A 69,754-nucleotide genomic window follows, 5' to 3' on the forward strand; every position below is an offset into this window, starting at 1 on the left:
ACTGAACAAAGGACATCCATTGCTGAATAACTAACTCCTCTTCAGAGAATGAAGGTGTTGTCATATTGTTTACCATGCATAATAGCATTGGTAAGTGAATTAGTTCACGGAACATTGTAAAAAATTTTGCTGTCCGTCTTCTGGTGGAAAATTGCAATTTTCAACATCATCATCATCAGCCGGAAGACGTCCACTGTTGAACAAAGGCCTCCCCCTTAGTCCTCCACGTAGAACGACAAGCGGCCACCTGTATTCACTGGCTCCCCGCGACTCTGACGATATCGTCGGTCCATCTAGGGGGAGGTCATCACTCGATTACTTTTCTGGAGTTATAGTTTTAAGACATACCCAATTATTCGAATCCGCTTCTCCTTAACAATGATTCAAATGACATGATGGTCAAAATAATCGATTTTTCAATATCCTAACATTAAGTTCCTTATTATAAGTTCGCATAAAACCAACCTCGGTGCACCTATCAGTTCGAGCATATGTACATATAAATTAAATGCGATTCCCTAATTTCGTGATTGTTTCCGGCATGTGTATTGCATACAAAACCCATGCAGACCCCTTCGCATTCAGTGGACGAACGCATTGTGGGGCGCTGCTATGGCTACCCTGCTTTTGTCGTCATGGTCGTGCGTCCATTGTAAGTCCATGGTAATGAAGATGGACATCCCCATCAGTAGGGGTAGTGCCAATTATCCAGCCACGTGCCTTGTTGCGTCATTGTTAGCATTCTAGACTTGATTGCTAGTCGATTGTATAGGTGTACCATCGACAAAGTCAGGGGTCGACCATCATTAGGCGAAATTTGCATTCACTCGACCAAAGGGAAAACGCCCGATGGATAGCGAGTTTACCACAGGATTTTGTTTCATAAGTGTACTACGGTAAAGTTTAGCGATAGGTTGTCTTTATTGTATAAGTACCTATTTGTATAATGTTGCTATATAAAATATTGGATAGTGCTGTAGCATCTACGGCAATTTTTACTTAGCTACTTAGTTGATGGTAGACGCCTCATTAGGCGTCTGATAAAATGCACCAAATCTTGTGCGTAAACAAGAAATTGCTTTCTTAGCGTGTACATTCTTAGGCATTCACGTATTACTAAGTATTGTACCTTTAAAAGCAATTATCTAACTAAGTAAATCAGAAAAATGGAATTTTCTACAAAGAAATCAAAGGTCAAGGCTTGAAAACTATTACAAACTACCTCTGTGAAAATAAATATCTCCTTGAAAAATACAAAGCCACTGAAAAACCTGCAGACAACAGTTAATATTTTTCTAACATAAACAGGATAAGCAATTTACTTACGTTAACCAACCGTTTAAAGCAACTACTTATTACAATGCAACAACAAAGCTTTGAAAGTAAATAAATAATGATAATACATTTTTACATAAAGAGGGAACAAATGCTCAAAGGGGGGTGATCAAAGGGGGATTAAATATCCAATGCAGCCAAGGCCAGCAGCTACAGTTGCACGGTACCAGTAATTATATTACTGCAATCTGAGCTCTTTAAAAACATCCTGTTTAAAGCACGCCCCTAAGCGTGTGCCTGTATAGGTACAATTATATTATTACAGCCCTAGGGCCTACGGATAATCCGTTACTGTTTATACTACTGAGTGCTGAGTGCATACACTCAAGGGACATATACATATAAAAAGTACCTAATGTAAGGAAAAGTACGTATACATATATGTACATCGGTCAATGATTTTTTTTCATGGCATGACAAAACTTTGTGACGGCGATGTTGGAAAATGTACCTAACTACATTACCCATGTAGATAGGTACATTTTCCAAGCTTTACAAGAATGTTAATGGGAGTTATATACATCTTTTATCGACATTCCTATATTGATCAGGTTGACGATACCGTATTAATTAAAGAAGGGTCAAATTAAAAGTACCCTTAACCAACGAACATGTCTGAGAAAAGACTGATTACTGTTGATGAGGTATGTAAGAATCGTAGCAATTGGCGTTCTATAGTCTCTGCTTTCCCCCATGGGAGGCGTGTGGTTATGAACGTATGTAAGATAGATTTTTTCCGTTTCACATTATGATCATAAGTAGGTGCTTAGATACTTCCGGAGCTGCGGACTGCTTAGCGGGTTACCGGGGCTGCATCACGAAAATCAAAAGTAGGAACGGGGTGGTTTTAGTCAGTAAAGTCTGACTCTCCCTCTCACCTCGTCCAAGGCAGCAACAAAGTACACAGAATATGCTTAGTTTTAAATGACAAGGTGTAGGTTTACCTAGAAACCAAAATCATACATAACTAACTATCTAAAAGTTAAAGGTATTAAAAAAGATTTTCACTTCAGCACGAATGGAAGCGAACAAGTATAATTATAATTAATAAAAATATAATAAAGAAGACCTAATATATATTCTAATATACTACTAAACACATATAAACTAGAATATTGAAATTGAAATTACCAAATACTTATTTAATTAATTTTAATATGATATTAAATTAACACTGAAAGCCCTTCCTCTCTCCTACGAATTTTATATTTTTTATATTTTGCTGTGCCCGACAGGGTCTAAATCTAGACTAAATACTGAAACGCTGTGTTCAACATTCAATGTAACAGCGGTACCTAAGCATTACATAAGTAGATACTATTGATAAAATAATGGTCGATACTTTACACGAGTACACGTATACACCTATGTGTCTATCACCCCCTCAAACTGCAGTAACACCCTGTCACAGTCGCTAATACTTTTGTACAGGGAGTCTATGATATATGTAGACATTGTCGCTTTGTGAACTCACACAGACGTCTCTGATAAAATTCCGTGTATTGCCGATACACAGGTAGAGACGAGAACATAAGTGTTTGCAATGAATATCTATTTGTTTTCTGGTACTTTTATTCACGTTATTATGATGTAGTATCGAATCCGAGATTTTCTATGTTAAGAAAAGTATTTTTGTAATTAGATGTAGAACTCAGCCTTAACGGGTTAGAAGTCTCACGCCTATCACATTGTATATATACCCGCCCGCCACCTACGTTTTGATGAACCTGATTGTAAAAAAATATATTATGCCATTAAACCTTTGCCCGTCTACCATTGCTCTTATTTAATTAGCTTAACACTGTCTTAATAAGAACACCAAGAAAAAGCAAACCACTCCACGTCTGAAAAATTTAACCTTCACCTGACGAGTAGATACTAAAAACTAGATAAATACCTAATAGCTAATTCGTAGACGTTTATTTAAAGGGTTAATACAAATATGAATATTCTGAAAATTTAAATTTATTCTAACAACTCAACTACATATAACATATTTACTTATTTATTTTTACATTACTCTCCAATAGAATGTAAATTAAATATAAAAATTTAATTAAATATGGAAAATATGAATATAGAAATTGCAGTAAAGTTTTGTACATCAAACACGAAGTGATACAAATTCAAACGCAGAATAACTTGCAACATTAACTAGCTGGTAGTTACCCAGTTAGCATAATGTTAATACAAGTTTCAAACTTATAACAAGGTAACTATGCAATCGTCTAGAAAAAGGTAGTTGGCACGTAGAATATTTTATTAAAGGGACAATCCTATCTATCATGATTGTTTATTAGCAACTATTGCAAGCGAGGATCTGCAGTAGCGACCAGTGTCCAGCCAAAAGAAGCATCAGAGCAAGGAGCCCAAAGCATCCTAGGGAAATTAAAACATATTTTGGATCCTACAACAAAGAGAAGTAATTAATCTCCGATTTATTTGCCGGGACGGTACACTGCGATAATGGTGCAAAAAGACGTGCGAATAATAATTATGTTCACACGATCATTTCATGATTGTCTTACCCACCTAAGTATAGAAACCTCAGCCGTTGTACCACTTAGCTTTTGACCTCTTAATTGAGGACTGAATACTGCACATTAAAGGACCTGATCAGTACATCGCCCCTGTTATTAAAATTAAATTGGACAAAGTCTTGACATGAAAACTATCTTGAGATAGGTGCGAGAGCCAATTGATCCATGACTCTTCAGTTAGATGCATCTTGACGGTGCCAGGCTCCCACATAAATAATGATTTAATTGATAGGTACTTAACCTATCCAGCCTCATTGGGAACTGGCACAGTGTCTAGATTTCTAGAATGAACTTGATTTAAAGAGTTGGTCGCAAAGCTTGTGGGGTTATATTAACCAGGTGTTTATAACCACCCTTTTTTTAACCCCAAGGCGGGTAATCCTTATGGAGCCCGTCGTCTGGGGAGGACGAAAGGGACTGCCAGACTAACTACTAATTTAAACCCAAACCGGTGTCCCGTCTCACACGAACCAAGTATTGGGTCTGCCTTATTACTTGGTACTTACTTAAAAAATATGCTTCAATAACCTTTTTTATTTAATGAAACAGTATTTTCAGCTGCAAGTATTTATCGCTGTGACTGAAATCTGATTTAGGTAATTATGGATTTTAAATGTTTTTTTTATAAGATACACATTACACAAGGATCAGTCCTTATACAAACCTGACCGAATCGACCTAAGTATTTGATAATCTCTATATTGATAATGATTATAAATGTACAAGTCTTCTTAGACAATTAATTTAAAATTTCATAGATATATTTTATCATTATTTAGTTTTAAGAGAGATGTCTGCAAGTATACCTGTCTGCACCCTCCCTACTGCAGGGAGAGCCAGGGGGTGAGTGTGTGTTACACGTTCATAAGCCGATTTTGCTAGAATTTTCCCAATGTATTGATGTTTGTATGTGTGTGTAACTTTGCGAATATTGGCACCTGCGGCTGTGCCTACGGCCTGTCTGCAGGGGTACTACGTATGTGGACTACCGCTGTTTACATTTTGGACTTTTTACCACTTGTGTTATACATAAGTCCCATGTAATAGGGTTGAGCTTATTGCCATATACTGGGCACAATTCCACAAACTGAAAAAAAACCAGTAATTTTTTGCCCGACGCGGGTATTCATACTGAGACCCCTTACCTGGCAGTCACTCTGGCGAGCTCTTATAGGTAATAGATAAATATAGGTAAAACGTAGGTACCTCAATTTTCTATTTAGGTTCTAATTCGAACGCACTGTGTATAATTAAATTTAATAAATAAGTATATCTGTATCTTAGTTCATTTGGTATGAATTAATTGACGACCGAGTTCAACTTTCCAGTCTACATACGTACTCGTACTGCTAAGTCGTACTTAATAATATTTTGATAGACTCTCCAGATAAGCATCCCATCACCAAACTTCTCTTTCACTCTACTTGGGATAGAAAGAGCTGCACGAATAATATTTATGTGTTTTCTCATTCAAATCTCATACAAATCCACCTGTTGCTGTATCCTTGAAACGTACGCTACACAGCAAACTAAAGTATGCGAAATACTTTTGTTTTTAAAATAAACTCTTAAAGTAATATTCTAAAAAAATTACGGAACCACGTTCAAAAGCCTACTCCAGAGTACTGAGCCAATCACTCACAAATATCTACACTAGATATAGATCTGACAAATTTTGGGGGACGTCCATACGGGGAATCGCAGTCAAAGTTGTTGATTAAAATGAACTCACACAACGACAGTAAGGGTGGTGCACACGGGAAGGGTCTATAGACTTAATGCTATCATATAAAAATAAATTCCTGGTACAGAGTATTAGTATTGAGTAACTATTTACAAATTCCAAGGTTGCAACAGTTTCATCAGCGCAGCGGGCAGCTAGGCCTAGAACAGCTGGCCAGACGACTGAGGGGCTGCTGCGAAACGGGTTCAACCTATTGCCATATACTGGGCACAATTCCAGACTTCCTGAGAAATTTTCGGAAAATCGAAAACTGCTCAGTAATTCTTTGTCCGACCCGAGAATCGAACCCGAGACCATTTGCCCGGCAGTTGCTCTTGCGACCACTCGACCAACGAGGCAGTCAGTAATAAATAAATTATTTATTGTAAACATCATAATGCGTATTCATTTAACTGATATAGGTATGTACCTATGTAAATGTTAATCTTGTGTTTGTTATTCAATATAAAAGTTTTAATCCATCATAAACTTTAATAAAGAGAGGACTCTTTGAGCAGGTTTGTCGGCAGCTTGGCACCATTAGCACTGGAGGTCAAAGTCAGGGAATACTTCTGTCAAGGACACATAAACTCAACAACTTAAGTTGTTAACAAAGCTGCATTATTCAGCTTTCCTCTTAGTATATTTTTCCAAAATAAAATGCACAAGAACTTTCCTAGAAAACAGAATTTAATGCATTTGTCGTGTAAATATGCATTCAATTTGTTAGCAAAGCTAAAGCTGCTGCTACCTACATTACCTACTGCTAATCAGGTAGACACGACCTACGACGTGATTAAACGAGTTGAATCCACTAGATGTCGCCGTATTTCCGCTCACGCTTATCAATGAGCGCCAGTCTAACGGCCGCCAGGTCGGGGAAGAGTCAAAGGGATGAGGGGTTGCGCGCGGCGCCATGTTCCCCTCAATGCTGCGCAGCTTTTCATGTTATCGATTGTTTAATTCTCCTCGGTACCTCTCTAAAGCGGGACGTATCGCTTGTTTAGTGAATACAGTGAAAATAATTAACGAAATGGCAAAAAAACTAAGTCCAGAAGAGAACTACTGGACTCCGTTCCAACAAGACGTGCTGAAGATGGTGCAGCGCCACCCGGTTACGTACATCAGGGACATTATGATGACCCCGACCCAATACAAGGCCGCCGTGACGACAGCGTGGGAGCGTATTTCCCGCGACATCCATATGCCCCGTAAGTTTTTATTTACAAACTTATTTTGTTTACATTTCCATTATGTGTTTTGTATTGTATGTGTGGTTCGCTTATCACCTGTTTTGTTATTGTACTATGATTGCGAAATTATTTTAATCACCGCCAGAGCGCCTGAGCCGTATGTCTTACCCAACTATCCAGCGAATTTCAAATGTAAACAAATGTAACGGTAGCCATGCGTAAATTAAAGCGAAGTTTTACGCAAAGCATCTGTTTTATATATATGTAGGCTATGGCGCTCTGATTATTGTTGACATAAGGCTACAGATTAGTTACCAGCTACCATTCGAGTAAATATCAACACACACAATGAAATAAACAACAATCTTTTAAAAATTGTCCCTGACAAATCGAATTCCTGCTTCGAGCTAATTGATGATTAGTGTCTCAATGTTTGTTTTTCCTCTTTTCAGAGAAAGCATGCAAGCAGGAATGGACCAGCATCAAGCTGAGGTACGCCAAGCTGAACAACCTGATCCGCTTCGGGAAAGTGACGGAGGAGGTGATCTCGATGCACCCTAAGACGAGCAAGTACATGGATGGATCTCTGGAGTTCATGGACGCTTACATTTACGAGATCAATGATGATGACATACCTCCACACATTCATAAGCGCTTCAACAAGTTATTCGGAGTGACCGCCAAGCAGGTCGTCACCAAAGAGATGGTACAGGCATTGTTAAAAAACCGCACGCAAGAGGAAGAGCCGAACGATGAAATGGGGAAGATGCATGTGCAAAATCTGATGAATATCGTGGAGGATGCTGTGGAAAAGTCCCTCAGGGAGATGAACACGTCTGATGAGCAGCCGGAGCAGCGTACTGCTGGTTAGGCTTGCTAGCCAGTGCTATGTGTAACGCGTTACACATTCAATATGTATCTCACAATTACATACATCACAATAATTCATTTAATTACTCGTCGTATTTAAATTTATTGATGTGATGGTTTGAATATTCAATGTTTGTAACTATTGACGAAAATGTCTTTTGGAAGACTGTTTGGAACTGGAAGACAATCAGACATATATTAGGAAAGAGGAAGTTTTGGATTGGTAGAAGTTTGGAGAGGACGGTGGAGACGGATGGTGCAGGCGGTTATACCGAAGGAACAAAAAGACAAAAAATACTGGAAATGAAGTGGACTGATTATGGGAAAGCCAAATTTGAAATTTTAAGTGTTAGTTGTAGTTCTATTTAACGTAAATACGATAATTGTAACACCGTCAATGTGTGTGAACCAATGATGTTGTAGATGTACTCGTATGCATTTAAAATAAAGTATCAATTTTTCTCTTAACGAAAACAGAATGTTTTATTTCACTGTTTCCATCACATTTAGGTTACTCCGCTGCCGCGCCAGATTAATGCGTGGTAGGATGGCAGCAACGACTGTCGCACCGAAGGCTGGGCTCGCTGTCATTACAGTGGTAAGACCTCTTTGTGGAGTGGCTTGAGAGGCGCCATGGCATCCTCACCTACCGCCTGACGCAGTTGCTTACCGGACACGGGAGTTTCGGTAGGTTTCTGTTTCTGATGGGGCGGGAGGAAACGCCCGGGTGTCATCACTGCGAAGACTGCCCGGAGGACACGGTGGAACATACGGTGGCGGTCTGTCCTACATGGGCTGAGCACTGCCGTGTCCTCAGGGATGTGTTCGGCGACGGCGACCTCTCGTGTCCGGCATTGGTTCAGGCCATGGTGCGAAGCGAGGGGGACTGGGATGCCGGTTCCTCCTTCTGCAAAGCAGTCATGTTAGCTAAAGAGGGGGCGGGGCGCGCTAGGGGACCAAACTTCCTCAAGCCCCAGCCGACGCGAGTGACACTCCGGGCGTCGGACGGCGAGCAAGGGTAAATACCGCCAGACGAGAACCTATGCGTGCGACGCTACGCGTTCCGCGCGTACATCGAAGAGCCATCAGACTACCACAAATGGGGCCCAGTAGGACTGATGCTTGATCCGGACCTGCAGACTACCTAGCGGGTTTACCGAGGCTCCGGCTCGACAAGCAGGAGTAGGAACGGGGTGGTTTTTGTCAGTAAGAGTCTGACACTTCGACTCGCGCTTTCACCTCGCCCTGACGAGAGAAGTACCTAATTGGAGGATTTTCACCCTTTAAAAATCACTTCCAGGTTATTTTTAATTTATTGCTAATTTGACACTTAATTATACAATAATTCTATTGTTAGCAAACTCTTAGACTCAGACTCAGACTCTTACTGACTAAGAACCACCTAGCTCCTACTCCTGCTATGCGAGCCGGATCCCCGGTAAACCTGCTAGGTAGTCCGCAATTATGGTATTGCTCATGCATTAGCCCTACTGGGCCCCATCTGACAACAAACCATCAGGTCGCTATAAAACGCCCGGGTGTCGTCACTACGAAGACCGCGCGGGAGACACGGTGGACCATACGGTAGCGGTGTGCTATTCATAGGTTGAGCACCGCCGTGTGCGTGGATGTGGTCGGCGACGGCGACCTCTCGCGTGCGGCATTGGTGCAGTCCATGGTGCGAAGCGAGGGCGACTGCGATGCCGTCTCCTCCTTCTGCGAAGCAGTCATGCTAAGTATGGAGAATAATGGGAACGAATCTCCTCTCGTCTTAGCCGGCAGAGAGTGGGGCACGCGGACAGCACCCGGCTCACGAAATAAGGGAGGCCGTGCGGATGTGGTCGGCGACGGCGACCTCTCGCGTGCGGCAAGGAGGCCAAGGAGGCCATCGTCGTCCATTGGGCGGACGACCTTGCCGCTGCTGCCTCTGGCACACGCACGCTGGACTCCATCGGGCCAGTCCTCCAATATTGGGTTGATCGGCCGTTTGGATTTCTCTCCTTCCGCTTGGTGCAGGTGATGACAGGCCATGGCTGTTTTAGCACTTACCTGCACCGCATCGAGCGGGAGGACACGTCGTGCCATCATTGTGGCGCAACAGCGGACACGGTGCGGCACTCTCTGGAAGAGTGTCCACCGTGGTCCGAGCCACGCCAGAACTTGATCGTGGCGGTCGGAGAAGACCTCTCACTCCCTTGCATTACGCGCGCGTAATTAAACACGTACGCGCTATGTTGGGGAGTGAGGAGGCATGAGCGGCGGTCGCCTCTTTCTGTGAGGGCGTAATTTCGCAGAAGGAGGCGGCGGAATGTGAGCGAGAGGAGGAGAGGACGCATTCGCTCCGGCGCTTCGTCGAAGACGAATTAGTAGGAGAAGACGACAGTACAACCGTCTTCTCCCTCCCGGGAGTGCGTAGCGGGTGCTAAGCGCGTGGGCGCCTACACCTGCTTTGCACTACTCACTTCTCGCGGGACGGGAGCGGTTAGCCGAGGGGGTACTGGTAGTATCCGTAATATCCGAAAAATCTGGATAGTAAGTCCACTAATATCCGGATTTGAAAATCGGCGGATATCCGGATAGTACGGATATTCGGATATTCGGATTGCAAGCCCTACATGCAGGGCATACCGCCACAGTATGCTCCACCATGTCCTCCGGGTGGTCCTCGCAATGACGACATTTTTACTGCCGCTGAATCCGAAACAGGGGACTCAAAGCAAACAGGGGACTTACCACCGCGAATTTTATTTCTGAAACACAAACTGAGATTTTTTCACGCGGACGAAGTCGCAGGCACAGCTAGTGCTATTATAAGACTGAAAGCACATAATAATGTAGGAATATAAAGGAGATATAAATTAGCGAACTATATCTTCAATCAATTCAAATCAAAGTATGATAAATTGGTGTCAATAAGGCCAATAAACCTTCATTGAATTTAAATCTTTAATATGCAATAGAGCTCGCAGATTGTGAATCATGCAGTTAAATGCAATATGCAATTGGGTCCTACTTACATAATAGGGTGCTATCCTAAATTTTTTTAATGTCCGTCTGGTAGATTATTTTATAAGATCAGCTACGTATTTTTTTTCTTACAAAATTTAATATACATTAATTATACATTGATTTGAAACATCGTGTGACGTCACGTAATACTACATTTTATAGGGCAACGTAACGACCTCCAACACTTAACTTAATTTGTTTTATTTAACTATACATAAGACAATACATGTCGAATATTTTTAAATTATAACTACTAGATTTCATAACATTGTAAATAATGATGTTTTGCTTCACCATATTATGTATGTCAATAGTGTCTTTTCAACTTTAGAAATTACATAACATATAATTCGCTACAAATCATATTGATGCTTGCCTGCTTTCGAACCCTTACTCGCTTTCTCAAAGCCATCACGAAATAAATCAAAAGAAAATAGAATCTACGACTACCACGAGTAGTTAGACTTAACGAGACTGATAATTTATTAATGACTCTTTTAAAAAACCATGTGCAGTGGTTCATTGGGGAAACCCCCAACAATCAGTATCGATGGTAACGTGATCAATACGCTTCTATTAATAGGTACTGGGACTGGAAATGTGGAAACACCAGACAAAGGGTAACCCTACTTAGTAATTACCTTAACCACATGCTACAAATCTACAATTCAATTTTGTCGGCGAAATTGTTTTTCTTTTTTTTTGTTTTTTTTTTTTTCATTTCGTGTGGAAAAAAGATCTTTGTATAGTTTATTCCACTTTGAATCTAAACGTAAGTAGGTAAGTATGCATCTAATTATTTTAATCCATCCTTATTATTTTGAAGTAGCTAAATAGGAATTTATTAAAAATCTTCTGATGGGTATTTAATATTTTTTTATACAATTGCGTATTTGTATGAATAATATTTTCAATTGTATTATGAATTTGAGTGCACGTTTGGCGCGGTGGCTGGGCAACAGGCTGCTTCACATGAGGGGTTCGATTACCGTACGGAACTCTCTTTGTGTGATCCACAAATTATATTATTGTTTCGGGTCTGTGTGTCATGTGTATGTGAACTTGTATGTGGGGCAACGTTTTACTTAAAAGAAGAAGAAAATAAAGAAGAAAAAAATACTATAATCGTAATTATTATTTGGTGTAAGTTAAGTGTATAATAATATTATTGAAATAATAATAGGGATTCATTAATAATAATTAATCATTAATTATTTTTATATTAGAAGGTAAAATAAATTTAATGCCGTTCTATTTTGAAAATGATCACATCAAATGCTCAGCATGTACCTAAAAGTGCCCATTGCTGCAATGGCACAAGGCGAGAAGGTACGACGAGAATTAATCACCACACTAATTATAAATTAGTTTAAGTCTAGGTTCCCAACGATTTTTTTAAGTGTGGGTGAGCCATGCTTCGGCACGAATGGGCCGACTCGACCGGAGTGATACCACGGCGTCACCGAAAACCGACGTGAAACAACGCTTGCGTTGTGTGAGTGAGGCTACCGGAGCCGGGGCCCAATTCCCCACTCCCCAATCTCTGATTCCCCAACAAGCCTTAAATTCCTAACTTTTAAAAGGCCGGCAACGCACTTGTAACGCCTCTGGTGTTTCAAGTGTCCATGGGCGGCGGAGATTGCTTAACATCAGGTGATACGACAGATCGATTACCGGCGCGTTCCATAAAAATATACTGGCCTTTATATAATCTTAGAAATTCTAACAAAACATACCAACTTTATTAATTTCCACATCTTTCTATGGAAGTTTCCTTAAATAATAACGTGATCGTTAGAGTCATATCCCGTCGATGTCTGCCTGTTTATTGAATGCCTTTGTCTGTCTGTCTGTATGTTCAGGCATCACGTGAAAACTAACGGTTCAATTTCGATGAAGCTTGGCATAATTATACCTTATTATCCTGGGCAAAAAATGGGACTTTTTATCCTGGAAAAATACGTAGAAAAAAAACTTGATTTTTCAGATAGAGGGACTTCCTTAATTATTATGGGCCTAGCCGTATTTGGGTCCAATAGATATTTATAAGATGCCATTGTCAGAATTACTCAAAATGGAGAAATAAACATTCACGCGAAGACCGACATCCGCGCGGACGGAGTCGCGGGCGGAAGCTAGTATATCATAAAGAATTCAAGCACCGGATTGTGTTCTAGACATCGTATCATTTTAAAAACTTTAATGTACTTTATTAGCTACTTTACTTTGGTATAAACGATCACAAAAGACTTAAGTCTATTCTTAAGTATCGAAGAGGTGGAAACAGACTTAATGAAATACTGAAAATCTAGACTAACGAAGACAAGTGGAGTGTCTGTTTGTAATATTAAAATAACCGTTCTTCACTGCTTATACGTCTGCCTGTTTGTTTGTTTTGTGTGTGTTTCTGTTCTTGCTAGTCTCTGAAATGGCTATACCGATTTTAACGGAACTTCTTATAGGCAGGTTGCTGATGCACTAAGGAGTAACTAAGGCTGTACTATACTTTTATTAGTCACAAAGCCTGTTATGTAAGCGAGCGAAGCCGCGGGCATCTAGCAGGTAGTTTTTAATAAAATCGGATTTGTTTTCACAAAGAAAAAAACATGACAGCAAACAGGGTGTAGATCAATATTTAGTTGTAAACAAATAAAATCTAGTCTCCCTCTGTATATTTGTAGGTTCATGCAATTTTAAACCCTAAACGTGTAGTTTAGGTGTTTATTTAGCATTTTATTTGTCAGGAGGTTGAGTGAGGGATGGAGTACAGTGGGAGGAAGGTGGGATATGATTTGAAGCTGGGAAATCGGGAGGTGCGACCGACTACGTTAACTTCGGACATAGGCCATTAATAATTATAATAGTCACATGTGATCTTAAATGTACAGTTTGAGATAATTTCTCTAATTTAGTAGCAGATCGGTGTGAAAAAACCTTTCAGTCTTCTTCTTTTTTTCAATATCCGCATCATCAACCAGAAAATCGTTACGGAAAACGTCTAATCAAAACTTTTCGTCAGCTTTGAAAAAAGGTCTTCGTCAAGATTAACATCAGACCAGAAAATCGTTTCGCACAAGGTTAAAATCATTATCGTAATCGATATTTTGTAACACAGCGACTAAATAAAAAAAATAAAAAATAACCGCCATCTTGATGTTTTGATGACGCAAACTCATCGACTTTATCCAAATCAGAGGGGTTGGCAAAGACCTTGAAACACTAATCTGGCCAAATAAGTATCCTTTTACCAAGCAGCTACCCCATAATTATGATTACTGAGGGTGATGTGCATCTGTGTGCGTTGCTGTGCTTCAATAGCCTTTGATCTTGATTTTATTTTTTAATCTCCCTTTTGCAACGGTGACTCCACCCCTTTTAAGGGGTGATTTTAGTAATCAAGGTCAACACGTGTCCTGTGGAGTCTATTACAAAAGCACCATTGTTTGTTCGTTCTTTTTCATTTTTAGGGACGAAATTAATTCAAGTTTTAATGATGCTGCTGAAATTATTAAGGGTAGGTAATAAGTAATCCCTTCGAAGTCATATCACAATCTCTATATCTTTTTAATTAGTGTAAGCCTGATAGTCGGACCGGTTATCAAAATCTAATCATAATATATTTTTATAATTTAAATAATTTTGTGTAATGGTGTAAATCTTTCAAAAACCTATTTGTCTTGATGCCATCGATTGGTCAATGCTCTACGCCGTCTCACAGTATTTCAAAAGTTTTTGAGATATTAATTATAATTTCCAATATGACTTACAAATCGGTCGTAACAACAACTGATCTTATTAACCTCTCACTACATGGCAACTGTAAGTGCGTGTCCACATCTCCACGTCACGACATCGTCAACGTGGAACGATGCGGTAACGTGTCACGTTACGTTGACGTGACGTGCAAATTTACGTTAACGTAACCTAAAAATGAACTTCACGACGCAGAAACGTTACACGTCGTCGTGCCTTGTAAACTGGTATATTCTTTACTAACTTGCGTCGATACGGACATTGTTCACATAGTACAGTATTCTGCTTCTGCTATTGTTAAAAAGACATTAACATAGAGCATCGACGTCGGCTTACGACGACGTGATGCGCCGTCACACGGCGACGTTGCCGTACCGTGAACTAGAACGACGCGGCAACGTAACGTGACACATTACCGCACCGTTACACGTTGAGGACGCGACGTCGTGACGTGGAAATGTGGACACGCACTCAGAGTGGTCTTCTTACATTGTGCGAACCTAGGGCTACTCCGGTTCTCGAATCCGAAGTTTCGTTTAATTTTTGGCCGTAGGTTTTATTGATTTACTTATGAAATTACTTTAAATAACGTTTTATTTTTAATTTCAATTCAAAATCTACCTATCATGCAATAAATGGAATTGTAGTACGAAATTTGCGAAGTTTCGGACGAAACTTCGTTTTTCGTTGAATTGGAGTAGACCCCCTGTGGCGCGGATTATAGTAAGGATTTAATCTCTAAGCATCGAATGCATTTCCTGAAATTAAAACCCAAAGGACGATTTAGCTTGGCTTTGATGTTTTACTATAGGAAAATGAATTTTATCATTATGTAGGTAGGAACGTATCAGCTTTTCAATATGCATCAATTTGAGGGTTGGATGATGAAATTATTTGTTGGTTATTAAGCCGTCCCAATAAAGTAAAGCCAACCCAGGTATGGAGAGGGCTACTTTTTTCAATTACGAAATATATTTGACATATTTAAGGTTATATATTTACTTAACCTACTAAATTATAAAACACAGAAAAATAAAACGTTGCACCATTACATTAAAGCTTTGATTAGAGTGGATTACATTTACATGCACAACCTGCACCTACCTATATACAATGTACTATGAGTACCTTCTTTTTGCTGCGGGTATTTAACTATACATTTTTACAAATTATTTGCACCTAATTCAATCTCGAAGACAGACCTTCCTATCAGCTGTTAAGTTGCAAATGCCATCACATTCATCCTACTTACAATTCTGATACGTTTTAAAACAAGAACCTGAGGCTTTGTAATAGTTAATAATTAGAGATAAAAAAATATACAATATGAACACTTCTAAGTTTTTGTAGTTCTGCTTTAAATACCAATTAATTGGAGCTATCTCCCTATTCACGAGCACCGAGGCCCCTGTATATAAATAGATGCAAGTACGCACAGTGCAAGCTCTATAGGGGTGGGCGGAGAGTGTGCACGTCTGCGCGTTGGACGGGTCCCGGCGCATCGGCAGGACATCGAGGCTCAGTCAGTACTGCACGAGCCGCAATGGCGGGTTGCAGAGTGAAAAACTTACATTACCACTGCAAAGAGGACTCCTGGACTCCAATAGAATCGGCTTTGATAAAGCTAGTGAGGGAAAACCCACCCCTGTATACACGCGGCGGCCGCGGCAGCAGAACAAAGAAGTTGATGGTCTCACTGATGTGGAGCGACATTAGTGATCAGTTGGGCTTACCAGGTAATTTTTTCAATTTTTTCTAAGATATAAACAAAAACACTAATTTACGTAGTTAACGAATCCTTAATTTAAATACAGTAAGTATGGAATCTGGATTTAGTGACTTTTTTTTAAATTCAACGCGGTTGATAGATTATGACAAAAATTTGTCGTCAGTTAACTTTGAATTTCTTACAGTTTTAGGTACTACCTAGTCATTACCTTGCAGTAATATTCATAAAAACTGAAAAAAAAATACATTAAAATAATGGCGAATATGAAGTTTAGAATGGATTTGTTTGTTTTGGTGTGTGCGCGAATTTATAAGTACATTGTTAATATTACGCATTTTGTCTTTGCGATTTTCAATATTATAGTACCTATTTTTAAAAACGATGCGACAGTTTTCTTTCTGGCTTAAGTTAGTTGCAGCAATATTTATATTTATTAATATTTTGTTACATGGAACGCGATCAAAATATTTTATGTAGATAGACTCAATTATTTATTAGATTAACTAACCTTAGCAAACTTTACTTGACATCTTAAAACTAAACAATTACTGGAAATTGCGTCTTATTAGGTATGTATATAACGTGGCGAAGGAAAAATTATTATTTATCGAGAAAAATATAGCTTGCGGCTCTTTGGCGATTCCCTATTATTTTGGGTTAAAGTGTTCTATTATTTCAAACTTTTAATTCTTCTTCTTAATTATACGTTTAAGTATAGCAAAGAAGAATTTCTCATTTCAAGAAGTTTCAACAAGATACACGGTTATTTCCCGGCGATTCACTTCACGTGAAAAGGGGCCATCCATTAATTACGTCACACGTTAAGGGGGGAGGGGGTCGACGAAGTGTGACTTTATGTGACAAGGGGGCGAGAGGGGTCTTAAATTTCGTGACGTCACATTTCAATTATTATAATCTAATTGTTAAAACACAAACTTTGAACTATTATCGAAAACCTCAAAAAATCTAGATGTAAAATTATAAAATGTGACGTCACACTAGGGAGGGGGAGGTCTCACAAATGTGACCAATTGTGACAAGGACGGAGGAGGGGGTCAAAAATCATGAAATTCGTGTGACGTAATTTATGGATGGCCCAAAAGGGTTAAAATTTCTATCAAAACTCTTAACCAGTAAAAGTACTTTTAACTGAATAAAACGAAAAAAGATATTTGTACCTAAAATGTGAAATCGTTTATTATGAAAATAAGCCATCACATAAGCAATCACTACAAAGAGAACACAACAAATAACTTAACCTAACCTTTGTTTTTGACCCTGGGAAACATACTTTATGTATCGTCCTCCCTTCGGGGGACGGGAGGGATATGTGGGACTCTCCGGTAGAAGCCGGCCCACTAAAAAACCCAGGAGCACACCTGCATCGCCATTGAGGGGGCCTGGGAGACCGACTGAACCTTTACTACCAGTACCCCCTTGGCGGAGCACATCTGTGGTAGCAGGCCATTACACGCCCCTCCCTAGCATGGGAAAGGGGCATCGGGAACGGTCGTGTGCTAACCGCTCCCGTCCCGCGAGAGGTGAGTAGTGCAATGCAAGTGTAGGCGCCCCCGCGCTTAGCACCCGCTACTCACCCCCGGGAGGGAGAAGACGGTTGTAACCTAACCTAACCTTATCAAAGAGCGCGGACGCATATTTCTGCGGTAATAGTTTTATTATAAATAAAAAAATAAATTAAAAATTAAAAAAAACCCCGATACAAAAACTTAATTTCCCCTTAAAAAGTAAAAAATAATAAAAGAAACTTAATCTTAAAGTACCTAAGAATGTACTAATAATTCTAAAAAAAAAAATACATCGCGTTGGGGGACCGCTCCTAATTATTTCTTACTTCTCTACGATTTGTTCATAAGTATCACATGATTGGTGTTAACATTAAAGTAAATTAATGTTTAGGTACTTAACTATAACGCAGAAAATATAGCGGCGCGGGCGGCGGTGTGCAGTCCGTATTCATTCGGTCCCCCAACGAGACGTACTTATTTTTTTTTAGAATTATTAGTACATTCTTAGGTACTTTAAGATTAGGTTTCTTTTTTTTTTTTTAAGGGTAATTAAGTTTTTGTGTCGGGGTTTTTTTTATTTAATTTTGTATTTCAAACTTTTTATAGGTAGGTTAGGTTTAGTATAGTACATATACTTACTATAATTTCGATTCTTGTTAAGCTAAAAATTACATTTAAGGTCAAACTCGTTCGCATTTTTTATTTTTTACTTATTAATTACTAGTTTTTTTTCTCTAAGTAGGCTAAAGACTACATAGGTGCAGTTTTTTTTGTTAATAATAAAACGTTAAATTAAAAAAAATATTTTAAAATATATTAAATTTTATATTTTTGTTAATACGAAAAAATATTATCTTTCAGTGCGGTTTCATTTGAGACCCCATCCCAGTATATTTGCAGACCTTCGGTTAATCTAAATTGAAATCACAGCATCCGTTCGAGAGTTATGATGCCACAGACAGACAGATACACAGACAGACAGACACGTCAAACTTATAACACCCCTCTTTTTGCGTCGGGGGTAAAAAATAAACCTAACCTAACCCAACCCAACCTTTTAAGAGTTTTGACTGATACAACCAGTCAGAGCCGCTTTTGACGGATACTCTTGGTCAAAAGTATTTTTAACCAATTCCATTGGGCAAATGTACCTTACCTACTTTTGGTTGTTATTTTAATCAAAAGTATTATTGACTAAAGCTTACGGTCAAAAGTATTTTAGACTGATTTTGCTAGTCAATAGTACTACTGGTTAAGAGTTTTATGCGTACATATAAGTATACTTTTATATATCATATCTTAACTCGGTAAGGGACAACTATATAGTACCTACACTAGGACTATTAATATCAACCTTCATAAATCTTTAATCAAAGTTTTATAATTATTGCATAACTAACTTCTGCCAGTAGCTTCGTCCGCGTTCCCTAGGGATAAAAAGTGTCACCCATGTCAGCTCATATCTTTCAGTATACCGAATTTCATCAAAATTCGTTCACTAGCTTCAAACATCCAAATAAACAGACTTCCACATTTATAATATTATCAGAGTGATATTTCTCCTGATGTATTTTAGATATTTTATAACTACGATTTCATTTTGTTTCAGAATCCCGTTTACAAGAGATATGGCGACGTATAGTTGCCGAATGGGCTATTATTAATAAATTATCTAAATTAGGGTATCCCGTAAGAAATTTCCCAAGAGCAAATAAATTCCTTATTACAAACTTCAGTTTCTTGGATAACTACATCATGGACTTGAAGGATGCGGATGTGCCGCACAATATATTAGACATTTACCGCAAAAAATTTGCGATAAACGGATCAGTAATGAGAGCTAACTGCTCTTTCCCCGCTGGCACCTCGACTGCCAGGACAACAACGGATCAAGCACCAAGCAGTCCTGGTACTGGTACCAGTAACTCAGAAGTAGCTGGTGCGGCTAGTTCCTCTGGAGTAGTTGGATCAGCATCAGGCACTCCCAGCCAATCAGGCTCTCTTGGCGCAACTGCAGTGTCGGTCACATCTTGCGACACCAAATGTGCTAATACTCCGGCCAAGACTAGTACATCTGCCAAGCCCAGCGTCTCTGGCAAGAAAGACAAAACCGGGGTAGAACTAACAAAAAAATCGGAAGACCACGGCAAATCCGGCACGAACAGCAAAGCCGGATCTCATACGAAAACTGAAAGTTCTAAATCTGGTGCATCCCGCTCCACTGGCCGTAAGTCAAAGCATAAGTAAACTTTTTACATTGGCCCTCCATGATTGTCCTCCCGCAAAATTATGAATTTTGTTATTTATACGAGTAGCATGTATGACATGCTCGATATTAGGTTATACCAAAAATTTTATTTAAACATTAGAAATTTTATCAAGTTGAATACTTTTTATAACTTTGTTTGTTTTTTGTAAATTATTCAGTTTTAGTTACTACCAAGATATTGAAATAATTATGAAAAATATATATAATCATTGGAAATGTAAATCTACACGTGGAAGAACTACGTACATAATATACTACTACGTACACATATCTAGGTACTTTCATTGATATAATATGTTGTTAGTTTATATATATAATATGTTTATGATTATGCTAAAACACTGAATTACTATTTTGTTTGCTAAAAGAATAGAAATATTTTTTTAGATTAATCATAGTCCGCAGAGATAATATTTTCTTATTTTAATAATTTGTTTTAATTTAGGTACTGATTTAAGATCTCGTATTCGGGATGTGCCTAGTGATAGATTTGATATTGTATTTTTTGTACGTATTTCTTAAAAAATACAAACAAGTATAGTACACAAACTGTGTGGTGCAGGGAACCTACCTTTCACAGGGTCTTTGTCTTCAGGGTGTCTCTTCTAAAATATTTACCTATCTACGACAAAAACGAATTGTAGGCTTTTTTTATTATTATTATAGTACCGCAAAACGGAGTAAGTAGTCAACTCGGACCACATGCCTACGGCCCATTTGGGACGAGTTGGGGAAATTAAAAATAAATTAAATTTTTAGTGGTGAACTCGTCCCACTTTTTTTTTGTATGGATCTTTAAACTTTATCAATGTTTGGTACAGTTAGCAACACAAGATTAAAAATATTTTTTTATTGTTTTGTTTCTTTACTTTCGTTTTATTTATAGATTATTTCATATTACAACATCCTTACGAAGTAAGAACCTCTTTTTTTAGTGTCGGTTAAATAATTTATTAGCTCAATTTATTTTAGCAATCGCACAAATTCATGTGTTATCCAAAATTACTAAGAATACATGTGTGGCTTAAACAATGGTCATGGCGGTCACTTATGAAGTAAATGATAACATAGATAGAATGAAGTTCCTAGAAAATATTTTTTCAACAAAGTAATAGAACTTTATTATTTCCAAACTAACCCTTTTGCTACTGACTGTACCTTATCTCATTGTGGTAGTAACGTGGGACGAGTTGACCACTAAAAATATTATTTTATTTTATTTTCTGCAACTCGTCCCAAATGGGCCGTAGGCATGTGGTCCGAGTTGACTACTTACTCGCAAAACGGGATGAATAGAATTCGAGAGGTGAATAGATACAGAAGGGGGGTGAATAAACGTTTGGAAAATGTTCTAACATCTATTCACCCCATTCCTTTGTCTATTTACCCTTTGAAGTGTATTCACCCTGTTTTACCGTACCGTAGAATACTTTCGTACGACTCCGGTATTAGTATACTGAAAGTTTTAGTTTCATTCCAAAGCTAAGTTAATAATGGTTTATTTACATGAAAACTAAAAAAAAGAATTTTATTTTTCGTATTTAAACTTATAAAGATGGTAGGTTTCTGCAAAATGGTAATCGGTACAAAGTAGGTAGGTATAATGCCTAAGCTGTAGGATTGGGAAATCACTTGTTTGAAATCCAAGTACAAATGTACAAATGTAAAATTCATTATAGTAGTTAATTGGTATAAATAAATAAATTCCAGTTTTTTAAAGTAATCGTAAAATTGCTCACTTGAAAGTCTGCGAAAGAATAAGGTAGAGCAGTACACGCTTTCGAGTTTTTTTGTAAAATAAAAATAGTTCAGTATTTGGTGTCCATTTATTAAAAGTAAACTTGATATTTGATGTCTTGAAAGTAATTTGTGTCAGCTTTGTACATTATCGTTGTAACGGTGTTCTCTATATATCCTACATTATTGTGACAATACAAAAAATATATATTATAGTAAATAAGTAAACATTTGTGAAATGTGAAGTAGGGCCTTTTGCCATAATAGGTAGGTGACATAGTCCTATAAACATACACGTACCTACAATATATATTAAAATGGAGTGGATATATTACCGAAAAATAACAAGAACTTTTAGGAATATAATAAACTTATAAATTTTATTGTGAACAAACTAAAAGTAGAACCAGAAATAGAGCTGTGAACCTTAATGATTGATGAAAGTTTTAGATTCTGAAACACTTCAGGTAGGTTTTGAGTAGCAAGCATTGATAATCTCAATATGAACCAATCAGAGATCATTTGTCAAATTAACTAAAAATCACGGTTTACTCACGTATGGAGCAAAGCTATGCTAGTTATGAGCAGCGTGCGCAGACGCATCCTACTAGGATTTAGTATGTCTCACCATAGTTATTTTAAAAATATAGTTTCTGTCCAACATCAACCAATCAGAGAGTGGTATTATATGCTATTCTCTGTATTTTTAAAGAAGTGTAAAATAAAAGCTGTTCCGTGATTGTTCGAACGATCGATCCGTAAGTTTATACATTTACCATGAGATGTCGCAAATGATAAATTTGCTGTGACATGGGCGTAAAATAATACAATATATCTCTCGTTAATAGTTCTACAGAAATTTTCAATTTTCCTGGGAAATTAAACTTCCTGTTCTTGTTATTTTCCGATAACAGATACAAAGCTGTGGTTTCTAGAGGAGGAGGGATACAGATTTGACTTTTGCTTTGAACACTTATTTCGCGTTTGGTTTTGTCCCCGATTTTATATCCACCACATTTTAACTGGTAGTATGCATTGTATTTTGATACAGATACCTATTAAAATTATATTAAACCCTTTTTTGGTGCATATCATATGCTTGGGAGTGTGATATATTTTGGCTTAGCTGAAGATTAAAGTTAGGGAGGGAGAAGAAGTCCTAAAAGTAACAACTTTATCAATTATTATACCTATAGGTATACTGCATTTTATGTGGACTAATATGTTTTTACTAATAAACTGTGTAACGAATTTTGTCCAATTACGGCCATGTGTTTAAACATCTCATACTATTAATTTATTCGTATGAGATTTCAATTATTAAGGAAACCATGGTATAAATTTTAACTAACGAACTTACTTTAATTAACATTTACCTACTATTACTTGCATTTTATTCATTTTATATTAACATTAAAATAACGACAATTTTTGGTCGAATGTAGTTTATAGTAATAGGTTCCCCTGTATGTAGGAACCTAATTTAATTGCATTTACTTTTGATACATATTAAACAAAATAACTAACTAACTTAGGATAAGAAATCACGTTTTCTTTTTTTGTTTTCGCCATATTTTTAAGCTACGTGTCTGCTAAAAGATGTAATGCTCAGTGTTGGCAATTGGCAAGACCTACATATAAACGTAATAATAATTGATGTCTATAATAACCAATCACTTGTAAAACTAACTATACTTATATGTACTAACTTTATTCAATCAATAAATCTTATACCAGTGGCAATATCCTTGTTTTATTTAAAACACTAATTGTCTTCCATATTAATTATCTGTAGGTACTTATATCGGGAGGAGGTCTACTTTAAAGACACGGTGCCCCTTACAGGTGCAGAGGGTGGCCACCGGGGTGATTTTAGTGTGGTAAAAGTCCCACACTCCCTAGGTTTTTCTCCCCAAAACTAGGGGTATTTTGAATGTTTCCCCTCGTCATAAAAAAGCGTTTAGTCCACTCTCGGGCCCGCGGCCCCCATAATTGATGTTTCTACTCGGCCCCTAATTAGGGTGTCATCTCGGCCCCTGAGGTCCGGGTTTTTATTATCAGCGAAATTTTAGTTTCCACTCGGCCCTCAGAGTACAGTTGCTAAAAAATGTTTATCCGTTCCATACTATTTATTAAAAATACCCCCGTTGTGGTGCGGGTGCGGGTGTGGGTACGGCTTGCTGAACAAGGCTTCTCCCTTAGTCTTCTACATCAGACGACAAATGCCAGAAGTCATTATTCGACGCAGATGAATTGGCGGGCAAAACGGTATTTTTTTAAGGCATAATCTAGTTATTGAGTAAAAAAAACCCCTAGTGACTTTTAAACTTTTGTAGTCGACTATACCAAAATTTATTTTTCTGACTAAGGGACGAGTGGATGTTTCTGTCTTTTCTATGAAAATCCAGTCTCGTCGGGCCGAGTGTGGATTTTGTTTAGGGGACGAGTTGAGACCAATGAGCAAATGTTTTTTTAGGGGCCGAGGGTCCGAGGGCTTAACGTAAAAAAGGCACCTATATCAATGGCCTATCACCTATGGTGCCTCTAAAAGTCTTAGTACAACGGAGTTGTGCTGGTACCGATGCCGTGCGATTAGAAGTGTAGCTTCTTTATTAACACAGAGTTAAGGATCAGAAGTACTGAGTTACTGTATTTGTGAGATCAGCTGGTTAAGAATAGCTCCTGTGTTGCTCGTTATCAGTAAGGCATTCCTGAAATAGTACGAGTATTAATCCTAATGTGCGCAAGACGTAAAAAGGCTACAAGTGATAGCAACTTATTCCACTGTGCTTTGAAGACACGCATTTCATTAATGTTATAAAACATTATATTGGAGATAAATAAATTAAATATATCGCACATCTAGTAATATATAGGCACCTTTACGGTTTTGATAGTTTACCTGCCTTGTTTAGTTTTTAGTTTACTGACCAATGAACTGTTGCTTTACGTGCGTGTGGGGGAAAACTACAATAATGGTATAATGACACTTACGACCTCTCTCGATGAATCATAATGATGAAATAGATTAATACTTGCACATTTAAACATTATTTGCAGATGTGCCAATATATTATTACTAGGTGAGCGATATTATGTTAGGTAGGAATAGGATTTTTTCTATTCCGTACATCCAAGTAACGCCATCTGTCTGTAACTTACCAAACTACTAATATTACTTTAGTCTCTCAACTGTCCCCTTAGTGTGTAATTTTATTAATGCTGAATGTGATGTGTGAATGTGAATGTGATAATCTTAAACAATTTTACGTGTACGTTGAAATAAAAAGTTTAATAGAATAAGAAGATTTAATTTATATACCTGAGAGCACTGTCCTTTAAGAGTATAGATAAATAATAGTTCCGCTATTCGACGACAGGTATCTCGCAGTATGAGGAAATTCTATGGTTACTATTACTTATTTCAACTTTTGCTTATCCCTTTCCGGGAAATACAGGTGTAAGTATTGATTATTGTATGTTAAGTTACTCTCGGAAAATAATGAGAAATATCGTGCTACTGGTCATGTATCTAATAATAATGTACCTAAATATATTCTTCACTGATAAGAAATATAATTTTCATAATACATAAATAAATAACAATATTTGAACCAATTTTAGTTGTTCAACGAAAGAAATAGTTAGCTCCATCTTACAATAATTCGCGCTTAACTCAACGCTCACGTTTTATCTACTGCATACTAGATGTCGCTAGTTGTCTTATAATGTCCTTTACATTTTTAACGAAAGTTTTATCAACTTTTTAATTAGGTACGTAGTGCATATATATACTATGAATAGTCATTAAGTAAAAATGTCTATATTATTAATCTTATTTGACACTTTGATACAAGTTTAATCGTTCATAGAGATTAATGAATGTCATTCCAAAATAAATTGTGCTGGGTAGGTAATAAATAACGACCACAGTTCATTTAGGTTTAGACAATGTCACGTAGCTCGCCAGTTAATTTTATTTAAAACAAATTGTAATTGGTCATTCAATCAAAAACTTACCTTATTTATATTGTAGGAAAGTAAGAATAGCCGGAGCTGCTGACAACGTTAAAGGTTACCAGGGCTCCGGCTCAAAGCAGGAGAAGGAACGGGGTGGTTTTTAGTCAGTAAGAGTCTGACAGTCCCTCTCGCCTCACCCAAAGCGGGAGATGTCATTGGGTGATTTTCCCCCTCACAAAAAGGAGGTAAGTAAGAATAAAATATCAAGTTTATTTAACAAGACATTAGTAATTAAAAGGGGTTTGAGGTCAGCCACGCTAGATAGGTAAATAGAATGGACGATAGTCGAATAGGATAAGTCAATGTAAACTATTGACAAACTATAAAATGTGTCGTCATTTTGTATGTGATACACAATCACATATTATGTATACCTATAAGACACGTTATAGATACATTGTACACCCACTTTTCACCATTTGTATCATAAATCCCATATCATAGGGGGTGAGCCTATTGCACAAATGCAGCCTAGGCACAAGGCCGATATTACTTTGCCCGACCCGAGATTCGAACCCGAGACCCCTAGTCCGGCAGGCGCTCTTGCAACTACTCGACCAAAGAGGCAGTCAAATATACACCCTAGAAATGAGTTTGGTTATGCAGTTGAACTAGTAGTCTTCATGTTTCGCAGCCAATTAAACACATAAGTCGTCAAAATCAATTATACGCATAGGCAGGCAGACTAAACCTAGAGGACGCCTTAGGCAAGCAACTCATATAGGCTTCACTGGTGGCGTATCGAATCTTTTCGGGGTCCCGTATAAAAAATCGTTTGGGGGCCTCTTTTTGAGTTGGAAAATCATCCAATGACTTTTTCCGCCTTGTCTCTTAAGCCTCAAAGAGTGGACTTACCGATGTTATAACAAGTGACCCCATGTTTAGGGGCCCCGAAGATGACGTTAATTTTCCTAAAGTTACTGCCAACTGTTGAACGCATGCTTTAACGCGATAAGAGAAAGAATTGATTATTTGGATGTTTGTAAGTTCTGAAATGAATTATTTTTTTTATTAAGTTTGTCGGTAACAAATAGAAGTAGATACGTCTCTAGCTATCCCTCTGGGCGTCTCTCTATGGGTACGCGTGTCTCGCGGTGTCACAGGGCCTCTCTGCAACTTGGAGCCCTAGGCACTTTCCTAGTTTGCCTTAGGGATAATACGGGTCTGTACACGTATACCTTTACTTGGGTTCTTACCCCACTTTCGTATCCCAGTTGACAATGACCCTAGCCAAAAAAAAATTAGTCATTGTGTAATGTACGTTATCAAGACTAAAGACTTATCTAGACTAGATTTTTTTTTGTATGTGGGACTAGCCCGCAACGCCCTATCACACCGCTGCAACTTCTGTAAGCCAGGATCTACAGTAGATACAACAGTGAAAACACTGAAGTCCGGCGCGTCCTAGGGACATGGATGACTGTCTTCGATCCCGCAACGAAATAAATCAGAAGAAGAGTAGAAAAAGAAAACGATAGTTATCAAGGTTTAAAGACAGATTAGATAGTCTAGATTACTCTAAATTAGATTAAGAAGCAGTTGCATAGTCACATCTTAAGTAAGTACCTAATTATTCAATTCCAAGTAACTGCCTATTTAAAAGCAAGTACAAATATGTACTAACTTATCAAGAATTTAATCTACAACGAACTAGCGTAATGTGTAGCTACATGCACTGCTACATATCATACAAAACCAGTTTATCATAGTCGCGTTTAGTATAACCATTCCAAACTTTAAAAGGTCAGTTTAAACTGGTTTTTCATAGCTCAATGTGTAGTCTACATAGGTATATGAAAAGTGATTGTTTAGTCACGGCGCACTAGTTGTTGAAAAACATGGACGCCTACGCACTGTACTTGAATACAAAGGATACTTATTGTATTTAGGTAATAATTGAAACTTCCTTGAACATGCTGTTAAAGAGCTTTACCTAAGTACTGATGGAATTTTTCTGGCCTGACACAATCCTAGACACGTAAAACAGGAAAACGCTTCTTGCGCTGTAAAAAATATTTTTTTAACATATGCTTTGGACGTTAAAACCTAATTTATATGAATGTGCTTTATTTTTCTGTTTCCTGCGGCCTGTGGCTTTTCCAATTAATTGGGGGTCGGCATTTCCGGAGCTCTGGACTACCTAGCGCGTTTACCGGTACCCCGACTCGAAGAGCAGGAGTAGGAACGGGGTGGTTTTTAGTCAGTAAGAGTCTAATACTCCCTCTCGCCTCCCCTAAGGCGAGAGAAGTCATTAGATGATTTTCCCCCCTTAAAAAAGGGGGTTGGCATTATTATTTAACTAGATTTGGCTTAGGTAATGTCAGAGCAACTGCAACCTACCCTTTATAATACGGATGATAACGGGGTTTGAAAATTAGAAATCTATTTAGTCCAACAGTTAAGTAATTAAAAAATATTAGACACCTATTTTTTATTTTGTCGATTAAGATAACAATATTTAGATAAAACGAATCAAAGTTTAGGAGAGGAAACAAATACGTCATTTCTGCGTTTAAACCTAGAAGTGACGTGACGCGATATTTAAAATCAATAAGTATATTCGAAATGCAAATATTTGTTTCCATATGAAAATCAAAATACGTGTCGTTAGAAATAATCTACAAGATGGACATTAAAATAAAAATTAGTCATCTACCCTATTGTGAAGTCATAATTGTATTAATTCCTCATTATCATGTTTGTTAATTATAATTATCTAGTAAGCTGAACATTTAGGAACATACTATGAGTCATTAAACGTAAAACAGAAAAACAACAAATGTTGCTTTTGCAATAATTTTAGGCACATTGTTTCAGTTTTCAATTTGATGGATTTAATTTTATCAGGCCTGACTTCTGATGATCATTCCTCGGAGGGTTGATAAATCGACGGTTAATGAAACAATACTGCCAAATAATTGCCACGCGAACGCCCCGTCATGACTAATGACTGTTTTCAATCAATGTTTCCAATTGTTTCCGACTGCGGATATATGTGTTTTCGTCAAATGTGTGAATGATATATTTCTATAAAGGAAAATATTCAGTAAAATCTCGTTTATCATTTGTCGTTTATAATAGTGTCGTCACGTCTTTTATCTGTAGGCAGAGGTGCACATTACGCAACGTAATGCCACTGTACATTCACCTTTTACCATTTGTGTTATAAGTTCCATGTAATAGGGAGTGAAACTTTTACCAGACTCCGTGCATTTACTGAGAAATTTTCGAAATACCGAAAAAAATCCTTGACCTGATCCGGGAATCGAATCCATGACCCGTTGCCTTGCAGTCACACTTGCAACCACTCGACCAACGAGGTAGTCATATGATAAAAAATACTCAATAAGACCAATAAACAAGTCAAGGTAAATTCGGAAAATTACATGTCTCTGGGGACCAGGGATTCCCAGTAGGCCGACATGTTTGAAAAGTGGCAACACCACGATTATTCGTATCAAGCGCGACCTTTTGACTCAGTCAACAACTTATCTACTTGAGGGTACAATCGGAATGTTGAGCAATGTATTCGTATCAAAAGTAAAAGAAAGATCAATAATATTATAATTTATTCTAAGCATTATTACCGCTAGCTTCATTATGATATATCATGATTTGATTCGATGGTCTAAAATTATTTCAATTTGATCGAGGTGGTTCTCCACCTTCGAAACAGTTACTGCCTGTGCCCTCAGTACATGTTTGCGTCACGTTTTAGAGTAATCGAAACGACAGCGCGTTCGGCGCTCTGATTGGAGCGTTTATTCCAGCCAGCCAACCAGAGCGCCGAACGCGCTGTCGTTTCGATTACTTTAGATGTAAAGCAAATTCATACTAAGGGTACTGTTTCTGATTCCATGGGAGGAAAAAGACGGGTGTAATTACTGCGAGCACCACCCGGAGGATACGGTGGAGCTTACGATGGCGATGAGCTTTGCATGAGATGGCAGTGACCTTGACGTCCAGCACTGGTTCAGGGCTTGAACCAGACCAATACCATTACTGCGGACAATCTAGCAGGTTACTGGGGCTCCGGCTCGAAGCAGGAGTAGGAACGGGGGTGGTTTTTAGTCAGTAAGAGTCTGACACTGTCTCTTCTCCAACCTAAGGCAGGAAAAGTCATTGGATGATCCCCTCCCAAAAGTATACCTCATCATCATTAAAAGACCTTGATTTCAATACCATGAAAAGATTTATGCTCAGCAGTGGACCTCGACAAAATGATTATTTTAATACCGGTATTTATATTTTTTGTGATAATGAATCTTTCGGCAAAAAATTTACTTGCGAAGTGTAAAGTCTCAAAAGATGAAGATTATAAAATAAATAATTGTTTTATAGGCTTGTTTAACACGCTTTTGGGACCCTGAAGTGTAACCAGTTTGCCGGCTGCTGCCTTGCAATCGACAAGTACAGACATTATGTATGTTACGTAAAATCTTTTCTACTGCCACGATGACATCATAGACTAAGTTATCGAGTTACCGTTTTGTACCTACTTGCATTAACTCGTTATATGTTCAATGCAAACAGGCAAAAATATTGTAACTAGTATTTCTGTCTAATAAATATAAATTCAGTTTAAGAAGACAATAGTAAAACAAGATATTGGTTACAGATTCTTTATTAAAATTGATAGCGAAATTAGAATAAATAATTTAAAATAAACAATTATATAATAATATAAAAACAATAACTTATGTGGAAATGTTTATCTTTACTGAGGAGAAGGAGGTTAAAACAACAAATAGATATGATTCGGCGAAATCCGAAGCGGTCGTGTTAATCTTTGACCTTATAGTTATAGCATCTTGTAAGCGAGTTGGAGTTCGAGGCTCATTCGCCACATACGCCTCGTGGTGATCAGTCATTTAGCATAGTTATTTATTAATCATGAAGGTTCTGGTCGTTCTAGCCGGCCTCCTGGCCATCTCGGCTGCCGTCGGCCCCGTGGTCCCTGCCAAAGTCGTCTGCTACTACAACAGCAAGAGCTATGTCAGGGAATGTAAGTATATTTCCCATTTTTTTCTGTTTCGCTGTGCGTTTACCGTTTATACCCGCGAATTTTATTTTCAGCCGGTTTCGCAAATCGTTCTAGATATTTTATCGTAGGACATAGATTTGTAATATTTTTTCAGCTTTAATTTGTTTTTTTTTATGAGGAAATAATTAAGTATTAGATGAGCATTACTGATATTAAAAACAAATAATTTCAAACACGTTTTTAAGCAATATATCTGTGAATAGCATTATTAAAGAGATGTAACCAACACAGAATACAGTTTATTTGGTATAAAATGTGCAGTTAGGTTAAGCGATATTTTCTTCTGAATATTCTAGATTTTTTTAAAGATTGATATATTATTTATTTATGTGAAAGTGGGTACATATCTGGGTTTGAGTAGCCAGTTCTAGGTATAATATAACAACCAGAGTCCGTTACATAAATGTTGATTACTTCGTTTACTGAGAGTATTTCGCGATGATATCATACGATCTACATTATTAACCCCAATTATCCGTTTTATATATATCTCTGTAGTACAGCGGATGCAATTATCTTACTTAAAGGCCGATTTACATTGTCAAGCGATGTAGGTAAATAATGTATAGCGTAGGTGGAAGGATATAATGATTAAAGAAGCTGCGCCCGCGACTTTGATACTTATTTTTATTGCAGTTTGCATTTCAAAGGTGCATTTACCTTTAAATATGGTCTCGGTATCTCTATAAATTCTTAGTCATATCTACCTGCGTTTAGGAATAAAAAATATAATGTTTTAACTCGTTCTTTGACATTGTGAGGTTTTTTTTTTTTTAGTAATAAATACGGATATTTATTTAACACAAATAACATAGAATATTTGTAATAAGACACGTTTGAAGGTTTTTCCTGTCGTTTGTAGGTCTTATTTAACTTCCTTTGATGTTTTGCTCGCGATTCGACACGTTTTGGCACACGTAGTTACTTTTTTATCCACGTTATAATAACGGATTGGGTCAGACAAAGGGTTATTCGTATTATTCGGATTTTCGAAAATGTAGCCGTATAGCACGGAGTCTGAAATTATACCTACTCGGTTTATGGTAATAGCTCTCTCTGTCTCTCTTGCCTCAAAAAGGGGACTTACCGATGCTATAAAAGCGAGTCCATGTTTGGGGCCCTTATGATGAAGCTATTTTTTTTTTAAAGTTGCTGCCAATCTTAGAAGGCGTCCTTTACGCAGAAAAAAAGAAATAGATTATTTACAGTTAGGTTGTTTCTAAAATGAAATAAAAAATAGGAATTTTTTATTTTTTGTTTACTCACTTTTTGGGTTCCCGAAGTCTGGGGTCCTGTATAATTGATATGGCAGATTCGGCGCTTACTACGCCCCTGCTCACCTCGTAATACAATACATGAGACTATCAGATGTACTGAGAGTACAGACTTTGTATATGTGCACATTTGCTGCCTCTTTAGGGTTGTTTTTTCAATTTTTTTCCATAACTTGTAACAACTGTAAAGCAAATTCATTATATTTATTCTGATCCTTTTTTACTTCAAGCAAGATTTTCCATTGTTTATTTTTGTTTATCTTGTAAAGGGTTGCAGTTGACAGCCCCTTTGATATGGAAACAAGGGTTTAAAATAATTTTATAAGATAATGTTCTATAATTTTATTAGAACTAGCTTCTTCCAGCATCTTTGTCCGTGTTTTCGTGGGATAAAAAGTATCCCACCACCCAAGTCAGTTCATACCCTGTCTGTATAGGTACCTACCAAGTTTCATCAAATCCGAACAAATAGATTTTCACATTTATAATATTTAGTGCGATTAAAACAATTTAATTTTTTTTTAAACAAAATGAATTGAAGTTTTATTTATATGTGCCAACATTTTTTAAATAGTAGGTAGGTAATTTTGATTGCACCGGTTTATCATAAACAAATATTAGTGGGTTTTTTAAACACGAAAATAAGTTTTATTTATTTAGTATCAAAGTTTTGGCCAGTAGGTATTATGCATGACGTTATCCTCATGGTTATAACCGATTTGATGCAGCTCACAACTCACAAAGGTCCTAACCTTGCCCCATCAGGTTTTAAGGAAAAAAAAAACAGCATAGTAATTAAAATAAACAACAAATAAATAACAACCTTATAGTTCTGATAGAAAGGTTAATTTTTCTGCGTCCTTTATTATTTTATTTTATAGTTAAAACTAGACATTAATACGAGTATTGTTTCTACAAACTCGAAGAAACTTTTCCTATTTATGCGTGGTTTACCGTTAAATAACTGTTGGTTATTTATTCTTGGTTATGAAATACAAACAATAATTGAATATTCCTTATTGTATACCATTTAGTTGTAGTTTGTTTATAAAATTAAAAGCCTCTTTCACCAGCTTCATAGAAGTACAGGATAAACTTATATGTATATAGTTCATACAAATTACATTCTTAATTCTTTATTTAATACATACTGGCTATGCAGACATTGTGAAACAAACCCTTAAGCTTACTGTTTTCTATTCGTTACTTAACGAATGCATGCATTCGTCAAACGACCGGCGGCCTGCAACTGAAAAATGCTCGCGTCTTGCTTAGAAACAATTAATACTGTCCACGTAGCAGTAATTGTAGGCCGCCTATCTCTTTTGTAGGATGCATGCATTCTTCAAATGACGTAACGCACTATGCCTAAGAATTAAGAGTGCAATTAATCGTTTAAATGAAACCACGATAATTATATAAACCATTGCTGGACAAATAAAAACCAATAAAAATTAAATAGGTACAGCTTCCTCTATTATCAAGAAAATAACAGTACAATGTTTAATTAATTGCGAGAGAGAAATCTTGTTATTATTACGTGATAGCATAAACAAGTTCCTTGTAACCTTTCACCTAAAATGATAAGGGTTGATAAGAACTCATTTTATAATAAATCATTATGTTGCAACTGTAAACGTACCTAGTGTTACATAATATACAAATAATATTTTATTCTAACTACCAGTGCTTAAATTTTATTCGTCTTTTTTAAATTGGGAATATCATCGACTTTTTTTAAGAGGGGAGGGAACATCATTCAATGACTTCAATTTCGATTTCCGCCAGGTAGTCCATAGCTGTGGATCAGGCATCAGCCCTACTGGGCCCCATCCAAATTTTATTCCACTTGGATAATAATATCGTTTTATTTTTTATTTCTAAGTAGGTAACAGGACGGAGTCTAGAATTGTACCCGGGTGTATAGGAGTAGGTTACCTCTTAATATATGAGACTAATAACACAACTGGTAAAAAAGGAGGCTGTTACTTTATATATTAGTGCATAAATACAATGCTATATATACAAATGACGTTATTCTATGTGTGCTGTATAAATAGTTCTAACTTATATTACCTTCAAGAAATACATGAACAGTGTCGTGTATGTAAAAAGAGTACTATAGGCATACAGAACTACATATATGTAATATGTATGTGTATGTACTTCGTTGTCAACACAATTCAACAATTCCTTGGCAGAATTTGTATTCAACGCACTGCCTATCCTCCGAACGATGAGTGAACTATTAATATTGATGTTCAGTGTTTATATAAATAGAAATAAAATATGTAGTAGGAGTAATAATAACTAGGAATCTATTTTATACGTGTCACGTATACTGAATATAAAATTAGTTAAAAGTCATTCACTTCTGTATCATGGCTTGTTATTCGCCCTGTAAAAATATAAGTAACCAGAATTATTTCGATTTATGGAAAACCGCTCTTTTTCTAAAGGCCTTAAGGTATGTCCAAGTCATTTTTGTCTCCAGGAATACAAGCTTTTAATCTGAATAGAAATGCCTGATAACTATATCTTGAATATGCTGGGAATACCTTTGAGATTTATATTTTCTTGATTATAAAATAAACCGCTACTCGGCTATTTGTCAAATAAAAACCAAACTATGTAAATGTTTTAAAACTATTTATATATTATTGTACGACAAGGAAAAATCTTCAGACAAAATATTAGCCATCTTAGTTCGAGGTTTTCATAAAATCTTTTGTAGAAATGATGTGAAGATGAGATGAGATTAACTGAGGGTTTTATATCCATCATCATCTCATTCAAAAGACGCCCTTTGCTTTTAAGTTTTCAAGAAGCTCGTTCCATTTATGGACCTTAAGCGATACACTTCATTTCCAGTTAAGAAAAGGTATACACTCAGAAAAAGGAGGGTAGTGCCGAAAAAATTTGAGCGTTACAACACATACAATAGAACGAAATCTACATTGCTTACTTAAAAGTCGACCCAACTGAAATATAAATAAACACATCTGAATAGCACATAGACCCTGTAATTGGTTACATTCCGAAGCAGATTTCTATTCTTAATGCTCCCTCATATGTAAAATAAGGATTGCGGACAATAGTCCCCTAAAAAAGGGTTAGGGCATTAGACGTATTAAAATTCGGGTTTGGTACCTTTGCCACTAAGAATAACTAGTAATACGGAAAAAAGGAAAATGCAAAATTGTAGGTAAGCAATCGAAATAAATAGGGGAATGAAAGTGATGGTACAGTGCTAGTGGAGTGGTATATTTGCTATCTGTGGGACATTTGGCAACGTCCTATACCCGCATGCGACATAAATTTAACTTAGCTCAAACGTATTGTTACTGAACTTTATTATCAGTATTTTTGTGAATAACTTTCATGTGTCGCTGCAAATGATGTCGGTTGATAATGAATCAGATGTGGGAGTAGCCGTCACACAGTGCTTACCTACATCTGAATATTTTATTGTTTTGAACATGGCATTTGAAACAGACAGTTTATTTAAAATTAGATTTTAATGGATGACATTGGAACAGATGATACAATTCCTGTTAGCTTATGTTCTTTGTTTAACCTAATACGTATTTATTTACTCTTTCAAATATACAGGATGGTCGTTAGTAGGCTCCTCCTATGCGAAAGAATCGGCGTAAAATCAATTCTGGTGTTTAAATTTTCATGAACCGAAAGAACGATTCGGAATGCTTATTTTCTTAAAAAATCGATTACGAAGAAACTCTTAACGAGCCTGTCATTTGCTGTAACGCATTGGTAGGCAATTGAGTAATATAACTTATAATATCTAATGCAAAAACACGTAATATTATTGTTTGTAGATAAATATTTTTCTTGTGAAATACTAAAGCTGTGGTTTTGATAGGCGGTGATTCGTCATCATCTAAGGAAATTTTATTATGCACAGCAAATTTCTTAGAAAATGTGTGTAAGCAACTGTAAATTATTACATTGTTAAGCAAAATTGCTTGCATTATCGTTATATTATAAGTGGGGCAAATGCAATTCGTCTCACGTAATGAGCATGTAGGTTTAATAGATTTACATTTATATTATTTGGATTTATACATACTAATAATGGAAGAGTTATAGACATAAATCTTGGATATGTCTAGGTTTTATTTGTTTTTTCTACTACCTGTCTTTTAGTCTTATTTCAAGGAATAAAGGGGTGACACTATTAGCATTTTTTCCTCTATAACATTGAAATATAGCTTTGTAGTTTCCAAGAATAACTTGAACGCAGTAAGCACATAGAAGGCCGAACCAACGTGGCCTTTTCTTAGATGATTGTTTTTTTTTATAACCTTGATTTCGCTAGGTATTAATCGAAACGTTAATTTAAATTTGATTACGCAAGCTTTATTTACTGGCGATTTAGTTTTAATAACATACCTGCTATGTTATTTTAGAAGAACCTGTACCCATTTATTTTGTCGCAGGTGTAGAACAAAATGTTGTTGACCCCAAAATTATCGAGACCTTGTAATAACAAAAATATCCGTGTACTTGGAAACAAGATATTTGTTTTCGTGATGATAACTTCTATAACCCTTCGACGTTGAAACTTTGGATAAGCATTTGTAGGTAATGATTAAGTAATGTATGTGAATAATAAAGACAATCGCTAAACACGCGAGGCGGCTTGTGACCTGTGTATGATACGTGTCAATATAAGGCCAAATGATAATAGCGACTACAAACAAAGTCGTTCTAGAAATACTCAGAATCCAATAGGCAAACATTTGACTTAGTCTGTGAGATAATAAACTGTCGACCACAAGCTAATTCGTACCTACTTACTTATTGCATGCCAGTTTCCTTATTTTTTTATGCTGTTAGGTCTTGCGATCGTTACCTTGTGACGTCATCTGTTAATAAAAAGAGCCAAGTAGGCATTACCTACTCATTTGCTCAATTTATTTATTGTTGTCCTTATTGTCCTATGGAAATGGACTCGTTTCATGAGATCATCTCGTTTTGTGAGCCAGGTTTCTATTTACGTATGTAAAGGGCGTTGCTGAACTTAGGTATAATATTTTTATATTCTTTTTTTATAAGGTCGATTCTTGTATAAATACTAGTTCTTTGGTAGTTATTGAATATTTCAACTAATTTATTTTCGCCAATTATTTCAACGTTTTAAAACTATAAACCAGCATCAAAACAAAATAGACATGCGAAGGTACCAAACTTTGGGCAGCTTTCGCTTATCATTTATTTTCCAATAAACCCTTTGTTTATATCCCGGAAAACGTCATTAATTACGATTATATTCTACTATCAAAACTTTCCGACACGACTTAATGATGGCTGTTTGAGTCCGCATTGTCTTATTTATTACGTTATTTAAACAAAAGAGGAAAAATCATTATTTGCTCAGATATCACGTCGATGTCCTCACGCTTAGTTAAATATGAATAGGGGATTACTGTATTTGGTCTGTCACGAGGATTCGATGCCAACAAGCCGAGTATTGACTTGTTCCTTATGCATATCTAACAACATTTATCAAATTCATTACTGGGATTACCCGGTAAACCGATATAGAGAACAAATCATATTTACATTGGCCGTACATTAACCTTTGCAATAGGCAAGTACATTTCTATCGAAGCGACTACATCTCAATGATTTCCTTACATTTACAAATAGTTTGCTTGCGTCTAGAATTTTTGTTTCGTTTGTATGTAAAAAGTAAATAGTAAATTCAAAGAATATTTAACGTCTTGCTGACATTTGCTGGTTACTTATTTATATAAGTAGATGTAGTGACAAGAAAACGTTGTAAGAATTGCTGTGAGTAATTGCTCAAACAGAACGAATGAGATGGTAATTTAGCGCGATATATGTTTGCCTTCTTGAGTGAAACATGAGTCAATAAGGATCATGTAACGCAGGTAATCATTCTTCCAGCATCCACGGTTGTTTCGGCTAATGGCTTGACAAGCTTTCATTCATTAGGCCTGTAGCCACGCTGCTAAGAAATAAGCCTAGCCTTTTGAAATCATTTTGATATACTAGACTTGTTATTTGTCTAATGAGATACAAAGTAGTTATTGATGTAATGAGATTTATCAGTCCTTAGAATTATGTTTGCTACAATTATTATTTAGTACATATACCTAATCTAGACTTCACGTTGACATGGAATTAAGTAGCTTAATGTAAGAAATAATTTGGTGATCGAAGAAAAAAGTGATAGAAACAAAAACCTTTCGTTTATACATGTGTGTCCAGCCTCACTTCGTGTTAATGTGTGGACCCTTACAGTTGGTGTGTTGATCACGTCATTTGGCGAGGTACGAGTACGTACGTGCCAGACGTTAAGTGGTTAATGTAACGGAAACAATGGAATTGAGTGTTCTCAGTTTATACAATAGATATGGGCATCTAAGATCTAGCGCCCACGTGCTACATTGCGTGATATTATCCCCTATGTAATGTCTACAGAACTATCAGCACGGTGATGTAATTGTGCAATGATTCATACCTAGCTGTCTATTTTTTTTGTTTAAATCATACTGTTTCATTGACATTGTCCGTAGGTATACTGTATTCAATTTCATTGTAATGACATTACGCCGCAGCACAGCCAATTCAACGAAACATTCGCAGACAAATAAGATGACTAACCTTATCAAATAGATACGAATGTTAAAATGTTTTTCCTCCTAGGATTATTCAATTGTACGCAGTTCAAATGAAGTCAAAGACCAATTCAGTAAGGCCCTGAGGATTCGTTGAGACCTCCCGTAATAACAGATAATAACCGATACGCTGTGCTGATAATAGATTAATAGGTCCTTGTTTACACTTGGCCGTTTAAAGTCCATATAGTACTTCTATTTGTGTAATATATCGTAGAACATTTGCGAAACATTTTCTGGAACTTTTGTCCTTAATTTAGGAGGTACCTACCTACGGCCATTTTTGTCGATCAACGTGGAATAAACAAGTTGGCCTAGTTCGCGATACGTTGTTAGTGATCTCAACCACAATGTTGATTAACTGAGCATTGTTCTCACAAGTGTTTTTAGATCGGAATCTGTTATTCATATTTAAGTAAACCAGTTCATTCAAAAACAAATGATTCATTGTGCAGGAGTTTAAAAAGTTTTGAAATGTCTTTGAACAATTACAATCAGATTACTTACATAATTATTATGACATTTGAAATCCTAGTAGTTAGACGAGTCACTTTTGATAGACACCACCCACGATGAACTGGTTGCTTATAACAACATATGCAAATTATGTTTTTGTGATTTGAACAATAAATATTACGACAGGATTGCGATACTGAGAATTAATCCTGACGTGACGCATAATCAGTCTAGTTCTTCAAAAGGAAAACTATAAATAGATCTGATCTGAATAAGAAAATTGCAGCGATTATGACTAGGTATTATTATGATTAGATTTAGATGAATAATGTTTTTAAGGGTGTATCAAAAGAGGGCTTAGTAGCCGATCTTCTTGAAATACATCGTAAACATCTTAATTCAGTCGAAGGATGCATTTATCCAGCTCAAGCGCGCATGCTGCCGTTGGACTTGGACCCTGCCCTGTCCTTCTGCTCCCACCTGGTCTACGGATATGCCGGCATCCAGCCCGACACTTACAAGATGGTGTCCCTCAACGAGAACCTGGACGTAGACCGCTCCCACGCCAACTACCGTGCTATCACCAACTTCAAGACCAAGTACCCTGGTCTGAAGGTTCTGCTGTCCGTTGGTGGTGACTCTGACACAGAAGAAGCCCAGAAATACAACCTCCTGGTGAGTAGAAAATTTCAAACCAGTCTTGTTACTTAATCCAAATGCTTTTAAAACTTTAAAGTGCTCTCTTTATGTTTTGTTCCGCCAAGCACTAGTTTTAATAAGGTCAAGCAATAAAACGTGACATCTATTCTTCTCATATACCTATAGTTGACTAGACGACTCTAAAATAGTCCAATGATGTAGTAGCACTATTTATAGCTACTCCCTGAGTTCTGAAACCGCAGAACTAATTCAAAGGATATAAGATAATTCACTGGCTGTGGGTGGGTACTCAATAAATGGACTGTAATTGAATACATTTCATGTCAACGTACATGCATGATTGGATTTTGTAGAAGGTACTGAAGCAGCTTGAGATTATGCAAATTAACTTGATAAATTAGATGAGTTTGTATTCAGGATTGGGTTTGTAAGGGAATAGGTACAATGGTTTGATTAATAAATACTCTACCTTCAGGACTGAGCATGTGTTCTTTATGACTTTCTAGAAATGCCTACTTACCTTTATTTAATGGAAATCTTGGTCTTGATGTTATTCTGTCGATAACGTATACCTACTAACTACGCTATTATCTGCCCACGAGAACAGTATAACAGTTATGTAGTATCCTAAAGTTAGGTAGTTAGTTCATTTTATCCTTAACCTATTAAGACAGATTTCTTTGAGAATAATATGATTACTAACTTAGACATTTCCTTCTTAGCTGGAGTCCCCACAGGCGCGCACAGCGTTCGTGAACTCCGGAGTGTTGTTGGCTGAACAGCACGGTTTCGATGGCATTGACCTCGCCTGGCAGTTCCCCAAATACAAGCCCAAGAAGATCCGCTCCACTTGGGGTGAGTACTGACGAAGTTCTGTAAGATTTGTGACAATGTTTAATTCTTAAACCTTTTTTAATTTCTCACGTCACACCTTTTATCTTTAGAGGTGTACATTACGGGCAATGCCATTGTACAATGTGCACACAATTTGTCTTATACTGTGTAATAGAGGTTGAGCCTATTGCTATATCCCGGGCACAATTCCAGACTACGTGTTACTACTGAGAAATTTTTCGAAATCAAACCCGAGACCCCTTGCTCGGCAGTCATAATTTCGACCAACGAGACAGTAATTTTTATTGTATCAATTAATTTTAAACTTCGTTAATACAGACTACCTTAATATACTAGAGCCTCGTGTAGATATTGTAATCTATTCAGGTTTTATATTCTACAAAAGTTTCACTAACAATAAGCTAATAATTTTACCAGGATCCATCTGGCACGGTATTAAGAAGACCTTCGGTACCACCCCTGTCGATGAGAAGGAGGCTGAGCACCGTGAAGGTTTCACTGCCCTGGTCCGTGAGCTGAAACAGGCCCTGAACGTCAAGCCTAACATGCAACTGGCCGTCACTGTCCTTCCCAACGTCAACTCATCTGGTTAGTACCTACCTATGAAACTTTTTCACATACTTTTAGATTATACTTGCATCGCCGTATAAAGAAATACCTGCTTATAGGATTGGTCCCTACAACTGTGCAAATCGATATTAATTTGTTTTATTTTCTGTTGTAATAACGTATTGCAATAACATGCGATCAGTTTTTGTCCAATTACTTAAAAGATCAGGATGCTTTTACCAATATTGTAATATTTCGAATTTATTAAGCTGATTGTTTCAACCGGCTTAATTGGACAAAGTGAAAATCGTGCGTAGTATGTAAGGGATTAAAAACTCATAAAGGGGGAGTGATTTAATATTTTTGATGGAAAAATCCAATACACTTGAAAGGGCTGCCACAGTATTTTCAAAGCCTATAATATCAAGCCATCTAAGAGGAATTTAATCAATCCTCCCTCACCTTGAGTAGGTAGGGCTTCATTAAATTCTTTGTTAATGATGAAATATTTCTTAACATTCTTCCCCATACATGTGTCTAAGAATTTAATGAACATTTTTAGTTATACTTTCTACCAGTTATCTATGTTTCGTCCAATTTCGGGTAAGTAGTTGTAGACAATATTTTTTCTTCACGTTTCAGTTGTGTGTTAAACGTATTCTACATACATACAGCGACGGAAATCTGATAAGTAGGTCAAATTTAGGTCATATCACTTGTAGATACTGATGTATAAGTCTAGCCTGATTGGGTCTAATTAGAAAATACGTCATCTATGTTAATACTAATACTAATCATCATACCAATCTTCTTTTTCCTAATATGATGTCTATTCTTGCAGTCTACTTCGACATCCCCGCCATCATCAACTTGGTGGACATCGTGCATCTTAGTGCCTATGACTTCGAGACTCCTGAACGTAACCCCAAGGAGGCTGACTATGCTACTCCCCTCTACACTCCTCAAAACCGCAACCCACTGTTGAACGCTGACGCCGTTGTCAACCACTGGTAAGTCTCATTGGTCATTTCGTGATGAATTTATTTTTATGTTAACGTAATCGGAACGTTACCGTGGATAGCTCTCTGATTGGTTGGTTAACTTGGAGCAGCTAATCAGAGCCAAATGTCATAAATTCCTCGATCCCGTATTGGTTACTTGTGAATCATAGAAATTAAATTACATTATCTATAATATGTTATTATTGTAAATAATAGAAAAAAATAGGTCGCTCAAAATACACGTTCAGGCTCTAAAATATTCACCAACATCAGTTTGGTCGGGATTTACTCCCAGAAGACTCGCTGGCGGCAGCGGCAGGGCAATGCTAATTTTAGTTTCAGTAGTGTTAGTTTATTGTCTAACCTAAAAACAGATTATTTATTGATGAGAATTAACTATAATTTAACTACATTCAATAATATTTAGATTCTTATACGCATTTGCTTTCTCTTTCAATCAGCATATTAAAATCATGATAGGCTAAATTTTTCCAAGGCATAATTATGGCAGTAAAGCCAGCCTAGCTATACATATGGGAATGTTTTCTAAACATTGTCAACATGGTGCTACTATATAGGGACCATAAAGTTAACGAGTGTTTACATGCTGAAGCGGTTTGTAGTTTTATCCAAGGCCAGGATCGGTTATGGAGTCGTAAGGTGTAATTTCACGTAGAAGGACCCTCATGATTAAGCTAAATGTCTTGCGTAGAACGACCTTGTATGACTAGATCCATAAAGGTTATGGAAGGTAAAGAGAGAAGCAGTAAAGGTGGCCATGAGTTAAGGTTTCAAGATTGACAGCACGGTTGGTGCGGTGGCTGGGCAACTGGCTGCCGCGCAACGGGTAGCGGGTTCGATTCCCGCACGGAGCAACTCTTTGTGTGATCCACAAATTGTTGTTTCGGGTCTGGGTGTCATGTGTATGTGAACTTGTATGTTTGTAAACGCACCCACGACACAGGAGAAAATCCTAATGTGGGGCAACGTTTAAAAAATAAAAAAATAAAAAAAAGAAAAAAAAGATGGTTTCAAGTGCACGTACCTGTTTATCAAAGGATTTAATGTACTTCTCGTCTTTCAACAGGATCCAAGGTGGTGCTCCTGCCCACAAGCTGGTGTTGGGTATCCCAACCGCTGCCCGCACCTGGAAACTCGACAGTGAAAGCGAGATCTCTGGAGTTCCTCCAATCCACGCTGACGGTGCTGGTGAAGCTGGTATGTTGGAGTTTTTTGGTTTTTATTGAACCTTTAGCCGTTGTACTCTGTTGTGGATGTGTTTAAACATAAAGAACTATTATATTTTTTGGAGACCACTGATTCTGTTTTGTTTAGACATAAAGAACTATATTTTTTGGATACCACTGATAATAATGCTGTACCTAGTAGAAACAGATATAGTCTCAGTTACCTATGTTACATTTCCTATTGAGTTTGGTCATATTCAGTGTTCATTGATTATGTTGTGTTTTTTAATAATACTTTTTAGTTTAGCATTATTTACCAACAAATATCAAACTCTTAAGACTTGGCATTTTAAAATTTAATGGTAGGTATACTGTTGCGTAAAGTTTTATTTCAAAATTTTGAGTATTTCCTCTTCGTTTTATTTTACCTTTCACTTCACTTGTTCTTATTTGAGTTCCGTTATGCGTAATATTGTTTTAAAAAATGTAAACACTTTCGTTTTGCAACAGAGTGCAAAAATTATTTACATAATATATGTACATAATTAATTATGTCTGTCATATTCAGATCAAACCATTGTAATCTTTATACGAAAATGGCACAAGAATTTGTCATCAGAAGGCTTAGTACGAGTTTGATTTATATTGAACATATGTTGCTCTGATTGGTTGGTCCATTGGAGCCGGCCAATCATAGCCCCGAACGCAGTGACGTTTTGATCTCGTTTAACATAAAACACACTCGTATTAAGGCCTCTGCTTGGGAAACAATTGCTACCCAACAATTGTACTCCTAAATATTCAGTGTGATGATAAATATTCATGTTTAGATTTAGTCACTATGTCTTATTCATTGCATTCGGTCACAATACCCTCGCAATTTGGCACTTCCTTAGCGTTCATATAAATATGCATGTAGTTAGTAAGTCATTTCGACGACCTTGTTGGTCTGTTACTGACAATAGGTACAGGCTTGAGAGCCAATGGGTACAGATTTCTAGGTTTGAGCAAAGCAATTGTTTAGATTTGAGCATTTCCGCAATGAAGCGGAGTTCTGAAAGCTAATTCTAAATTGTAATAGTAGGGTTTAATTTTGAATCTTCCTAAATCTATTATACTTTTCTTTCTTCTAGGACCTTACACCAAAACCGAAGGTATCTTGAGCTACCCTGAAGTTTGCGCCAAATTGATCAACCCCAACCACCAGAAGGGCATGCGTCCTCACCTCAGGAAGGTCACTGACCCCAGCAAGCGCTTCGGTAAGTAATGCATTCTATTTTTCACCTATAAAACAAAAGTTTGGTAGAAATAAGTACGGTACATCTTTAGATTTTTGGTAAATATTGAAGTACGTTACGTACGTTAAATGAGACAGGTTTTTCGTTTAATACATAAATATCCAATAATATGAACAATTTCAAATAAAAAACTTGAATAATATTCTTTCAAGTCCAGTGCATTGTGTCAAGGCATCATAAGTTATTCGCAATGGGATACGAAGATACGGCTTCTGATGTCAAATTGCATAAAATTCCCAGCACGTAAACATGCACTTTAGAAAATATATCTGTCTGTCAGTACTTTTGACATTTTAAGACAGTATTGTCTGGGCTTCGGGAAGTTGGTTACATTTTGTTACTTATATTACGTTTTTTCAATATTAAGTAGTAGTAGTTTTTTGTTTTGTAGTTTCAGTTTTCATACGAATTTAAGTGTGTGTGTTATTAAACCTCAACCTAAGTTTTTAAGTTGTTCTGTGCTGTATAAATGAAGCTTTATAGTGCCATACTGGATTAATTAAAAATGCAAATTACATAAGCCTCTGTGTGCCTTAAAGAATTATATCTTTCGCCCATAACTGCATCTGAAAATAAGATTGTAATACTAAAAAAATATGTTATTGTTTTTTGAGTAATGGCTGAAAGATGTTAAATCTTCTAAAATTTAAAGCTTGCTTGTAAATGGGATTAGTATTAGCATATTTAACTTTTCAGAAAAAGAATTAAAGAAAGACTTAACGAAGGACCCAGAGATAACCCCTCTTTTTGGTTGGTACGCATTCATAGTAGGCTTATAGCTTCTATAACAAACACCATACTAAAAGCTGATTGGCAGAGATCGTCCAAATGTTAATAACAATCTTTTAAAGATTATTTTACGTATACATGTATTTTATTATATATTTTTGGCATAGCTGCTTTTCATTGCAACATGGAAACATTAAAAAGATATGTAGTATGAGAACTAAAAGTTAATAGTTATATAGTAGTAACGTATTTATGTAGTTTTTGGTGTATTTTTTTACTGTATTGTTATTGCATGAATATGACATGAATAGTTTTAAAGTATTATGTAGCTAGTATTATATATCGATATTTGGTGGGTAGGTATACATACAATATATATTTGGTTTAAACGATAGGCTGTAACGACTTTTGCACTTTCCTTAATATAATTATCGTATCTAGTAATTAGTCGTTGTATGTAGACTCCAACAGGGCACGCGTATCAAACTATCCCAAACTGTTAGATTTCTGCATTAAATCTTCAACTTTATTACAAAAAGATAAAGTTGTAATTGTATTAGCAAATGAGGGATAGTTTTATATGCTGCCTTTAGTGCAAGTTTAGATAATAAGTTCAATCATGACATTTTACGCTAAAATATGGGTTTATTGTCAAGTTGTATAGTATATTAATGTTAATATGTAATTACAGGAACCTATGCCTTCCGTCTCCCCGACGACAACGGTGACCCAGGTCTGTGGGTGTCCTACGAAGACCCTGACACTGCTGGACAAAGGGCTGCTTACGTCAAGTAAGATTTTTTTTTTAATAATTGACGTCATTTTCGTGACCTGGGAATGTCTTAAAATTGTAACCCATAGAAGGCAGCATTCATTAACTTTTTTATGACCTCAAAGTGCCTATTACATGAAGTGTGTATGGTAACCTCCTTAAGGTAACTTTCAGTTGGTGATGATGATGGTCCAATGAAGCGATTGCTTTTGCATTTCTTGATAAATGAAATGTGTTTGAGTCACTGTAATTCTACAGCGATAGGAAACATACATCGTTAGATTATAAATAACCGATTTGATTTCTGATTCGGATCTGAAGTCTTAATATTGGAGTGTTCCCGTTGTTTCTAGAGCACCTATTTCTTAGGCACCTATTAATTGAGCACCACCAATATTAAACCATATGTATAGGAGCTCAAACGGGAATACATGCTTCGAATATTTGATCCATTATTATTAATTTAGAGGCGCTTATACACACGGCTTGTATATACGAAGATTTTCTGAAGAAAGATCTTAATTAACCAATATAAAATTATTTTCCAGGGCCAAGAACCTCGGTGGAGTTTCTATCGTTGACCTGTCCATGGATGACTTCCGCGGTCTCTGCACCGGAGACAAGTACCCCATCCTCAGGGCTGCCAAATACCGTCTTTAAATTACAATATCAATATTAATTACTCGTTATAACAATACCTATTACTCGTAGTTACTCAATAAACATATCAGATACTCAATGTAATATTCAGATATTGTAATGTTATTAAATTATATCTTCCGTTTGTATATTTCAATAGGGATGATGGCAGGGCATGGACATTAAACATCTATTCTGCCCGTCGATTTGACAAAGAAAAATATTAGACATGTATTATTTATTTTCATATAAAACATATCTTTGTATCTATATTAAAATAAAAAATCATGTCTAATGCTTTTAATTAATCTATGTCGGTTGTTATCATCCCTCTCTAAAATTGGACTGGTCATTTATACCATAATGGCGACGTTATAATCATAATAATATTATTTAAACAACAGAATAATAATTTATAATTGTAACTTTTTTATAATAAAACTCTACTTGCTGTGCGAATACAGTGTTTTATTTTTACAGATTCTTCCCTATCCATTTGTTTTGTTTATAATACCTTAATAGAAAGTATAAAATATATGAAATGTCCTCAGTGCTATTTTTAAATGAAATTGCGGAGAAAATCACCACAATTTATTTTACATATTATACCTATAGAACATTTTCATACATAGGTGCAGACTTCGTAATGTGTATGTTGCGGTAAATCTGATTAATTGAAAATTATTAATAATTTTGCTAAATTATTAATAATTACCACACGTTTTGGTAAATGTGAATAATCGATCGAAATTTATCACTTTTAGTAATGATTATTAATAATTCACGACACATATTGGTGAAAGTAATAAAATAAATATAAACCCTATGTTTTTTGACCAGTATGTATTTATTTATAATATTAAACACCGTCTTACGATTATATTAATTAGAGATCACACAAACAAGGTTACTTGTACTTGCTTTAAACCGAAAGGACAACAAATTCACATATTCTGCGCGTAAGTGCGGCTCTACGGACGGCAAGTAGGGGTAGCTCGCCACCCGACGAGATCACCACAGGCCCAGTAGGGCTGATGCCTGATCCGGAGCTGCGGACTACCTAGCGGGTTTACCGAGGCTCCGGCTCGAAAATCAGGAGTAAGAACGGCGTGGTTTTTAGTTAGTAAAAGTCTGACACTCCCTCTCACCTCGCTAAAAAGGGCAGATTTATCACAAAATTAACAATTAAATTCTTTTAAAATCAAATTACCATGAAACTTATGCAAAAAAGTCTATCGTGGTACATAAAATTGTAACAAAAATAAAATTAAACAATTATAGTTTCATTAACAAAATCAACACGAATCCTAAAAGCAATAATCAATAATCACATTAGGTTTGCCTGTAAATCTTCTGTAGCACCTATAAATGCATCAAATTAAAAATTTAAAAGTATTATCATAGAATTCAACAAATATTTGTTGTGTAAGTACAATATATTGCCTTTTAAATTGATATATAATATAATTGATAAAAATAACATCTTGGCCACTTATTACATTTATCACTACTAGGGTAAAATTATTAATAATAAGCGACAAATGTGATTAATTTATCACTTTTACCTCGAGTTTCGGTAATTATTAATAATAGTAGATAATTATTAATAATTTTCAATTATTCACTCTTACCGTAACATGTACATGTACAACGGTTATTAAGATGTCAAAAGGCAGTGTGACCCTTGATTGTAAAATAAATTTACTTCTTATTGTTCCCTCTTATACAAATAAAGAATGTCTTTAATACTCATATTTAGGTTTATCTTACATATAACGTGAACACTGGGCCCGCCAAGAAAAAGCAAATAAAAATAACAACATTTTTCTTCCGAAAATAATACTTTTTACGACTCCAGTACATCACTAAACATGAAATTTCATTCGTTTAACGCCATTTAACTCGTGATATTGTGTGGAAATGCATATTTACATAGTATGTCTTCACGGTCGAGGCAAAAATAATAATATTAATGTCATCGTATTTTTAGAGTATACCTTGTTTCTATTTGACTGTGCAGAATCAGGATTATACTCGGAAAAAGTACGAGAAGGGAGTATAAGACTCTTACTGACTAAAAACCACCCCGTTTCTACTCCTGCTTTTCGAGCCGGAGAACCGGGAAGCCCGTTAGGTAGTCCGCAGCTCCGGATCAGGCATCAGCCAGTAGGGTGGCCCCATCTGTGGTGGTCTGACGGCTGTTAGAGAAGCGCGCGGGGCGCGACGCGCCGTTCGCATGGGTCTGGTTCTGGTCGGGCAGCAAGCTACTCATGCTAGTTGTCCGCAGACCCGCACTTACGGTGGTTGGAGATCATCGCACGATCCCGACGCTCGAAGATCTCGCGACGGCTGGGGCATGAGGAGGTTCGTTCGTTACCTCACGCGCCCTGCCTCCTACTTGACACGTGTCGACCACATCCCTGAGGAAATGGTGGTGCTCATGGCCATGGAGCCCATGTAGAGCACATCGCCACCGTATGCTTCACCGTGTCCTCCGGGCGGTCTTGGTTTGCAAACTTGATTTTTGGTGTAGGTGTATTTTGTATTGAAAATAATATCTTAAATGGAATATAAAACATTTATATACCGATTTATCGTCTAAAGTATAAAACTTTTATGTTGCAATTGTTAATATGGTATAAAAATACCAAAACCATTTCTTTTATTTTACATTTTTCTATTAATGTCTTTGATATTTACATGTCCTTAATAAATAAATATGTTTCTGGGTTACATAATTCACTCGCTTCTTACTGTGATTTCATTTACTGGTCTACAACTAAGGGCTAATGAAACTTCTACGGATTTGACTACAGAAAGTACTATAAAAATTACTCCAATACCTGAAATAACTGTACCTACTGACCTTAGTACTGAAGCTACTGAATTAACAACAGAATTTACGGAACCTACTTTTGATGCTCCAGAATTTACTGCTGATGCTACGGAACTTACTACTGATGCTGCTATAGAAGTTGAAAATGAAAGGGCCTCAGAGACATTCACATCAACACAAGTACAAAATCGTGCAGTTCTTATGGGTTCGTGTTTAGCTAATTTATCTTTAGCCATTCTACTTCATACTATACATACCTTTAAAATAATGCGAATGCAGTTTTCTTACTAGTGATCGTAAGACCCTTCTAATTATAGAAGTAAGAAATTATTAATACTTTTTAACGGACTCTATACACGCGTACGTACGTTCCAAAATTGTGATAAACTACCGTAAGACGAGCAACAACGTCCTCAATATATTCCGTTATGTTAACTGTCAAAGCATGGCGTTATGACTAATCCTTTCTTAAGAGGAAGACCTTTGTTTGAGATTACTGTGGATGATCACTATGATCAGACCCTCACTTTTCGAGTATACAGATCATCTGATGGTAAACAATCAGCGCTGCCATGGACACACGTGGGGTGACAAGTAAGTTAACCGGGCTATTGGTTTTTTTTTATGAAACATGCCGGTAATCGAGCAGACGTATTACCTGTTGGTAAGCAATCGCCGCCGCCCATGGACACTTACAGAGGCTTTACAAGTGCGTTACCGGCTTTTTGGGAGTTAAGAATTTAAGGGTTGTTGTTCGGGAATGGGGATGGGGAAGATTGGGAAGGGGGGAATTGGGCCTCCGGTAACCTCACTCACACAACGCAAGCTGTTTCACGTCGGTTTTCTGTGAGGCCGTGGTATCACTCCGTTCGAGCCGGCCCTTTCGTGCCGAAGCATGGCTCTCCCACACTTAAAAGATTCTCCGATAACCTCAAGTAACATGGAGAAAAACATAACAAGCGTTGTTTAATATCAATTCTGTGAGCTCATGTTAACACTCCGATCGAGCCGGCCCATTCGTGCCAAAGTGTGATTCTCCAACCACTCCATTTTAGTGCTGATCCTATATTCTTTAGAATCAAACGCATCGACTTTTTACACGACTGCGCCAGAAGGAGGGTTATGTTTTTCGAGAGTATGTATATATGTATGTATGTATGTATGTATGTATGTATGTATGTATAATTGTTTGGCACGCTCTACAGCCTAAACGGCTTGACGGATTTTGGCTTGAGAGGTGTCGTTGGATTCGTATTTACTGTGAGAGTGACACTGGATATATCAAAATAGTAAAAAAAACAAAATGGCGGATTTTTGGCGCCAAATTTGAATATTGCTCACTCTCTAGCCGGAACGATTCGATGTATGTCAGCTTGATAGGGGTCGTTAGATTCGTATTTACTGTGAGATTGACACTGGATATATCAAAATAATAAAAAAACAAAATGACGGATTATTGGCGCCAAATTCAAATATTGTTCACTCTCTAGCCTAAACGACTCGATGGATTTCAGCTTGATATGGGTCGTTTGATTCGTATTTACTGTGAGAATGACACTAGATACCTATAATTATCAAAACATAAAAATAATAAAACTAAAAGAAAGTAAAATAAAATAATGTAATTTAAAAAACTAAAAAACCCGACTGCGTTTCTTCATTATATGAAAATGAAAAAACCCTAAAACAAGAAAGTCATCGTAAAATTAAAGCAGTCGGGACCCATTCTAGAAAGCAAGCCGTATGTGCCCTCACTAAGTCTTCATATTTAGAATGGGTCCCGACTGCTTTAATTTTACGATGACTTTCTTGTTTTAGGGTTTTTTCATTTTCATATAATGAAGAAACGCAGTCGGGTTTTTTAGTTTTTTAAATTACATTATTTTATTAAATAATTTGTTATCTGGTTATCATTATTGTGACTTATTGGCTGACTGACTGAGAAATTCAGTTAGTCAGTTCTCACATGGAATTTTGAGAAGTTAGAACGAGTTCTTGGATTCCATCCAAAACTATGGGTTAGGGCAATTTGCATTAATTTTAGTTTTTCTCTTCAGATGATTTGACAACATTTAATGATTCAGTGTATTGTAAATGGCAACCAAATTCACATTCGTGTGGAAAAGGCGGGACAGAACGCAAGTATGTACAAACATTAGGTATTTATTTAATTTCTGAGGGTTTTACAAAAGTTTGCTTTTAATTAAAGTACCTCATTTGCAGTGCAATGATTGCATTTCATAAATATTTTGTTTCAACGAATTAAAACGAGCCCACTCAACGTCAATAGACGTCGCGGCAGGCCCAGAAGGAGATGGCGGGATGAACTCGATGTCTATGAAAAGGATAAGCCGCAGCAAGCTCTACAAAGAGACGAGTGGACGGAGGGTAGGGAGGCCTTTGCCCTGCAGTGGGACGACCATGGCTGAAAATAAATAATAATAAAATAATTCAACGAATTTCAACTACTTAGTACGAAGCAATATAATTCTTAATGCAAACAGACTTCGTGCTGTAACGGTTTTTGAAATATATAATTAGTTGCTAAGCAACATTATAATAATGCATTTTTGGTACAGGAAACATTTTAGCAGTAACGTGTACTAGTTAGATTCAAAAATTAAAACAAAATAAATGTACCTTCTGAGTCAACTTCTATTATATTTATTTCAGCATACATCAAAAATATAAAACATATTTGAACTTTAAAACGAAAGCGTTGTTCCGTCTGGCTCTGGCCTATCTTGGGATGTCCTTGTAACTTGCTATTTCGCTCGACTCGCTAGTTTCATGGAGATTTTTATTGGTCAGTGAACATGCACCGCTGACATTTTGGGTCTTACCTAACCAATCTTCGTCGTATTTTCAGGTATTATTTCGATATACAATTGAACCAATGTGTTCGCTTTCTTTACGCACACTGTAATCACTCTTACAATATGTTCGATACAAAACGCCAGTGCATGGAATCATGTGAAGGTATAATATATTGTGCAACATTTTTTGTTTATGAGAAAACCTTAAAATCCCAGCAGAATAAATTTAAGCGTCATGATCTTCCTGATGAGTGAAAAGTGAAAATATCAGCAATTGGTAAATAATGTAACTTAAATGAACGTTTATTTATTAAAGAGAGACATACATCCTGAAATAATGCTGACCATTTTGTAAATAATTTATATGATTATCTTTGGATATTTGGAAACTATTTACAAAATACAAAAAGTGTCAAGACACTGGTTTGGTTGACAGCTCACTTGACAGTGTCTTAACGATCTGGGCTTGAAGTTAATTCACGAAAAGAAAGCATTTGAAATCTGCGTACCCAAGGACGAAATAATTGATGGGACATGGTGATCCTTAAATTGTAAAGAGTAAATAATGAAAAACTGTATTCACTCTGTTTGTCGTTACTCGTAGAGCAATTATGACATTGAAAAATATTAACTGACGAAAAATATTTCTATTGCAGATGAGTACAGTCATCCAGTTACAAATGTAACAGCCAATGTTATCTGCAGATATCAACCTGACTTTGGAAACTGCCAATTTTATAATCCGATGTAAGTAATGTTTAAGCACTGTTTCATATAAAGTATAAAGACGTTATTCTACACGTGGTCTAATAACTATAATTCTACTAGCAAACCCGGCGACCTCCGTTTCGCTACCAATGATTTCCCTGTTTTCTTGCTTTTTTGCCTATTTCTGTTGAAGTTTTCCTAAATTTTCTTTGACCTTTCGGTTCGAAATCGGTTCGTGCAATCTGGAGTTATAGCAAGGAAAACCCGACTTATTTTTATATAATAAACACCGTAAAACTAATTGATTGACATTCTAATGTTATGGTGATTCTACATCTGACAAATTGCGCACGCTCACGACGTTCTGCTCGCCAATAAATTGTATCCTTAGTACGAGTTTTATTGGTTGGTTCATTCGAACCCGCCAATCAGAGCACCGAGCGCGCCCTTGGTTTGATCTCCTTAAACGTTAAGCAAACTTGTATTACGGGTACTTTTTGTGACCACCATTAGAATTGAAGAAGAAATAGATGATGCTGCTTCATAAGGTGCTCCCACACAGCAGTTATATAACGTTAGAGACTGATTTAACATTTGTATTTAAACAAATTATAACAGTAGTTGTAGAGGATGTTACACGCTATTGCAAATGTTATATTGTTACACATTGTTGTATAACGTTATATAACTGCTGTGTAGGAGCACCTTTATAATTTCTAGAAAATTCTCATAAAAATATTGCTTTCAGGTGGTATTTCGACATCGTTGAAATGAGGTGTAAAGGTTTTTCATATAGTGGCTGTGCGGGCAATGAGAACAGGTTCAGCACGATTGAGGAATGTTTAACTGTGTGTGGTACTGCGGTGATACATGATTAATAAATAATAAACTATTTTCATGTTTTTGTTTATTTAGTTCTCGCAACTTGATTACTGGAAGTTATCAGGTTTGAGGTAGGTAACCAACACGTTAGTGGACAGTAACGACCACAGGCGTCTAGATAGCCTAAAGTGACACAACAGTACGCCTGACGACGTATCAGTTTTTAGTTCCATAAAATCGGTACGCCTCACAACGACTGATTTTTCATACTATTGTAAAGAACGGCGTGTTTTACTGTACGTAAAAAGTATTGTCACTACATTATCTGCACTATGTGACACTACGCCTGTGGGCAATGTACGAAAAAAGTACCTAGTATCTTAGTAGCTGCAACTTGTAAGATAGTACTGTCCACGAATGTGTTAAATTTGTAAGGGAAGGTAAATTAGTAAGATGTTTGCTAGCTTTGATTCTTACCAACAACAATTGCCAAAAGTAGTATTAAAAAAAATCGCAGCAACCTTTTGTAATTGCTTTTAAAATTAATAGGATGCTGATTTGTTTGGTTTCCTAACCGACTGACTGCACGGTTGGTGCGGTGGCTGCGCAACTGGCTGCCGCGCAACGGGTAGCGGGTTCGATTCCCGCACGGAGCAACTCTTTGTGTGATCCACAAATTGTTGTTTCGGGTCTGGGTGTCATGTGCATGTGAACTTGTATGTTTGTAAACGCACCCACGACACAGGAGAAAATCCTAGTGTAGGGCAACGTTTTTATTAAAAAAAACCAACTTCTTGTTTGCCTCCTATTACATAAAAAATCTATTTGAATTCGGTTTTATACAGAATATAATAATCAAACTGTTCAATAGCTACCACACCTATTTAATTACAGTAGGTCTGTCCAGTTAAATTCACCAATGCATATTGCACGTCCACCCAATTTCATGCTCCTGTCGCCTTTAATAAAGGCATACTGTAACATATTATTTCATAGAACATAACTATCATAAACGTGTACATAATATAATTATCTCTACATAATACATATTGAATTTGATATTGAATCACATTTAGGACAATAAAGAGGTTTTCATTCATCATTTTCATTACATCGTTTAACTAGTAACACGAAAATGAAATGAGTTAAGTATAATGGATATTTAAAGAAACATATACGTAATACGTAGAAAAGTATACGTAAAAAAATTATATAAAAATGACAATATCAACTGTAAATGTGATACGATCATGATTTAACTGTTATTGTTTTATCTATTCTTGATTCCATTCAGTACACTTAGTACGAGTTTACTTTACGTTTAACGAAATCAAAACGTGAGCGCTTTTAGCGCTCTGATTGTTTGGTCCATTCGAGCCTACCAATAAGAGCACCAAACACTGGATTTGGTTAAACGTAAAGCAAACTCGTACTAAGGATACAGTTAAAAAGTACACTTTATGTGTTTGGTTTTCCACACCTTACAACTGTTACCACACCACACTGTATAGTCGAACTGTACAGTTAAATCGTAAGGTGTGTAACTGCTATAACAGGGTTTGCTGTAATCTCTATATAGGTACGCATGAGAGGAGTTTTGGGGGTCCAAAAACATAGATACATTATTGATTTTCATGTACAGGTACATATGTAGAAGGGAAGATGTCTTACAAAACTTTCGATACAATAGTCTATCATTAGGGAACCAAAAGAGAGGAAGACCCCAATCTTCAGCTTCCGGACCAGTCTTTGATTAGTGAAACTGTAATCACCACATATATTTATTTAGGCGTTAGATTGACAATAATAGTTATTGACGATCAAGGAATGTTATCTCCTCCTACCGAAATCTATTTCAAATATACAATGTGATAGGGTTGAGACTTCTAACCCGTTAAGGCTGAATTCTACATAAATATATTGAATAATATATATTCATATTTGTATATTATAGTAATTCGTTTAAGAATAAAATTATGACAAAAGACTAAAAAGATTACCTAAAGTTTAGGTACGTTCCTTGGTAGGAATATAAAAGTAAGGTTAACCCACTTCTGCGGACTGCCTAGTGGGCTACCGGGCTTCTGGCTCGAAAAACAGCAGTAGGAACGGGGCGATTTTTAGTCAGTTCAGACTTCTAAGAATTCATTGGACTATTATCCACCCTCCAAAAAAGGAAAGCTTAACACACTTAGTTACTTACAACACACTTATCTTTTTTTTGAAAAAAAGAAATAGGGAGATAAACTTACAAACAACTTCTTTTATAATAGTATACAATCGCACCGCCCATGGACAACAATTGTCTACGTTGCTGGCTTTTTAACTGGCGGCCTGCATCATAAAAGAAAACAAAATATACCAGGATTATTTTGTTCAACCTGGTATTTTAGTACACAAAATGTTATCCATGAGAAATATCTGCACCACGTTTGAAGTCAAAAGCTTTTTTCTGTAAACACCCTATCTGCAATCAATTCCAAACTGCGGGATTGCAGTTACTCATGCGGATTGTTTAACATTTTTAATTCGTGGTAAACTTCAGTTCGGCTTAAAACACTGCTATAGAAACTGCATTAAACCAGTGCATTTAAATGTGCTTAGATCAGATGTAATGGATGCGCTTGTTTACTGAACATATCTAAAATTAATTATGTTACGATATGTACATTTGTGATAAATGACAGGATCAGGGTGCTTTTCCACTAGAGATGTGCTATGTAGCTATGTTGCGAAGATGTAATAACTATGATGTGAAACTATGCAACCGTTTCCACTGATACTAAGCTATGTAGCTGTGCGAGGAAGTATCGCAGCTTGGACGCATCTATAGCACGCATCTTTGTGTAAAAAACATAGCTTTACTGAGTCCGTTTCCACCATGCTATGCTATGGTACACCCAATGAATATGATTGGTGAATATCAAACGCATCCACAGCAACGTAGCAACGTATCTCTGGTGGAATAGCATCCTGAACCAATGTGACTGCACTTACGATTAAAGTGACACAGGGTGAATAGAATTCGGGATGTGAATAATTACCATGTCAAAGTCAAAGTCAAAGTCAAAATCATTTATTTCAAATAGACCAGAAAGGCACTTTTGAACGTCAAAGCAAATATAATAATATTAATAACGTCTGTCTGTCGGTCAGTCCTCTAGTGAAGCTATTTGCTCGTTCCAAAGTGTAGATTCCTATGGAGAAGAACGAGCAGGAAACTCCATAGGTTACTCTTTTTCAATCAGATTTACAATACAATTCTTGGTTACATTGTTTCGATTACTTCAACTATGTGAGAAGAATGTAAAACTAATATACAGTCGAATAGATGTTCAGACATTTTCCGACCATTTATTAACCCCTTGAATTCTATTCACCCCTTTTTACGGCATTAAAATACCAATGCCACTATGACATAACCAAGTATTGGGTGAGGAAATAGAGCGATTTGTATCGGACCAAGTAAGACTTTTATTGGCCAAATCTTTCACCGGCGGGATTCCGTCAGTGACAGCTGTAGTGCGGATAACTTTTGTTCTTTAATCTTTATAGTTTTATTGTGAACTATGTTTCACTAGTCAATGCCCTGTATATAATTTTGAGATAGTTTGTAATGTATACGGCCATTAATTAAGTAATCCTTTCCTAATTTACCGTCGTACTCAGAGTCATATTATTAGAGATGTAGCAAGTGCCGATCTCGTCAAAAATATCTATATCTCCCTCTGCCAATCTGTGTTAACATACTGCATACAGGCTTGGGGAGGTATTGCCACGACACACCTAATTTCATTGGAGAGGGCACAGAGATCTGTAATAAAGGTTATGTTGAGTAGGCCTATCAGGTACCCCACGGAGAAACTTTACAAAGAGTCTAAATTGCTAAGCATTCGCCGTCTTTACATAAACGCTTCTGTAAGTGCAACATACAGGCAGATGTTAACCTCCAATGCATACCAAAATTCACTGGAGAGAAGAACCTTTAGAGCCCATGTACCTGCAGTTAAAACCTCATTTGCACAAAGATTTTCGGTTTACCTGTTTCCACATTTGTTCAACAAAATCTGTAAGGTCTGTAAATTCAAAAATGAAACCGCACGCGAAGTAAAGTCGAAAACCAACAAGTATTTGGATAATTTAAATTATCACGAAGTTGAACAGTTGTTAAGGTCTATTCGATAGTAAACTTAATGCTTTTCACACTCGCACACCAGGCTGTTAGATTCATACACACACTCACATACACGCACATTCATACACATACACATACATTCACACATATCCATACATATACACACGCACATTTATACACACATACACTCATATTCACACACTCACCTAATTACCTCATTTTATTTGAAATTCCTATATTTTTCTTTTTTTTGTATTTTAGGTTTTCTTTGATAATTACTATTAGACTAGTCCTAAGGTAAACGCTGTATTATTGACAACCGCGATACAGGCTGTGCCTAGTGCGGTTGTCACTGTGTAAATTGGAAAATGTATACATTGAGTTGGTAATAAAGAATTTTATTATTATTATTTTTTTTTTTTATGTAATGGTCACTTACCCAATCCTTAGCAATTGTTTTCGGAACAAAATTGTTACTAAAGAATAGTTTTAAGTAGATATGCTTTAAATGTCTCTGAGTGCGGCAGTGAAAGTTTAAAATAACCACTTACCATTTTTTTACACAACACACGGCAGTAGCACATCGTTATAAATACTGGAAATTGTTTTCAATCAAGTCTTTGAGTTTTTTAATAACAACAATTTACCTATTACCCGCTTTAGTAGGTTTTTAATGGAGTGAGGGAAGTATTTAATTGAATGCTATGGACTGTTGGAACTGACGAGATCAATTACTAGATCAGATAGATAAGTTTACATACTCGAACCAATTATGAACTCATCCGCAGCGATTGTTTTGTTAACTAGATTGTAGTGGAATAACCGAAAGTAGACCCCCATATGTGATCATATTACATCTGTTATGGTGCTTTTCCATCAGAGATGTGCTATGTAGCCATACTATGAAGTTGGAATATATAGCTACGCTGTGAAACAATGTGACCGTTTCCACCGATACCAAGCTATGTGTACCAATGAATGTGATTGGTGGAAGCCAAACGTATCCACAGCAACGTAGCTTAGAACATCTCTGGTAGAAAAACACCCATACCCCGGTGAAAGAAATGCCTGAGACGGGGAGAGGGGAGAGAACTGGACGCCTCCCTCTCACTTTTAGCTGCTTCCTTAGCCAACATTACATGTTCGCAGAAGGAAGCGACCAAGTCCTGTTAACCATGGTTCGCACGATAACAGTGAAAGATCATTCCCGACGAGCACTGCAATGAGTTCAAGGCGCGGCTTCGCCTATAAAGTACATTCTAAGAGCGTATGCTGCGCCGTATCCTCCAGGACGTCACTGAAGTGATGACACAGTGACGTCTGCTCCCGACTTCTCCCGTACTTCCCGGAGCAGCCATGTCCAGAAAGAACCTGTGTTAAGCCATAGTTAGGACATCATGTCCCCGACCGATCAACGCTTCCAAGAAATAACTCAGTTTACAAAGTCAAAGTCAAAATATTTTACACGAACAAAGTTCAACAAACACAACTGATGTACTTTATAAAGTACAATATCTGTTTTAATTTCCTAATTCCGAGAATAATGCGTAATTAATTCCGTACCCACTTTACAATTAACAATAGTCTTAGTTACAAAGGCTGTGGGCTGTGATAGTAAATTCGGTAATGAAAGCAATTTATACTCGTGTTTCTATGTTGGTACTTTAGTAACCGGTAAACGAGTAGTTTGTCCTTTGTTTTCATTCATAAGCGAGCAAGTTAATTTGCAATATACATAAAACGATGGTGCTTTACGTAAACGCTTGGCGCGTGAATTAAATTCAGGTTATTTTTTCAATTATCTCACGATTCAGGACACGACGCTCGCTCTTTTAATCTATACTTACTTTAACTTTTTTGTGCATGTTTGTCTTTCTATCACGTTGAAAGAGAATGATGGATTGACTTGATTGTGTTTTTTTGTGAAGATAAAATGAAGGTTTGAAAATTGTATCAATACCTATCATGAAATTCGCGTAGTATTTCGTCATTGGCTAGGTGATATTCTTTTACTGGATGGTAATCTGTGGTACACAGTTATCAAGACCATAAAATGATCAACAAAACATTCTTCTTGACCGTCTCGTTGGTCACGTGGTCTTAAGTGCGACAACGGCGGCAAAGTATTGCTGAACTTTTTCAGTTTATCGATTCTCAGTATTAGCACGGACTCTAGGATCGTGCCCAGTACATGGCAATAAGCTCACTCCCTATTACATGGGACTTAGAACATAAATGGTGAAAAGTAAAAGTATATTGTACCTCTGCCTACCTCTTCTGGGATAAAAGGCGTGACGATACAATTCATCTTCATTAATATCACATCACACATAGCCAATAAGTTAATATAACCTTTAGCACCAGCTACCCTGCTAAATTTAGATCCAGCACTTTAGTATGATATAGTAGAAGGCCCGCCTACTTATTTCATTACGCATCATAATACGTTCAAAGTAAAGGCATATTTCCTATGTTAATGTAGAAATTAATTAGTTTAACAGCAAGACCTCTTTCAACCCTACCTCCCTTACGGCTAAAGCCGACCGCACGAGTTGTAAATGAGAAATGACCGGAATCCGCTAAGCCGACATAATTATATTTATCCGTATGGAATCCTTTGGTGTCCGTTTTTATCATAGAATCATTACGACTTTTAAGTATAGGTAATTAAGTTTTACCACGTTGTGTAATTAACTAAGTTAATAATTGTGGGTTTGTAAACCTTGTTTCTTCGATTGAGCACCTAGGTATACATAATAGGGCAGAGAAGTAATTTTTACTCTAATGTCCGTCTTGTAGATTATTTTAAAACATTATACACTTATTTTTTATTTTCTTACGGAAACAAATACTTTCGAAGATATATCGATATGAAACATAACGTGACGTCATTTCTAGGTACGTTTTATACGTAGAAATGACGTACCTATTTGCTCCAAATCCTAAACCTTGATTCGTTTTATCTAAGTTGATATTGTTATCTTATATAACAAAGTAAAAAAAATACATTTCTAATATTTTTTTCATTGCTATAAATAAATAGTTCTCATACCTAGTCATCATCCCTATTTTAATTTAGTAGGTTCTTTTATCAGATAGGGATTTAACAATATAATGTTGTTTTTGTACTGTAACTATTTCTAGGCGTTAAAATTCCCTGAATAATGTTTTAAGAAAAAAATATATATATCTATCAGTGAACCTGATTGGTTATAGTACTAATCTACCTTCTAGTCTTTCGTTGAAGTAGTTTAACTAACGTGCACAGACTTAGAACACACTTGCGTGGGAACTCCAAAGTTAATGTCACGAGAGCTGCTATTTACCTGATTTACCGGATGTTGCCATAAGCAAATAAATGCTCCCATACTTGTAAAACACTGCTAGTAATTGGATTAAAGTGTCATAATTCTTAGTACTAAGCCGTGTCTACAAGTACTTACTAAGTTTGCCTCCCGGTTTCGTCTCGTTCCCCAGTGACTAAAAGATGTTAAACAGCTTATTCTACCCTTCAGAACTTAAAGCTAGTATATGTTGATAATAACTGCTTTGTATAAACATGTAACTTGAAGAATATGTCTGGGCAAAAGATAATAATAGATAAAACTATACTAAATTTCTAGAAACTAATTGGACGAGGAGTAACTCATAATTCAAAGTTGAAGGTTGTGAATTTTTAGTTCAGGCAAGGTTCAATTCCAAAAGCCTAATTTCACACACACATCAACAGCCTATTAATGCCTACTCCTGAACCAAGGCCTCTTCTCGCAAGGAGAAAGGTTAAGCATTAACCACCATGCTTGCTCAATGCGGTACAAATTATTAGCCCAGGTTTCTTAACGATGTTTTCCTACACCATATGGTGTTTAAAAAAATCTCAGAAAGTACATACTTACCTATAATTCGGAAAATGTTACATTAGTACTTGCCGATGGTAGCTTCCGTAGACCCTCATACACGAGAAGCGGGTTTTTTAAACAAAAGCTGTCAGGTCATTGATGGTTTTTGAACAAAAACGGTTTCCACAGACAGGGAACCATAGCCGTGTAGATAGCATTGAAGCTACTAACTAAATGATGTGCAATGAAAAGCTGCAACGAGACTCGATAAAAATGAAACAAAGCAACAGAAAACAATCAGACATTGGCCGTTATTCAGATTGTTTGCGGAGAACAGAATGAGTAAATAATACAGTATACAGTACTAGGTACCTACGAGTCTTTTCAAAACATTCTATCAACATGGTTTCCATTCTGAGCGGGTTTTCCGCCTCCACTACATTTTTTAGATTGCAAAAGAGCAACAAGTGTTGGTTTGTTTACACGAAATTGTATGGTTTTATCTAGCAATGAGCGGATTGAGCTACCATTTAAACAAGCCAGTGAGGGTTAGACAATAGACACGCCTGTTCACATGAAGTTTGTTTTTCTCAATCTCCTCTGTTACTGTGATTCATCTACTCGTTTTTACTATAAGCATGCTTTGTAAACAAAACTCATACACATACACATGCACATGAGAGCCTCAAATCGTTTCTGCATTAAATTTTACTTGATTCTAGAAGCCCTGCACTCCCTGCAGTGTAAAAACTGAAGATAATATATCGATCACAACGCCATTTCGATACCAAATTCATATTTGATCAGTCTGCCATCGGAATCTCGTTATGATGATTATTTTCAGACCTTTCAGTGCAGTCTCATCTTGTTGATATTACCTATCAGTTCCGGTCCATTTTCCTGACTTTCGAATAAAGATTAATTTTTAATCAATTACTATACGGCACGGACTTAATTAAATTTCTCGTTGTCACTGCGAAAAGCTGCTTTTGTAAATTTTAATATGGGTATATTATTGGGTCTGCTTTTTTAAGGTTCCATGCATCAAAGGTAGAAAGGAAACCTTTCATTTAATTTGAGGTCTCATATTTGTAAAGATATTTAATACTTTAATCTTAAAATTATCTATCGAACAAAATATAAGCTATATTTATCTAATAATAAATTTTTCAATTACAGTTAATTATAAAATTCTTATTTTGCTATTCATACAAAAATTACGATGCCGCCTCCGTTCCATAATTATTGACCTAATTAATTTCAATGGTACTCGCCAAAATTTTAATATAAGAACGTTTGCGGATTGGTGGGTAAATTAAAATTAATTCTCCAAAACGCCATATTCGTTTGAGAACAGCTCTTGTTTGTTGACTTTATCTAAAGTACATTCTCAACAGTTAATGTGAGATTAAGTTTTACAACGTGAATGCGAATTGCTTCTGTTTCATTTGTATGTGTGTAGTTTGTACAATGGGATATTCCTTTCTTCATATGATACAACTTTGTGGTAACACTTTACTTTGAAATGGGAACTGTTTTCTTCAATTTAAGTTCTGTTGTTATAATTATTGTAAAGGAGTTCTGTCTTCTTGTAAAACAGTTGTAAAGTCACATATTATACTTTTGTTCCTTGAAGTAAGTAGTGTCATCGACACGCCTTTTATCCCTGAAGGAGTAGGCAGAGATGCACAGCATGGCACGTAATGCTACTATCTAGTGAACACCCCCACTCTTCACCATTTGTGTTAGTCCTATGTAATGGCTGAGCCTATAGTAGTTTTTTATTTATTTACGAATTGGAAATAATTGAAGGATACAGCCGCTATACTTAATATTTTTTGCACATTTCTTACTGCCGCTCTTAGAGACATTTAATGATAACGCAAAGTATTCCTTAATTAATAACGATTTTGTATCGAAAACCATTGCTAAGAACTTTACAAATTCAAATAAATGTTGTACAAGTTATTTAATTGTCTAATTACCGATATCACTTGTATTTTCCTTGGATTAAGGCCACCACCAAGCCTTTACCTCTCACAAAATATTTACAAATTCAATATTAAATATATCAGACTAAATAAGAAAATGGTTTGCAACAAAGCTGTTTGCTGTTTCCTGCTTAGCAAATAACATAAGCATGAGTCAAAAGGAGGTCAGATTAAATTCTCGCGGCATGACTGTGGACTCGTAAGTGCCATCAATAAAATGCAGCCCGCTAAACCTTACAATGTTACTAGTACCATGTAGTATGGACTTCGGTTGCGGTCAACGACTAATTTCATATTAGTCCATTGAAATGTTACAATTTGAGGGCCGAATTATGCATTTTTTAGAGGACGCAATTTTATTTTTTGATCATGTAGGGGGGGTCAATAGAAGCTTAACTTGAAGTTTGTGGGGTCGCCACCCTTGTCCCTCGGCCGCCATCTTGGAAAAAGGGATGGAAACACTTTTTTTGCTATATCTCGGAAACTATGCATCGTAATAAAATTTTTAAAATCATAATTTGTAGAAAATTATTTTGCCTACAAATATGTTTAATAACTTTTGCCCTAAATTAACAATTAAAGAAGTTATAAGTAAAAATGTGAATTTTTTTAAATAAAATTTTCTCTTTTGCTCTATAACTTTTTTTTTACATTTTATAAATAAATGGCTTCAGACCAATCCTGTAGAATATTTTTCGAGAATTTTTTTTCCCTACAACTGTTTTCAATTTCATTCATTAGAAATTCAGTCACAGCGCTCCGAAGTTAACCGGGTTCGTCAAATTAGTCCAGTCAAATAAGCTTAAATTAGGTAAGAATCTCGGAATGCGAGATGACCAGCTGTAATTTTGTAAATACTTGTATATTGACACCCTAAAACTTGTCTCAAAACCATGGTATATATGGTGAGGTGTAAGCAACTCTTAAAATTCAGGGTCAAAGGTCCCAAAAATCGTTCTTTTGCGGTTTTTTGGAAATAACTCATTTCCTATGGGTTTTTGATATTTGTATTCATTATCAATATTGTAGAATACAAAATTCTCTACAACTTTTGTCTAAATTTTTTTTTTACTTGGTGAACCGTTGTCGAGTTAGAGGGCGGAGAACGCACGGTCAATTTTCCACTTTGGAAGCGTCTATCTTTCAAACAATTGAATTTGACGAAAAATGGTTTTAGAAACCATAACGTCTTTTTTAATGTCCTATCCATAACCAACCATCACGGATAGGTTAGCTGAAAAAAAAAATGTCTGATGTGATGCTGTGACCGTGCGTTCTCCGCCCTCTAACTCGACAACGGTTCACCAAGTAAAAAAAAATTTAGACAAAAGTTGTAGAGAATTTTGTATTCTACAATATTGATAATGAATACAAATACCAAAAACCCATAGGAAATGGGATATTTCCAAAAAAACCGCAAAAGAACGATTTTTGGGACCTTTGACCCTGAATTTTAAGAGTTGCTTACACCCCACCATATATACCATGGTTTTGAGACAAGTTTTAGGGTGTCAATATACAAGTATTTACAAAATTACAGCTGGTCATCTCGCATTCCGAGATTCTTACCTAATTTAAGCTTATTTGACTGGACTAATTTGACGAACCCGGTTAACTTCGGGGCGCTGTAACTGAATTTCTAATGAATGAAATTGAAAACAGTTGTAGGGAAAAAAAATTCTCGAAAAATATTCTACAAGATTGGTCTGAAGCCATTTTATTTATAAAATGTAAAAAAAAAGTTATAGAGCAAAAGAGAAAATTTTATTTAAAAAAATTCACTTTTTTACTTATAACTTCTTTAATTGTTAATTTAGGGCAAAAGTTATTAAACATATTTGTAGGCAAAATAATTTTCTACAAATTATGATTTTAAAAATTTTATTACGATGCATAGTTTCCGAGATATAGCAAAAAAAGTGTTTCCATCCCTTTATCCAAGATGGCGGCCGAGGGACAAGGGTGGCGACCCCACAAACTTCAAGTTAAGCTTCTATTGACCCCCCCTACATGATCAAAAAATAAAATTGCGTCCTCTAAAAAATGTAAAGCTCATGTAACATTTCAATGGACTATATACGGAACACGAGATAAGCGGGCTTGTATTACTACTCGCCAGTATTTCTTTGTTAAGCTCGAAATTCAATTTCGAATGTGGAATTTCATTGTTTTTCTTGTTATTGTGCCAGTACCTACTAACTAAGGTTGTTGGTTTGTTTGTTTACTGTTCTTGTGTGATTTACTTTTAGTTTGTTCTATTTTCAAAATTTGCAAGCAAGGAGGTTGTTTAGGGACTTATAAGTTTTATAGCACTTTAAAGATTGTGGTGTACCTATGTTGCGATATAACACTTCGTATCATTATATAGAACAATGTGTAAGTATAGATATAGGTATATACTTACTCATTATTTATTGGTATTTTATGCACATAATATAAAAATACGACATGTCGAATTACGCCGTAAATTTCTCAATATAAACGATTCATGCTAACATAATTACTTATTTTCCTTAATAGAACCCGTAATTATGAATTAAGGACATTTTTTAAATTGCAAAGCTCCTGATTCATTCAATTCCGGGAATGTTTTTCCTGTGTCACCATTAATTTTGTTATAAAAGATTGATACACTTTCCGTTACTTACCTCCAGAAAATAATTAGAAGACTTGTTTAAAATTTATGTTGAAGAAAGTAAATTGTTAATTTGTTTGTTTCTTAAATTAGTTTTCGTCGTTTCACGGAACGTGATAATTATTTATTTTGATTTTGTCAAAGGCCACCAATACTAATTGTACAAATTCGATGGTGACTTTTGTTTCTTAATTGTCTTTGGTTTTATGTACCAACAAAATATTATTTCTAAAAAGTTTGTAATAAATATAGATAAACAATTTGAAAAATATATTTAAAAGTTACAGAGCATGCTCTGTATTGTATTGTTATTGTTAAAATAATTATGAATTAAAAGAACTGTGCGCCTGACAGAAATGTTAATGCAATACCATTAACGGCGTTTTCCAATTAATTCAGTGTTGAGTAATATTATTCAAAATTCATAAAAATACGGAGTCACGCACAAGCACGGAGTCTGGAATTGTGCCCAGTATATGGCAATAGGCTCACCCCTATTACACGGAATTTACAACATAACTTGGAGAAAAGTGGGTATACATTGAATAGTAGTATTACGTGCCATAATTTACACCTCTGCCTACCCATTCGGGGATAAAAGGCGTGACGTTGCATTGTTATATCTGTAAAGGTTTGTTTAAGTAATATATTAAGCAGATCTTCCTCAAACTGAAGTGAACCAAGGACCAAAGGAGATCAGACAATACGTCGTTTAAGATATTCTGTCTGCTTATGACAGTTTACCATCGAGTTCGCAAGTACTTAGGGAGTACCTAGATTAAGATTTAGTACTTGGGAATCAAGAACTCAGCTCGAATCACTTCATAAAGCGTCAACGCGAAATAATATTATGTATGTTGTTAATTTCTTGTTCGATTTAGATAATACATTGTATTTTTTATAACTGACCATTATTATTTAGTACTAGCTGACCCGGAAAACTTTGTACAGCCTCAAATATTCTGTTCTCATATTTTAAACCTACCCTGGACTTCTATAACTAATTCAAGACCAAAATTAGCCAAATCGGTCCAGCCTCGAGTTTTAGCGAGACTAACGAACAGCAATTTATTTTTATATATAGAGATAAAAGTCATACTTATGTCATAGTGTTTTGTCAGCCAGAGGGGGTCTGGTGAGCTGTACCACTGGTATTAGGCACCTCACCTGTATTACTCCATGGTGTCTGTACACCAGTCTCTATTAAGTGTTTATTTTTTATATGACTCTGTACAATTGATGATGAGATAAAAAATATATGAATAATTATATTATTAGATATAATAACTAGATCCAAAATCGAATTTCGTCATCGGGCACCCAAAAATCCTAAGAAAAAATTACCTTTAAACAAACACAAGGCACAATAGATTCGACAGTCATCAGTATACTACGAGTAAATAAATTTAAAAAAACAAAAGAATCGGAGTACACGCTGACTACAAAAGAATTCAGCTTGTATTTCAAAAAGATTAAGGAACTAAATTAAATGCATTGCGAAGCTAAGAAAAGTATTGAGGAATAAGTGCCTTGAGAACGGACGATCCCATTTACACAGAGAGAAAAGGACTGGATAAAAGTAAAGAAAATTAGCAATATCAAAAAGCTATTTGTTTTATTGTTTCACCCCTTGTCCTGGGACGGGACAGGGCAAAACAATAAAAGTTGGGTTAGCAAGGATTTCTTCAATTCGATACTATTTGCAATCATTGTTATAGGACCTACCTACGGATAACGCTGTCTATTGGAATTTTCCGAATTATTTTATGTTAAACTTGCTACTAGTGTTTTTTTTGCAACTTCACGCCTTTTATCCCCAAAGGGGTAGGCAGAGTACGGCACGTAATGCTGCTATACAATGTGCACCCACTTTTCACCATTTGTGTTACTAGTCCCATGTAATAGGGGGTGGGCCTATTGCCATAAACTTGGTACGATTCCAAACTCCGTGCTACTACTGAGAAAAACTTAGTAATAATACTTTGCCCGACCCGGGAATCGAACCCGAGACCTCTTGTCCAACAGTCGCACTTGCGACCACTTGACCAACAAGGCAGTCTACTACTACTAATAGTATATATAAATCCATTTACTTATATTTAGGTATGTCATTTCTGTGTAGGTAATAATTCCTTAGATCACTGCGCATGACTATATATTGTAAGTTGATTAACAAGTGATATGTGTGAGCCTATTGTTAACAAAGGCAGGTAAACTTGTGTGCTTTCATTTTAAATTACATTTAAAGTTTACATATTTTTTACAATAATGATTAACACTTAAATTGCTATTTTCGATTATGACTGTACATTGTATTAAGTTAACTATTAGTTAGTTTTTCATAATCTAAATTTTGTTGTTCTCTGAACCTTCATCGTATAATGAAAAGTCGTGACTTAACAAAAACAAGAGTTTATTTGAAGTAAATATATTAAGAAAAGCTCTAATTAACAATTGAGAAAACAGTAGAAGTCCTCATACGCTGCTCATGAGCAAGAGTCTGTCTGTGACTCAAAACTAATAGAGTTTTTCTCAAAACATTTACGTAAGTTAACCGTTTTAGTTGATTAAGTATGCCTTACAATAGTTATTAAGTCGTAAGTATAAGTCAATATTCGATAGTTACTTATTAAGTCGTAAGTCGGCTTAAGTGTTATATGGCGTGCCGAACTTCTTACAAAATTGTACAGTAGTGCATTTCAAATATTGACGACACTTTAAAATGCACTCAGGCGATCGCATCATAACCGCATACATTACAACTTAATGCATCGACTGTTTTCCACGCAAAGTGCTCTTTCTTGAAGGTTGAAACTATTACTAAAACAAACTTTAAGGCACACTAATAATTTGATAATAATTGTTTAGTGCAGCAAAGAATGAATTTTAACAAATAGGCACTCAAGCATGTATGTACCTAAGTACCTATTTGTTTAGAAATGTGTATATACACCCTTATTTTCAGATACTCATTACACATCTGTTGAGTTATGAAATTCGAAAATACGTACATACATAGGATATAAACAGACAATGGAACGAATTTTACAAACTTCTTTCGTTTCATCAAGTCATCAGTCTTTGCATGCATGCTCGTCGGTAGAGGGTACTTTTAATTTAGCCCTTCTTTAATATA

At 36.2% G+C, this 69,754-nt stretch overlaps 4 protein-coding genes across 7 annotated transcripts; all 4 read left to right on the forward strand.

Annotated features, from left to right (window-relative positions):
* Positions 1-6,469: 6,469 nt before the first annotated feature.
* Positions 6,470-8,135, forward strand: LOC118282299 (uncharacterized). The gene is made up of 2 exons (XM_035603319.2): positions 6,470-6,809; positions 7,244-8,135. Exons 1-2 carry the CDS (start codon positions 6,515-6,517, stop codon positions 7,660-7,662), a joined length of 714 nt encoding a protein of 237 aa, XP_035459212.1. The 5' UTR covers positions 6,470-6,514; the 3' UTR covers positions 7,663-8,135.
* Positions 8,136-15,885: 7,750 nt separating this feature from the next.
* LOC118282294 (uncharacterized) lies at positions 15,886-20,813 on the forward strand. The gene is made up of 2 exons (XM_035603305.2): positions 15,886-16,159; positions 19,288-20,813. Exons 1-2 carry the CDS (start codon positions 15,967-15,969, stop codon positions 19,923-19,925), a joined length of 831 nt encoding a protein of 276 aa, XP_035459198.2. The 5' UTR covers positions 15,886-15,966; the 3' UTR covers positions 19,926-20,813.
* A 9,711-nt stretch (positions 20,814-30,524) lies between these two features.
* LOC118276216 (chitinase-like protein EN03) lies at positions 30,525-47,295 on the forward strand. Of its 4 annotated transcripts, none has more exons than XM_050704453.1 (10): positions 30,525-30,709; positions 39,550-39,821; positions 40,529-40,661; positions 41,079-41,249; positions 42,052-42,220; positions 43,299-43,429; positions 44,532-44,657; positions 45,393-45,446; positions 46,117-46,216; positions 46,746-47,295. In XM_050704453.1, the coding sequence occupies exons 1-10, from the start codon at positions 30,598-30,600 to the stop codon at positions 46,855-46,857; spliced, it is 1,380 nt and encodes a 459-aa protein (XP_050560410.1). In that variant the 5' UTR covers positions 30,525-30,597; the 3' UTR covers positions 46,858-47,295. The 4 variants fall into 4 exon arrangements, with proteins under 4 accessions (XP_050560410.1, XP_050560411.1, XP_035450382.1 ...); XM_050704454.1 differs by having other exon boundaries at positions 30,526-30,709; positions 39,571-39,821; XM_035594489.2 differs by lacking the exon at positions 45,393-45,446 and having other exon boundaries at positions 30,526-30,709.
* Positions 47,296-47,475: 180 nt separating this feature from the next.
* LOC118268306 (actinia tenebrosa protease inhibitors-like) lies at positions 47,476-54,094 on the forward strand. Its single transcript, XM_035582747.2, has 5 exons — positions 47,476-49,877; positions 51,730-51,814; positions 52,542-52,651; positions 53,145-53,235; positions 53,945-54,094. Exons 1-5 carry the CDS (start codon positions 49,556-49,558, stop codon positions 54,072-54,074), a joined length of 738 nt encoding a protein of 245 aa, XP_035438640.1. The 5' UTR covers positions 47,476-49,555; the 3' UTR covers positions 54,075-54,094.
* Positions 54,095-69,754: the final 15,660 nt, after the last annotated feature.

Source organism: Spodoptera frugiperda, chromosome 25 (genome assembly GCF_023101765.2).
Source record: "Spodoptera frugiperda isolate SF20-4 chromosome 25, AGI-APGP_CSIRO_Sfru_2.0, whole genome shotgun sequence".
Taxonomy (NCBI): Eukaryota; Metazoa; Arthropoda; class Insecta; order Lepidoptera; family Noctuidae; genus Spodoptera; species Spodoptera frugiperda.

Coding starts and splice junctions, on each gene's coding strand:
- LOC118268306 (XM_035582747.2), top strand. CDS start 49,556: ATGTTTCTGGGTTACATAATTCACTCGCTTCTTACTGTGATTTCATTT. Junction 52,652..53,144: donor GTGCATGGAATCATGTGAAG/GTATAATATATT, acceptor TTTCTATTGCAG/ATGAGTACAGTCATCCAGTT. Junction 53,236..53,944: donor TGCCAATTTTATAATCCGAT/GTAAGTAATGTT, acceptor TATTGCTTTCAG/GTGGTATTTCGACATCGTTG.
- LOC118282294 (XM_035603305.2), top strand. CDS start 15,967: ATGGCGGGTTGCAGAGTGAAAAACTTACATTACCACTGCAAAGAGGAC. Junction 16,160..19,287: donor TGATCAGTTGGGCTTACCAG/GTAATTTTTTCA, acceptor ATTTTGTTTCAG/AATCCCGTTTACAAGAGATA.
- LOC118282299 (XM_035603319.2), top strand. CDS start 6,515: ATGTTCCCCTCAATGCTGCGCAGCTTTTCATGTTATCGATTGTTTAAT. Junction 6,810..7,243: donor CCGCGACATCCATATGCCCC/GTAAGTTTTTAT, acceptor TCCTCTTTTCAG/AGAAAGCATGCAAGCAGGAA.
- LOC118276216 (XM_050704453.1), top strand. CDS start 30,598: ATGAAGGTTCTGGTCGTTCTAGCCGGCCTCCTGGCCATCTCGGCTGCC. Junction 44,658..45,392: donor TGACCCCAGCAAGCGCTTCG/GTAAGTAATGCA, acceptor TTAACTTTTCAG/AAAAAGAATTAAAGAAAGAC. Junction 46,217..46,745: donor CAAAGGGCTGCTTACGTCAA/GTAAGATTTTTT, acceptor ATTATTTTCCAG/GGCCAAGAACCTCGGTGGAG.